Source organism: Vigna unguiculata, chromosome 7 (genome assembly GCF_037176805.1).
Source record: "Vigna unguiculata cultivar grain cowpea cultivar isolate G323 ecotype 2 chromosome 7, ASM3717680v1, whole genome shotgun sequence".
In the NCBI taxonomy this organism is placed as follows: domain Eukaryota; kingdom Viridiplantae; phylum Streptophyta; class Magnoliopsida; order Fabales; family Fabaceae; genus Vigna; species Vigna unguiculata.
In genome coordinates, this window is record NC_140798.1 from 34542664 (window position 1) to 34596787 (window position 54124).

At 32.2% G+C, this 54124-nt stretch overlaps 3 protein-coding genes across 3 annotated transcripts; 1 reads left to right on the plus strand and 2 right to left on the minus strand.

Moving 5' to 3' along the window:
• Positions 1-4544: 4544 nt before the first annotated feature.
• ATRX (P-loop containing nucleoside triphosphate hydrolases superfamily protein) lies at positions 4545-39552 on the plus strand. The gene is made up of 26 exons (XM_085676251.1): positions 4545-4885; positions 6072-6196; positions 6329-6391; positions 8356-8451; positions 8528-8620; positions 12206-12396; positions 12471-12711; positions 13435-13548; positions 16115-16198; positions 16469-17035; positions 17450-17781; positions 19110-19200; positions 19278-19493; positions 21466-21585; positions 25041-25207; positions 26846-26987; positions 29659-29808; positions 29891-29946; positions 30029-30329; positions 31420-31555; positions 33423-33484; positions 33627-33853; positions 34830-35033; positions 36233-36311; positions 36381-36640; positions 39020-39552. Exons 2-26 carry the CDS (start codon positions 6074-6076, stop codon positions 39387-39389), a joined length of 4485 nt encoding a protein of 1494 aa, XP_085532377.1. The 5' UTR covers positions 4545-4885; positions 6072-6073; the 3' UTR covers positions 39390-39552.
• Positions 39553-42163: 2611 nt separating this feature from the next.
• Positions 42164-45857, minus strand: LOC114191479 (hypothetical protein At1g04090-like). Its single transcript, XM_028080662.2, has 2 exons — positions 45518-45857; positions 42164-44228 (listed from the first exon to the last, which is right to left on the minus strand). Exons 1-2 carry the CDS (start codon positions 45621-45623, stop codon positions 42658-42660), a joined length of 1677 nt encoding a protein of 558 aa, XP_027936463.1. The 5' UTR covers positions 45624-45857; the 3' UTR covers positions 42164-42657.
• A 6091-nt stretch (positions 45858-51948) lies between these two features.
• On the minus strand, positions 51949-53521 carry LOC114192547 (Calcium-dependent lipid-binding (CaLB domain) family protein). The gene has a single exon (XM_028082299.2). It carries the CDS (start codon positions 53359-53361, stop codon positions 52195-52197), a length of 1167 nt encoding a protein of 388 aa, XP_027938100.1. The 5' UTR covers positions 53362-53521; the 3' UTR covers positions 51949-52194.
• Between the last annotated feature and the right edge of the window lie 603 nt (positions 53522-54124).

Here is a 54124-nt window from a genome sequence, read left to right on the forward strand (position 1 = left end):
TTTAGCTTTGTAGTTGTTTATGGAGTTGTAGCACCCTTCTGTTGGGGGTTTGTTTGTTGGGTTAGCATCTGTCAAAGTATGGAAAGCTTGCTTAAGTGAGAACTCGCAGAACCTCACAGTGTCCACTGTTCGAACTCGTCCAGACAAGAATGCCTAGCTTTAAGTGAAAGAACTTTTGTTGCTTAAGTGAAGACTTTTAGCTTAAGCGAGACTGGTAGAAGGATGTGCTTTATTGTTTGTTCTCTTCTCTGACTAGCTGTTTGATTCCTTGAGTATGATGTATGAGGTTGTGCATGTATGATTTAGGCATTTGAGATTGTATTTCATGTGTTTGGCATGAGATGACAATGTTTTGAGATAACATGTGGATTGTATGTGGGAATTTCATGGAGAAACCCTTTTTTACAAGAAAGTAATGTGTGTGATGACTTAAGGATTCAAGTAAGGTTGGATCCTGACATTCTAATGAATCAGTTAGACTCACTTAGAGTAGATTGATTTATTTGGTGAAAGTAGTAGGAGGTTTTAGTCTTTGGCAGGATAATGGCCTTAAATGATCATGCATTAACCTTGTGCGTGGTATGATGAAATCTATTAGTAATGGCTCTATAGAACCAGTGAATTCAATTTCATTACATGTATCCGGATAATTGAGTTGGAGGCCACCACAAGTGCAAACAACCAGTGAATTCGATTTCATTACATGTATCCGGATAATTGAGTTAGAGGGTATGTCATAGTTTGTTATCACATGTTATTTGTGTTTAATAATTTGCTTGCTTACTTATATGTTAAAATTATTTTTCTCTAGCTTACCATTTTGTTGTTTGTGTTATGTTTTCTTATGGTGTTTTCCTTTTTACAATGATCACCAATGTTGTTGTGAGCAAATGTGAAGACTCATAGTGATTGTGTGGATGGTGGAGATGCTGCTTTAAACTAGGCTTATTTGTTATCGCTTTTTTTAGCACCTTTTGGAATTGTTTTTCTTTGTAATTCCTTGCTCTGTGAGCATTCTTTTGCTAACCTATTTTACATTTTAAGACATGTTTATGGCATTCATCTACGCCCTTGGTATTTTCTCTTCAGTGTATTTTTGGATAACTGTAATGGTTGATTGTTATATACTTTATGTCATTGCTCTATTTTATATTGTAATTATGTGATGTTTTATTTATTAGAGTTGTTTTAGTAAATGGGATCTCACATTTTTATGGTATTAGAGCCTTCGTTCCTTAGAAATTTATGGCATTGTGCTTGCTTAACTCTCGTTGTGTGTTCATATATGTGTTTTAGTTGATTTTTAGTCTCTTTGAGTTAAACTGATGGTTTCTACCATGTGTGAGCAGAGTTATGGCAGCTCCTCAGCTACCTCCTCCTCAGCCAGATGTGTTTGACATAGTTACGACAATAGAGACTATGACTGCAGTGTCAAGAGGCATCTCTTAAGCAGCAATAGATGATCATGCAACATATGGAGATTGCAAGGCTAGTTTTTAAGGCCGCCCAAAGGTAGCATATGGAGACTCTCAAGGAGATGGAGGAACATATGTCAGCTGGTCCCGCCCAAGCTTTGCATGCTCAATCTCAAGAATGAAGTTTGAAAGACTTTCTGAAGCATCAACCTACCAAGTTCAATGACAATACCAGTCTAAATCTAATTGACCAAATGGATGAAGGAAATAGAAAAAATTTTGATGCCAAAGGATGTCCTAATGCTAGCAGGCATGTGATCATGCAATTGACATTATTCTCAATAGGAATTTTGATGTTTTTTTATGTCAAAGATTTTAAAATAATTATATTGAATGAATTTTCCTTTAATTTTGTATAATTATTATTGCCGATTAATAAATATATTTTTAAACTATTAATATTCTTTAATAAAAAAGTTATTTTAAAAAAACTAAACTTAAAACACAATTTTAAGGTTAGACTATAAAACATACAATATTCATTAATTTAATTAAATCAATCACAGTTCTTAACATTTTTTCTTCTCAAACGCACGATCTTTTTATTAGATCAAGTCATCTCGTTTTCTCTTCATATCATTTAAAATCAATCCTTCATTTTCCACATCCTGAACCAAACAAAACGAAAAAAAAAAACATTAGAATTTGTCTCCTAATAATCATTACAATTTGTCTCTTAATAGGATGATAGACATTAACAAACACTTAAATGTTGGTTGTTGTATAAGTGCTTCTTGATCAATTATGCTTGTTGTCATTAACTTATTTTGGACCGATTTAGAGGGTTTAAAGAAAAAAAAAAAATATATATATATATATATATATATATATATATATATATTACACATCTTCAAAGAGATAGATTGGAAATAATGATTGGAAAACACATAGATTGATATTGAAGTATACATTATTGCATGATCTCTCACATGTCAAGGTTAATATCTTATTATGACTTATGTATGTTAAATTCATTATTCTTTTTAGAGAAACATCTCCAAATTAAGTTTATCCAAATTAGTATAAACCTAATTATGATTTTAAGGATTCTTTTATGAAATTGGTATGAACCCTAATTATTCTTTTTCCCAAATTATTATAACCCTTACTTATAAAATTTAGGGAGGATTTTTGTGTTTTTCGGTGCCTATGGTAATTTTTTTTTTAAGTTTTGATTTTATATCGTTGTTTATCTAATTAAAGTGGTATGAGTTTTGTTATGTTTTGCATTGTGATAATTGTGATTTGTGAATATAAATTTATCTTTTTCTAAGTAGGTGAGATGTGATAAATTTATATTAGAAAGATTATCCTAAAGAGTAAAAAAAATGTTTTTTTTAAAGAAGAATATTTGTGATAAAGATGAAAAAAAATGCATATACATTAACTAAACTTTTTATGAGAAATTTCAAGAGAACCAAGAATTCAAGACAACAAAAAACAAATCTCTAAAGTATATATAATAAATAAATTTAAAAAATCATTAGAACACGATAGGAGAAAAGTTTCCTCAAATTTTCAAATCAAATTGATGAGGTACGATGGGCTTACCTAGAATGATATTCATGGTTAAGTGATGTATTATAACTTTTATTAGTGTATAAAAAAATTACTATAATTTAAAAAATTGAAATAAACAAATATTTAATATATATATTTTAATTTTAATCTTTGTTTTCCTTTTATATTTTTTTAAAAATATTTTTAAATTTTATCAACTAGGTTTCATTAATGTTTGCAAATTTATTATTTTATAAAAAATAATTAAAATTAATATGAAGTACAAGAAAACGGTTACGAGGATGAGTACGAAATTATATCCATTGCTCGGTTGGGATGTGCATGAGACAAAAGAGTTTGATACCCATTGAATTTGGATATGACGATGATGATGAATTTTTTCTACAAAGATAAATATAGAATAGCGAAACCTGTCATCGTCTGCCTCGTTGTCATCCCTAGTATAAGGTGAATAATAAAATTTTCAATGTAAGCAACTGAAAATGAAAAAAGTCCTAATTAAAACATTTTATTTATAAATAAAAAATTACAATATTTTAAAACTAAATTTAAAAACAAACCCTACAAATACTCAATAATATATGTTTGTCAATAAAAAATAAGTTCAAATTTTTTATTAAAACAACATATTACCATAGTATTTTTTTATCATTTACATTTGTACAAAACTTAAAATAGTTTTACCACACACTAAGAATTTAGAAAATAGTTACAACTTTTAATTTTCTATTAGTTTTAAGTTAGTTTTTTAAACACTGTCGACATCAAACCAAATGAATGATCAGTTAGCAATTAAATATGTAGGTGTTTTCCCTGTTCTTTTGTTGTCCCTGTTAATCCAAAACATTTGACTCAGTAGAAAATTCCGTTTTTGCTGCAAGGGTGATTAAGAAAACTCCCTCTTGTTTGAATCTTTAGGACTTATATTTGCCCAGGTTTGGAGATGAGCGACTTCCATGTCAATTCTCTTCTATCATAATAAAACTTCTAAATTTATGTTTCAAATGTCAAAGATTTTGTCATGTCTCTCATCTACGTGCACATGACAAATATTTGGATTGAATATGGAATTAGATAAAATTAAATTCTATTTATAAATTATTAGTTTATCTGTGTACATAATTTTTTTTTTTAATTTTCGGGCTAGATCTCAACAATTACTTCATGTTTATAACTCATAGTATTATTGTTTTTCCCCTCACATCACATTAATTATTTTATTTACTGTTCTTTTTCATTCAAAAAATAGAATAGTATTGTAGGGTAATTCTAAAATAATACATTTATTGATGTATATACGGTGATTATTTTAATTAATTATAATTTGTACCTGAACATTTATGTATAATATAACCGTTAAATTCATAAAAAGAAGTTTATTACAAATTTGTATTTCTAAAAAAAAGAGTTAAGAAAAATTAACAAGCAGATATAAGTATTTTTTTATCAGCAATAATCAGATTTAAGCATAGGAAAAAAATAGGGAAAAAAAAATATCTACGACCTGTGAATGGATCGAGTCGCTGCTGGTTTCATTTCGAGTAAAGAAAACACAAAGCTTTTAAAAGGGAACCATTTTTTATTTTTGTATCTTTTCTCTCCTTCTCCCTCCTTTCAATTCACGGCGCGTCACGTTGCCTCTTCAAATTTCGCCCCAAACATCGAAACAGTGTAACTTGTAAGAACACACACTATACCCGACTCATATATGAACCTTTTCATTTCTGTGCCCTTATTCTGAAGGAAGATCGAATCATCTTGATTCTTGGAGGAGGTTCCTACCTAATTCCCTTTCTCTCGGTCTCTCTCTCATATTCAATGCAAACGTAGAGATCTAGAAGCCATCTGTTGCAACTACATCCCTGCTTACCTCTGTTTCCACGATTAAGGTACTACGCTTTGTTTTTAGCGTGATTCAGGATATTTGTATTTAATCAATTGATAAATAAATTGCATTGTACAAATGAGGGTTCTGTTGATTGTTTCATAGTTAACTTTTTGCTTTACTTAATTAGGTTTAGGATTTAGTCCGAACAGCAGACCCGTTGTTGTTTGACATTAGAGTGAAATTGTAGATGAACAGAACTTTTTCACGTGTACGTAACCTCTTCATCTGCAAAGAGAAAATCTTATGATTACCCTAGGGTTTGACCGTTTATTTGACACTTGAGGGTACTTTAACTCATTTTGACAGGGTTTTATTTCTTTTTCGAGGCAGATTTTGTGTAACGGCAAGTCAATTGTTCGGATATAGTGTAGAACATTGACGTTAATTCTTGAAATCAGGGTGGGGATATTTATTAGAACGTGGCAGTCTGTCTTTTTCGTGATAGTGAGTTCACGTTTATGCTTCCTATCTTAGAATTTGAATGACGCTTGATGGTTTTCCATATTCATGACGAATGGTAGGAAGTTAGAGGAATAAGATGATTTGGATGTTGTTGCTAAACACACAGTTAACCAAACAATATTGGTTCTTTTATTTTTTCATAAAGCGTCTTCTATTAATTTGGATTTTTTTTTTCTGGGGCTGTAGGCATTGGGGGATAGATGACTTGGGCAGATGTAGTTTAGATTCTATTTGAAAGCTCCTGTAGGTGGTAGTCCAGCACTGGCATAGTTTTGTGGGAACATAGTTTTTCTGTTTTCAGTATATGTAAATAAAAATCAGTAAATGAAATTAGGCTTTCTATGTGTCAATAAGGCATATGGTATAGTTGTCGCTCGTGAATTTGATGGTTATCAGTGACTTTTGCCTTCACCTTTTCAAAGATTTAGGTATTTGAAATAATGGATTAAAAAGCAACTGGGTTAATTTATCTGGCCTAACTATCATAAAAAGAGAAAATATTATCTTTGGAAATGGAATTATTAAATTATTAATTTAACATATTTTTGAATTGAATGCTGTAAGTTGTTCTGTTATTTGCCACTGTTGTGCTTTTCCTCCACAATTTCGGTGGCCTCTTTGTCTTGTCTGAGGAAGTTGTACAGTTACAAGTTCCATATACAGTTCATCTTATTTAATGTGCTGTCTTGTATGTTTGTTTGTCCTCACGATGTAACCGTTGCTAGAGATGGAGGTAAAAACTGAGGATGAAGTGGTGGATATTGAGAGTGCTTCCAGTGATTCTTTCAATGACGATTCAGATGACGAGGAATCTTTGGTTCCCGAAATAGATGATGGAGTGCATCTTGAGGTCTGTGGTGAAGATATTTTCTTTCACTTAGTGATGAGTTTTTTTATGCTCTTAAAACCGTAGCTGTCTATATTTGCTTTTCTGATATAAACTTTAGTGTACTTTATTTCCATTTTTATGTGTATCATGTAGGAGCCGTTAACAGAAGAGGAAATCCAAGATCTTATTTCTGAATTGTTAGAAGTTGAGAGTAAGGTACTCTAATTATACGGACACAAGCATGCAATGTGCTAGATAGGTACCGCACATCACCACACACACTAACACATACTATTTTAGCCTTTCATAATCTCTTATCTGGTATTATTCCACATTCTAAATCGTATTTTGACCTTATGTTTTTTTAATTACAATTTAATTTTAATATATTTACTACTTCTTAATAACTGTCTACTTATTGTACTTTTTTAGTTTATTTAATTGTTTATGGAAATTACAAAACTAATATTTCTATTATCAAATTTATGACTAATTAATCAAATTAGCATAACTCCTCTGGAATTATCTACTGGGCTTTTACTTTTTAAATATGTTAAATATCTTAAGTTGATTACATTTATTTATCTTCACTAAATATTATAACATTAGAGTAGTCAACCATTGATTGTTAGGCTAGAGTTTGATTTTTTTGTCAGCTGACATTACTATCCAAGTGATTCTAAATATAGGAACAAGTACCACAACATGCATGTAATTTGCCAGGGTTACCTGTATTAGATAATAGTGCTGCTATAGTGGTTCATTGGAGCCTCTGACAGCTTCCTTTGTACCAATAGTGTTTCATTTTTGCATCGTGGGAGTTTCACCGCCATAGCATAGCATATATCATGGAAAAAAGCTGGCCATTTCTACAAATATGTCACATTGAAATATTCCCCCTTTTTTCCAATTTTGTACAAGGTGAATATATTTTTTGGGTTATTTTTATGATTTTTGGTTTAGATCAGAAACAGTTTCTTGTTTCTGGTGTGATTTCCAGCAATCCCATGCCTGCAGACATAGTTTCCTGTGAACCTACATTGTTTTTTATCACATTACTTTAGTTCAGTTTCTCCAACTCTTCACTCCTAAGAAAAAAACAGCGAAGTTCTCACTCTGAGAAATTTCTGGCCATTCTATTTATTGCATCAGATTCAATTCTGGCTGTGGTAGAGTATATACAGTTCTCACATGTTTCATTGTCATATAGTATATTCCTAATTAGTTAGTATTCTCTTAGGATGTCGGTCAACAGTGGCTGCAACTGTCAGTCAGTGACGTGCTGAACAAGCTCTAAGTAAAGGAGATTTTAAACTCCAAGTGTGTTTTGATGAGAGTTTTCAAAATTAGTTTTGAATGAGTTTGATTTTCATTAAAATTGAATTTGAAGTGATGTGATTTATGTTTTTTTTTTATAAAAGCAAGTTAGTAGTAAAACATAATAGGTTTATCCAACGTACGCTACATAAAGTTGGTTCAATTTAGAATAAATTTTCGATCCATTATTAATTTCTCAACATGAAATTAAACTCGTGAAATTTACCTAAAATAATTTTTAACTGATTATTGTATTCTGGAGAACTCAACGGGAGATCAAACACACTAAGTGTATACAAAATCAACTTTATTTTCTCAAATACTTTCTCAGATTCTCTTTGTCTCACTATTTATGGCGTCCAGAACATTAGAAGCTTAATCAATTGTTTCTGATCTGACTCCACCAATTCACCTTCACTTGAGGTGCCAAATTTCTCTCTTAAGCAACTGAGCATGAACAGCATCTGGTGACCTATGCTACAAATCTATATATTCCACCTTGTTACCTCTCTCAAACCAATTTCAGCAACAGTTTGGTGCAATTCTCCCGTGCAATCTTTGAAAAAAATTGATGACAGTAATTTTGTTTTGAGACAATAAATTGAGCCTGTACTTGGTCACGAACTTTAAGAATTTCTTGCAAATCTATATATTCCACCTTGTTACCTCTCTCAAACCAATTTTTATATTGGCATCATAGTTATCATTCATGGAATCTTTAGAATCATACATTTTGCAATTCCTATGATTTGTTACATTTCAGTACCATCGACTTGTATCATAAGATGACTCTGTATCATATCATACATGAACGAACACATACAATTTCATGTCAACAATGGAAGTTATAACATCTTTTTTAGGCTGCAGAGGCGCAAGAAGCTCTTGAAGAGGAGTCTCTTTCTAAAGTAGAGAGTGAAGTTAGACAAGAACTCAAGCAAAGTCTTCAAGGGGATGATGTTGGTTTTTCTCGTTGCCCTGATTGTTTTTATCTTTCTGTATCTTTTACTTATGATTTCTGTGCCTTGTCTGTAGTTGGAAACTGCTGTTGATGATGAGATGGCTACTTTTAAAGAAGAATGGGAAGCTGTTCTGGATGACCTTGAAACCGAAAGTGCCCACTTACTGGTTCGATTTTATCTTTGGTTTTCAGTACATATTTTGCTTGGTAATATTTGCTTTTCGATTTGTGCTGTTATGTTATCAAATTTTGTTAATATCAATACCTTAAAAATTTTCTCAGCTGTATTATTTTCTAGTCTGATGTCTCTGATATTGATGTAGATCTTGCTATATATTTCTTTTTGCTATGATATTTAGAAAGTAAAATAACAACCCTCATAAATTTGTTCACACTGAACTTCATTTACGTATGTCTTGATTTGAAATTACCCAGATCACTGGTGACAGATCGAACTGTGAACTTAAACCTTGCATTTACTCATCTTTCATTTGAGCTGGGGGTGGGCTGGTGCTTGAGAGTTTTAAAAATGGCAGTGACTACCTTGGCTTCATAGTTTTAAGTATAAAATATCATGTTTTGAATGGGAGTATGAATAAGTTCAATATTTTGGATGATTCAGCAGTGTGGTATGATTTTGTAACCTTGTTACTTATAGAAGTCTATGATTTTGTTCTCACCTTTTCTGGCTTGTAATTGATATTAATTGACATAATAATACATGCTGAAATTTATTCATCTCCATAACGGCTTGTTGCTTCCTGTGGTTAATTGCAATGCAAGTTGTAATTGTGGAAATAACATCTCTATATGAGTGAAAAGAAGAGATGGAAGCAAACCACATGTTGAATTCCATGTCTGACTATCCATGAGCAAAACTTTTTAACCCAATGTCGTGTGTCTACCTGTGAATCAAACATCTTAAAACTTCAAGCACGTGGGAATATTGACAACTCATTTCTATGGAGTGGAATTTTCCAAGAATTTGAACTTAAATCTTTATATTGTTCATTAGATGATTGTACAATTCCTTGGAAGAAAGTATTCTTCGACCTATGGAGAAGATAAATTGAATTGTCCTATTCAAAATAATGATCAACTCCAAAGTCAACGTTCTTCCCACCATATAAAAACTCAAAATGGTCAAATACAATTGGGTGTTAAGTACATCGCCAATATATGTATCTTTTAACTAGCATTGAATTCATGACAACTTACAAAATTATACCTTAACTATTACAAGCCTGATTTAGGTCTTATTAAACCTGAAGTATCTATATGTATGCCAACTGGATATTAAGCTCTGTGGCACTTTTTAATCACCCAAAAGGCTTCTTTTATTTCTGAAACGTTCATTCAGGTAGGCTGGTTGAAATAGGAATATTTTAGGGGATAAAAGCTTTTTTAGTGTTTATTTTAAGTAGCCTAAATACATGAAATATATGTAGCCACATATAATGCATATGAAGGAGTAGTGCAGTTATGACTATGAAAATCAAAAGCGAATTCATAAACTCATGAGTTAATGTTTTTTCCATGAAGCTGCTTTACTCATCTCCAAACTTGTTTGAGTAAGCTTGTGTTGTGTGGACTTGCAAACTCATGAGTTCAGTGACAATTATGAGTTTGGTTGAATCTTTTTCTGGATGTTGATTTTGTGGTTCTTAGTCATCTCCTCCAAATTGATACTTAAGTGTGGAATACAATCGCAGCCATGAGGAGTAGAAATACGCTCACTCTTGCAAACCAGTTGCGTTGCATGCCATCAACAGTCAAGACTATGCATAATTGTATTGCAGAATGTGGATTTTGTGGTTTCTGCAATTATTTCATGTGGAACCTAATATAAGAAACGAAGAAGCAGTGTTGTTCTGTCAGGTTAAGCTGCACTTGTGGTGATGGAAAGTAGGAAAGTGGTGGTGGGTCGGGTCATAATTAGGGTCTATGTGATATATTTTCTCTTTTTATATTTATTGGGCCTTTACTTAATTAGGGTTGTGTCATAATGACTTGGTATCTTATTTGAGTTCAATATATTTGTTTGTGGTAAACAAAAAGAAAAAGACTAAATGAATTGTTTACTTGTTAGCCGTGTATTATATATAATATATAATATAATAATTTGCAGAAGAAAAAGAATATAATGATATTAAAATATAAAAATAATTAAAGTATACGATGTAAAGTATACATTACAATAACTAAATAAAAATTATAAACTAAAAAAATATATGATACTAAAAGTAAAAATTAAAATATAATAAACTAAATAATTTAGTGTTCTTACTTCAATTTTGAGTGTAATGTATCAATTGTATTGAGATAGAATAGCTTACTATTTTGCTTTATTATGAAATTAAAATATTAAAGTATTATTTTTTGTTGGTATTTTATTATTTTTTAGTAGTTAAATATGTTTTTTGTCTCTTAACTTTTAATAAAAATTATAATTAGTCCCTCTTTGAAACTTTGGATTAATTTAGTCTTTCATCTTTAGAAATGCATGAATTTAGTTCTTTTAGCCAAATTTTGTTAAGTTTATTTGACGTTTTAAATGCGTTTTATGATAGTATATGAGTTGTTTACACCGGTTGACACATTTCTGCTTCAATGTTAGTTGAGAAACACGTTTGAAATATCAAATAAACTTAACAAAATTTGGTTAAAATGACTAAATTCATGCATTTTTAAAGTTAGGAGACTGAATTGGGCCAAAGTTTTAAAGATGAACTAATTCTAATTTTCACTAAAAGTTGAGAGATTAAAAACATATTTAACTCCTTTCTTAAATCAAGTAGATTCTTATGATTTTTTGGAACCTCCACAAGTTTATGTAAACAATTGATATTGATAATCTTGGCGATCTTAATTATTCTCTTGTAAATTATTTTGCATTGATGAAGTTCTTTGTAGTGATCTAAAGTAAAAGCAGCCCATTATAGTGTGTGGAAAAAAAACTCAAACACATTCAGGACAAAAAATCCTTTCCCAATTTCTCTCATAAACTCAAGTTGGCGCCATGAGCAATTAGCAATTAGGTTATAATTGCCTTTTTATGACTCTTCACTTGTGCTCTTGACATTGTGCCACTATGAACCATTAACTTATCACTTGTATTCAATTTTGGTTCACTTCCTTCCTCAGTCTCTATTACATACTTTTCATTCACCCTATTAAGAACATCTTCAACAAAAGATGCTTGCATAAAGTGCCAGTTGCTTGAAGCAACTTTCCACTGGAGGAATATGAGTTGACATTATAAGTTATCTAACAAAGAATTTGACCATGCTTCACTAAGCAACTGTTGGTCTTAATAAAATAATATCTTGGGACATGGGAAAGAGAGCAGTGATAGTCAGATAACAAAAAGAGAGTAAAAAGAATACGACATTAATGAGTTGCTTGGAGTTCCTTCACATTTCTTCTATTAGAGCAAAATTGAGTATGAGTTGCTTAAGAATGATGTGGCACCGTGAGATCCACATTTTTACCTTTTTCAATGTGGGAAGCAACTCATGTGAGTTGCTCCCATTGAAGTTGCCCTTAGGTTGCTTGCATTTGAAGTTGCCCTTGGTTTTCCTGCATGTGTGCTTTTCTTTTCTCTTACTTTTGTTTCATTTGTAAATGTGCTAGATTCTAACATTCCAAGTTGCTTATATTTTTGTTTGGTTGTTAGAATTTTCTTGGAGTAAATTCTGCCTCTTTTGAAATGTATGTGTTTTTCTTCTATTGATTGATATGATATTGTGCAGGAACAACTTGATGGGGCTGGAATTGAACTTCCTAGCCTTTATAAGTTGATTGAAAAAGAAGCTCCTAATGTTTGCTCCACTGAAGCTTGGAAAAAGAGGAATCACTGGGTTGGCTCTGTTGCAACTTCAGAAATTGCTGAGTCAATTGCTGATGCGGAGAAGCATCTACAAGTAAACAGACCTGTTAGAAGGTATGGTTTTTGTATGGTATTGTATCTGGAAACAATGAAATATGTTCTCTTATAGGTTTTGGGTGTTGATTCAGGCGACATGGTAAATTACTGGAAGAGGGTGCTAGTGGCTTTCTCCAAAAAAAACTTTGTGATGAAACCCAGGAGCCAGTGAAAAATGAAGCTGAGGGTGATTGGGATATGTTCAATAAAATAGTTTCTGATGGGAGCGGCATTGATGCTACATTTGGCAGTAAGCACTGGGCTTCTGTTTATTTGGCCAGCACTCCACAGCAAGCAGCCTTGATGGGACTGAAATTTCCTGGAGTTGATGAGGTGGAAAATATAGTTTTGATTTTGCTTAATGCTTTTGTATTGTTATTGCATATATATGTCAAAAAAAATCAAAGGGGAAGAAGGAATAATTACTGAGCTAGCTGATATTAGTGATTTTTCAATTTATCATTCACTTCCCCTTACCCCCTGAACTTGAGATCCCCCGAATTTGAATTCTTGATGATTTGCAATATATATATATATATATATATATATATATATATATATATATATATATATATATATATATATAGCTGTACAAATACATATATAAATAAATTTCAGGAAATGGCTGGGGTAATATTAGCAATGCTATTTTATCCAATGAAAGATTACATTAGCAGTTCCTCGGACCTCATGTTTCATAAAACATCGTTTGTTAAGTTTTACTGAGTTACCTATACAATGTACAATTTTGCATGTGCTACCTTTTCTTTCCCTGCTACTAGTTTAAATTCGGTTTGTTAATTTTTCTAAATTATATGGCGTTGACCTTGTGTGCATGACTCCTACGATTGGTGAATTGTTGCTTGATGATTCATGAATATTCTTTAGTCGTGTTTGTACGGTTTTTATTCTGTATGTAGAAAATTGGTTAAGATTTTTGGTATTTGGTCTGGAATTTTTTGTATCTTTTCGATGAATTTATCATTCGCCTTTACATTATTTTAAACATTATAGCAGCTGTTTCATAGAGCATGTTAATTACCTTTTGTTCTTTAGGTTGAGGAGATTGATGATGTTGATGGCAATTCTATGGATCCATTTATTGCAGCTGCCATTGCAAATGAAAGAGAATTAGATCTTTCTGATGAGCAAAGGAGACAATTTAAAAAGGTTAGTTAACAATTCATTATTTATTTATTGAGTAAGATGGGATGATGGTCCATGTAAATGTTTGATTTAGTGTGTATTGGGATTAACTAATTTAGAGGAAATGATCTTTTTCTTGTTAGCCTCCTTTGAGAGCTTTTAAAAAAATATTTGTTTCCTAAAGTTACGTTTTTGGCGAAATTTATTAGTCTTTAAATTGTGCAAACATGTTATGTTTTGTTATCTTGGTATCAGTTTTGAGTTTTAATGAATGATGACATGAACCATGTTTGAATAATTTAAGAACTAACTAGTATAATTATGTAAATGAGAGATTAAATTGTAGTGGTAAATGCAGAATATTTTCAAGAAACAAAATGACTGTTTAGTACTTCTTGTTCATCAGTAATAGTTGATTCTGAAACTAAGATGTTTGTTTTACAAGACTTTTCTATTTTCCTTCATTTGTTGCAAAGTGGGATTCGTCTCCATTGTACCTAATATATTACTAATCATATATTTGGATGAAAAGGTTTTAATTCTTAATATGAAAAATATTAAAATATCAATAAATGACATAGTTAGTCAATGTTCTAATTTCGTAGTAAAGCTGGCGAATTATAATATCTAAATTCATTACACTCGGAAGTTGAAGGAGCAAAACCATTACATTATTTAGTTTATCATATTTTTAATTTTTATATCATATATTATGCTTTATTTAGTTATTATTTATACTACATGTTATGATTTTAAATTTTATTTGTGTTTTTGATACTGTTGTACTCTTTATCATTCATCTTCTATAATTTATAATATTTTTAATAATTATATAGTTAATAACAGTTCTTGATCAACAAGTTCACATGTTTTATTGGTCCAGTAAACCCATCAGAAATTTTGGACTGAAATAAGATTTTACTTGTGCCCCAATAAACTGAAAAAAGAGTAAAACACACCCTAACCCAGTTAGGACCCGACCCACTAGTTCTCTGTTGGCCAGCGCCGCAAGTGAAGTTTTCCTAACAGAGATTGCCTTTCGGAGTGATTTGCGGCGTGGCTCAACACGTTCTTTAAAAGCGTAGCTGTGCTGTTGTACTCTACACCTCCACTATCTTGCCATTGACATCTATGGAACAGATTAGGAAGAACCATGAAAACGACACACAAAATGGAGGCCCAAATGGCAAGAGCTGAACTGAACTCACAGAACTGCCTCTGAATTTGCGATTTTACATGAGTTTGAGTAAGTATGCTTTAGTCCACGCGAGCTTACTCAAAACCAAACTTGAAAACAAATTAATTCGTTTCATGGATCTAAGAACGTAACCTTGTAGTTTACTACTTGGCTCATGATTTTTATAACAATGCATCTGTATATTTTTGTGTATTTGAAGAGCAGAAAAATTCAACTATGGTAATTGACTTAGATGCCATTGTATTGTTTAACTTTTTTTTTTCTCTTTCTTTTCTTAAATTGTTTTGTGAATATTTCAATTTGAGGTTTTTTTAATGAATTTAGACTCTTTGGTTTTGTTTTTTGGTTGTCTTGAGTTCTTTTGAACTTGGTACTTAATTAACAGCCTTTTTTCTTCTTAATATTTCCAATTTGGAATGAACTCGTTATAGTTGATTTCTGTATAAATCTTTGTTTTTTTGGTTTATTCGGTCCTGTTTCAGGCAAGTAATTATGGTTCCATTTTTTAACCTTACTATCACTTATTACAATCTTTAATTCTCTGCTTTCTTAATATAGTTGTCTATGAATAAAGTGCCTATTCTTATCCTTGTTTCATGTCCTCCTTGTGTTCTCAAAATTATCTTCATGGAATGAGCCTATGACTCAGTTATTGAATTATTGATTTCACGCAATAGAGGCACTATGACAATAGAGGTACAGAGTGACTATGTGATTCAAAATTATTTGAATAGTGGTCTGTTTTCGAGTGGCAATGCTAGAGTAATATATTTCAAAATCTATATTTTTGCCCTCCTCCTTTTCATAATGCTGACAAATGCTAAATGGACACTATTTTCCTCCCATACTTCTCTGTACTGTGTTCAGCATCTAGCCATCTCTTTAAGTATTTTTCAGTGTTGATACTCACATTCCATTATTTTCTATGTTCTGAACTCTGAAAGGCCTTTGTTCTGAATTGAGTTCTTTTTTACCATTTATGTGTTACAAATTATAGTATATGCAATTCTTTTCTGTGTTCTGAACTCTTAATCTTGTTTTATTGTGTTTGGTGTCACTGCTATGCTCTGCTATGTGTGATTGATAACTACGATATGATTATGTGACTGGCAAATTAGCGTTCATTCTTGCAGTCATATCTTAATTGTCAAATTAGTCTTGGTGTTTGACATCTGGCCTTTTGAATAATTATGCTTACTGTAAATAGATGAACACAAACACAAACTGATATGTTAGCATATAGCAAACTAGTTTATTATACATCAGTGCATGTAGGGGTATTCCATATTAATCAATGTTATGCATATCTATATATTTTCTTCTTCATGATGATATATTCTTGCCTGTGTTTAGGAAGTTGATTATTTTTTTTTTGTACACTTTCTTTTACAGGTCAAAGAAGAAGATGATGCAATTGTTGATAAGAAACTTCAAATCCGTTTGAAACATAGGAGGCATAAAAAGATAAGTAAACAGGCGAGTTTTTATAACTTCATTATCCTTTTTTTATTTGAAACTGTTTGACACTATTTCTATTTATTTTTCTTATGGATGCAATTTTTTAGATTTTGAACTTAAATGGGCCTTTTTGGTATAATTTACTGAAATTAATGATTTTTGTGTATGGGATAAGTAAACTGTGCTTCTTTGTATTCATAATTGGGTGGTGGCATCTTTAATGATTTTAATTCGGTTCTATTCCTTTGCTGTTGTTATATCTTGTAACTAATTCGAATTGTAATTCAGGAAGAAATGAGCACACCTATCCAGTTGACAGACAGCCCTACACAGAAGCCTTCATATGCTGATCATTTAGACCCTGATGCAAAAGAAGGAACTAATTATAATGGGAAAATAGTCTCTGACAATGGCAATGATACATGTGTTCTTATCGAGACTGATAATATTAAAGGTTTTGATGCCAGTCATCATCTTGACAAAGAAAAGCTTACAAGTAGTGATGGCTTGTCAGATCCACCCAAATCGTCAGTGGACGGTGTTATTGAACAGAGAGGAATCAAACGTGTAAGCAGTGGTGAGCTTGATGCTGAAAATAAAAAATCTCGGCTTGTTGTTATTGATAGTGATGATGAAGCAGGGGTCACTAAGGAGAAATTAGATTGCATTACTCAACAAGTAAAAGATGAATTAGGTAAGAATGGTACTGGTTCTCTTCCTTCAGAGTGTCTGGATGAAAAATTTTTGTGCACAGTTTGTGATAAAGTGGCTCTTGAAGTGCATCCACACCCTCTCTTGAAAGTAATTACTTGTGGAGATTGCAATCGCTTATTGAAAGAAAAGGCACATGAAAAGGTACTAGTCTAAATCTAATAATGTTTTGCTTTGAAATTGTATTAGATTTCTGAGGAATCTTTGGTGCATAATTGCCCATTCCTGTTTTAATATCAGTAAAATAGACTTTAATGTTAATAAAATTCAGTAAAGGTTTTTTTCAGTTGGAAGCCATATTGTTTTGGTCACCCCATTTGTTGCAAGTATCTATTTTTATTGTGCATATCGGTAAACCATTCTGTCTTTGTTTGCTTTGGGGGACTTAAAAGCTATTTTTAAGCAACATGAATAAATCCTGTTGTTCAAAGTAATGTGCTTCATTAAACATTAACGCGAGGCATTTCCCTCACCAATCTCTGCAGCATCTCAGTCTGTAGTTAATATTTCTATATTCTTACAGGAGACTCACTCAATTTTAATGCTTACTTGTCACAGGATCTGAGACAAGATTGTTCGGAGGGTTATTGTACATGGTGTGGAGGAAACAGTGGATTAGTTAGTTGTAAATTATGCAATATTTTATTCTGCACCAAGTGTTTAAAGAAGAATATTGGTGTAGAATTGGTTTCTGAAACTCAGGCCACTAGCTGGCATTGTTGTTGTTGTCATCCAAACCTTTTGCAAAGACTGTCCTTGCAACTAGAGAAAGCTGTGGGGTCTGCTAGTATAGTAGTTTCTAGTTCTAGTAGTGATTCAGATGATTCAGACGATTCAGATAATTCAGATGACTCAGATGATTCAGATGCACAGATTAATGTTACAATGAGGTGAAGTCATTGTTGCAGCTTAATTAATTGACTGCACTTGCTATGGCTTGATAAATGATATTGCTGATTGTCTTTCTGTGCTGCATAAGACTTCACTTCCTCCAGCATCACACACATATATTTTTATTATTATTCGTAGTATCTATTGACAATTTATAGTGTAGGCTCAGGAATGAGTGGTATTCGCTAAGGGTTAATGATTCTTACATCTGTACATACATTTTTCTTTTGAACATTCTTGTATTAATGTGTTCTTACGATGATTAAGACAATGAAGGTGGGTTGAAAAATATTTAACTATTTTGTTTTCTGGAATGTATGTCTCACTTGGAAAATTTATTTGATGGCTTAATTTGTTTCTGTGGAATATTATTATTTTCATTGTTTCTTCATCTTGGATATTCTGTCATTCCTTCTAACTATTCATGTAGCTTCTCTTAGAGACTTAAGCATAAGAGGAGAGCAACTTTGAAAGACTTGTCCATTAGATGGGGAAATCTCATGACTTAAAGTACCATATTAGGTTTTTTATTCTATTCAATATGGGATTCCTAACGTTGCCCCTCACTTTAGGAGCGCATTCTCAAGATGGTTTTCACTATGTAAAATTTATAGATAGAGAACATATAGAATAGACTGAACTATTGTTATTCCATTCTTTTCAATCTGACTACAAGTAGAGTATTTATAGTGTGTAATACAGATTGCTAGCTCTAACAGACTGACGGTTGTTGTGAGTCCGAAGTTATAAACTCAGCAGTTGTCATAACTGAGGTAGTGCTAAGATACCTGCAACTTGTCATACTAACATTAAAGCCTATACACTATATTCACTATAACATTATCAACATTTACCGAATGATAGCCATTTTTCATTTAATTGCTCCTGTCACAACAACAGTATTCAGTATTGCTCCTTTATCCGACTTTTAGATAGCATTTCATTGTCCACCTATTAATGAAATTGGCAATTGTTGGGAATGTAGTACAAGAGGAGAACCCAATCAAAAGACCTGTCTAGTAGGTGGTAGAGCCTCATGGTTTAAGTACCACATTAAGTTATTCATTCTATTAAATTAAGGCAATTGTTGGAACTGTAGCACAAGAGGAGAACTCAATCAAAAAGACCTGTCTAGTAGGTGGTAGAGCCTCATGGTTTAAGTACCAATTAAGTTATTCATTGTAGACTCCTAAAAGTCTTATTTGATATGAAATCATATGGATACATTTTTTTGGGTGCTATTCTAACTTTATACTAGTTGTCAACAACAGTTTCCCTTTTTTTAACTGCCCAGATGTTCATTATCGGATCTTATATTTTTTTACAGCTCCAAGCGAAGACCCAAAAAGAAGATTCGTAGGATACTTGATGATGCTGAATTAGGAGAAGAGACAAAAAGGAAAATAGCAATCGAAAAGGTGAGTTTTGTGAATTTTGTTTCGTTGAAAACTTGTTTTGTTGGCTAAATTGTTCATTATCATCCTCACTTTTGTAGGAACGTCAGGAACGCCTGAAGTCTTTGAGAGGACAGTTTTCTGCTTCGTCAATTGAGATGAGCCCCGATGGATGTAATGGGAATTTATCAGAAGGTGCAAGTGTTGAAGTTCTTGGTGATGCTCTAGCAGGTTACATAGTGAATGTTGTGAGGGAGAAAGGTGAAGAAGCTGTTAGAATTCCTCCTAGCATTTCAGCTAAACTGAAGGCGCATCAGGTTTTTTACGTTTTATGATTGATTCTCTGGATACAAATTCTCATTTTTTTTTAATTTCCATTGTACGTAGTTCTTTCCCTCTGTACAAATTTTGATTTATATATTTGGAACAATGAACCTTATTAGGATTCAATTTAGTTCATATTAAGTATGCTTGTTTCTTTTTGAGCTTTCGACTGTTATTGCTTAGTGATGGAAGCAAAGGAAAAAGATTAATGGTGTGCTTGGATTAGGAAATTTAAGAGAGTAATTCATTTGTTTGGAGAATTTGAAATTCTTCCAAGAAAAATGACATGTTTGGATGATTAAATTAAAAGGAAACTGAAATTGAGAAAATTTAAAAAGATATTTCAAATAACTAATATAGTAGAATTTGAAATTAACTCAAAAAAGAAGGAAATTGAAATATCCCTAGTTGTGGAGTTGCTCATTGCCTAGACGAAAAAAGTCCACAGGTCTAGAAAGTCGAGCAGGTCGGGTAGAAGGTCGAGATGATTCGATTCATGCCAAAGGACGAGCCGAGGGTCAAGCGAGCAGGCGCGTGCTGAAGGTTGAGCCGAGCTAGTGCATGCAGAAGGTCGAACCAAGTCGACGTGGGCTGAAGGTCGAGTCGAGTCGGGCCGGTTTCGAAGATCGAGCCGGCACGAGACGAAGGTTGAGTCGAGTTAACCCGGGCCAAAGGTCAAGATGGGTCTGCCTTGGGCAAATGTGAAGCTGAGTTGGCTGAAGGTTGAGATGAGATAATTCTGAACCAAGTTGGTTTGGGTAGAAGGTCGAGCCTAGACACCAGTGTCGCATGTTGAGTCGAGTCGGTTCAAGCCAAAAGTCTAGTCTAGTCGGCCCGGGCCACAGTTCAAGTCAGCTGAGGTCGACCTAAGTTTAGTTAGAATCAAAAGTAGTGTTGAGTTTGCCGTAAAATAAAAATTAAATTGCTTTATTCCAGCAATAAAATTGAAATGTATGATATTACAATTTCAATTACTTCATCTAAACTAATTATTTAAGGAATGAAGAGAATTCAATTAAAGGTAATTTAATAACTATGTATTTAAATTTCTTGGAATTGTTGAAATCCTTTGTCCTAACACATGGTGACAAAATGAAAAAATCCACATGTCCAGACTTGGGTTGGCCAAGCCAAAGGTTGAGTCGGGCCAAACCTACAAGTTGAGTTGAGTCGATTCAGCTTGGGCCAAAATCGAGACGAGCTATCTGGATCGAATGTCGAGCTCACTTAACTCAGGTTTAAGAGTGGAGTGGAGTTTGACTTTCAATAGAAATTTAATTGCTTTATCCAAACAAGAAAATTGAAGTTTAAGGTATTTTAATTATTTTATCCAAACAAAGTATTTAACAAAAGAAAAGAATTCAACTACGAGTAATTCAAATAGTTTGTATTCTAATTTCTTGGAATTGTTGAAATCTCTTATCCAAACACAAGGTAAGTGTATGTTTCATGTCAGTTTTGTACTTTTGGATGTTAGACCGACAGCGTTTTTGTTTGGTGTTCTAACCGGACGATTTTAGGATAGTCTGAATACCTGTTTGGACTTTTAACTTATTATTGGCACCATGCTGAGCAATTATAACGAGATAACATGAATTCCGTACATGTTGGATAGTTGGTGTGTCTTCATTTGCTAGCAACAGTAAATATGCAGGAAAACTTATTTTTCAGGAAATAATCTTTTTTTGATCTCTCATGATCTTGTAAAAATGGACACTATATCTTCTAAATAACCAAACCAAAGGGGTGGAAAATGTGGTTTAATTGCTAAACAAGCAAAGTGGGGATACCATAGTAGTAAGGAATATGAATAAATCATACTTTTCACCAGTTTTACATCATCCATTTCCTCATTTGCATTTTTATTGCCATTTATTGAAGCATCTTTGAAGTTATTACATGGAGTTTGTTGGTCTTTTTTGAATTTGGTATTTTTCTATAATATAATTTGTTGCACATTTGCAGATATCTGGAATAAGATTTATGTGGGAAAATATTATACAGTCAATCAGAAAAGTGAAGTCTGGGGATAAAGGTCTTGGATGTATTTTAGCTCATACCATGGGCCTTGGTAAAACATTTCAGGTATTTTACTCAATATGGAGCTTACTACATATATATAATTGAGAAGTGAATTATTTTTTGTTGAAAATAAATGTGAGATCAAGGTTTTTCCTGTGAAACTGTAATTTTTTTAGTACTTGGTACATATTTTTTTCTCCTTTCGATCACTTTTAAGAAATTGTCATCATGTACTATAATATTTGATCATGATAATCTGTTTTCCGAATTGATGTTTAATGAAATTGAACAATGATTACCCAACAATGTGAATCTGTTCGTGTCTTTTACAGGATATTTGGTCTTCAATTAACTATTATTCATACTCTTTATCCCTGTTATTGTTTCTATATTATAATTGTAGTACTAGTATCATGCTTCTTCTTTTATAGTCTGGTTCTATTTTTTCTTGTTAAGCCAGAGAAGTCTTGCTCTAATTGTTCCATTCAGTACATACTCAGAGCATTGGGTGATATACAGGAATATATCAAAATACTCCTCCTGTATATTTTGCTGTATGGCAGTAAGCTTCACATCATGGATCATTTACCACCAACACACATTGAGGGATGAGGGTGTGAGAGTAGTTAAAAAAAATTAAGAAATACAAATTTTTCCAATCCATTTGATAAAAATCTATCTATCAACAATCTTCTCATGGATGAACTTCCAATCCATCCAAAAAATAAATAATAATACTACCTTAGGTTTTCATGTAAGTAACAATTATCTATCTATTACTAATGTTGTTAAATTAGTTATAGTTTTATTTATAAGCCCACCTTAGGTTCTACATACAAATAACAGGTTTCTAGTTGTGAAAACTAATAGAATTAATTATAGCTTTAATTAATAATTTCGCAGATTTAAATTTTATTTTAAGGATAAGCATAAATTTAAGGGTTAAATATGTTTTTTGTCCCTAAATTTAAACGTGAATTTGGAATTTGTCCCTATTCCAAATTTTGGTACATTTTGGTCTCCAAACTTTAAAAAAAATCTATATAGTCCTTTTAACCCAACAATGTAAACTTCTTTTTATGTGTTAGTCGTGTTCCAAATTGGAATTTGAGTTGGAACGTTTCAAATGATGTAAACTGATGTAAACAGTTCAAATGCCGGATTGAAATGTTGTTTATAACACCACTAAAAGTGACTTATATCCATCAGCCATCATTGGATTCTGAACTAGCCTGTTTTTCCTTTTGAAAAACGTGTTTTTTCTTAAAATAAAAATTGAACTTTAATGAGACATACTTAATGTAAATTTAGTAGTGTTTACAATGACAATAGGAAGGTAATTAGTATTTACACTGTATTATTTTTAATAGCAACACCACTGAAGCAGGAATAAGGCTCTTTGCTGCATAATAATGCACATAAGTGAAAAGTTACATGGCATCTGCATGCAGTTATAACATAATAGGAAGTGGGTTTAAGTTTAACTCATCCTCACAAAACTGGTTTAGGTGATGATTGCTCCCACATTCTTGTAAATTGACTTCATCTCTGATTGATGTGAGATCTCTAACACATCCCTTCCCAACGTCTAATGTGTGTGACTAGATATTTGTTAGGAATGACAATTTGGGATGGTACCGCCCCGCACTTGGCCCGCAAAATGTGAGTTAAAAAGTTTGGCTTGCTTCGCATAGGTTCTGGCCATTGGGTCGGCCTTTTTATTGTTTTTAAGTTTCTTATGATAAAACTTTCAATGTTTAACAAATTGGAAAACTTTAACAAATTCAAAAAATTAAGCAAAAACTTTGGGGAGTTGAATGATAAATTAATAATCTATTATTTTCACCATATTCATATTTGTACTTTGACATGCACGATGAATTCTTCAAAATTTAGCACATTCAAAAATACATAACACCTGTTTTTTCCACTAATACAAAAATTTGGAACATCCATATTGAAGTTCAGAAGGAAAGTAACCAACATACCCAAGATAAAGTTTTTTTTTTTCCTGTGGGCCACGGGTTAGCCCGCCCCACCCTGGCTTTTGCCCACGCAGGCTGCGTGTTATGTAGGTTGGGCTTTTGCGGGGCAGTGGGTTCAACACCTCGGCTCGCCTTGTGTTTCTTTGGCGAGTTTGTGAGCCGGTCCGCTGGGCCAAACCCACATTGCCTTTGTGGATGGTCCAATAATGATGCGATAGTAGGTGGCACGATAGGTCCAATAAACTACTTCCTTGGGATATGCTCTAATACATATTAGGAAGTAGGTTTAAGCTTAACTTATATCACATTGCCACTCATAATATTGGTGGATGGTCCAATAATGATGCGATAGTAAGTGGCACGATAGGTCCAATAAACTACTTCCTTAGGATATGCTCTAATACATATTAGGAAGTAGATTTAAGCTTAACTTATTTCACAAAACCGGCTTGTATAGCGAGGATTGCTCCCACTTGTATACTATAAATTAGTAAGTTAATCTTATCTTTAGTCGATGTGGGATATCCAACATTACAACTATCATAATTGAGCATTGTATGATATGCTAGAGCTTAAAGGCAAGAAAAAACAATAAATAGGAGAGGGAAATGGAAAACAGGGATGGAGAGGTATTGGAGTGTTTGTGATGTATAAATATGAATAAGAAAATCGCAATTAGAGTTTTTTGGCTGTTTGGTAACTACCTACTAAATAAGGTGGGGCAATTGTAGTTTAGAGAGAATGACAGCGCAAAGGTGGGGCAATTGTAGTTTTTTCTTGTTCTCTACAAACTTAGTATAAGTTGGCCTCTCATTGAGCTATCATTGAACTTGAGTTGGAGACTTTCGTAATACTTAATCATTTTTGTCACCTCCGTCATGTCTAGTAGCTATTTTCAGAGAATTAGACTCATTTTATTTGCTTTTCCTTGCATTCTTTCTGCCTCTTGTTTTTAGTTTACAAAACTGCCATTATTATGAAGAAAATTATGAAGGAATCTATTTACTATTCAAAGAATAAAACGATATTTATTTAAAGTTTTCTGCATTATTTTCATGTTTTGTATAATTTGGATTAAATATGTTTTTGGTCCCTTAACTTTTAACTTCTAGTGAAAATTGGAATTAGTCCATCTTTGAAACTTTGAACCAATTTAGTTTTCCGATTTTTGAAATCTGTGAATTTAGTCCTTTTAGTCAATTTTTTTTAAAGTTTATTTGACGTTCCAAACTCGTTTCTTAGCTAACATTGAAGCAGAAATGTGCCAAATGGTGTAAAAAATTCAAATGTTATTATGAAACATCAAATAAAGTTAACAAAATTTTGTTAAAATAACTAAATCCATGCATTTTTAAAATTGAGGGACTAAATTGGGCCAATGTTGCGAAGATGAACTAATTTCAATTTTTCCTTAAAATTAAGAGACGAAAAACATATTTAATCCAATAATTTTTGCAACGTTTTAGATACAATCTTTTTTCTTTTCCTGATTGATGGTTTAGGCCGGATGACTGATTGTGTTGGAACTTTTAGGTTATAGCTTTTTTGTACACTGCAATGAGATGTGTTGATCTGGGGTTAAGAACTGCACTTATAGTCACACCTGTCAACGTGCTACATAATTGGCGGCAAGAGTTCCTTAAGTGGAGTCCTTCTGAGTTAAAGCCACTCAAAGTCTTCATGCTGGAAGACGTACCAAGGTTTGCTTATTATTTTTTTAACATCGTTATGCTATTGCTAGAGTTAAAGCATGTAGCTGCATATTTAACATTGAAGTTAAAATAATTTTTATATGTACTTCCTTTTTGATCAAAGAATCTTTCAATTAAGCATTTATTTCTTGAAAATTTGAATTGTATATGTTTCATAGATCTCCTTCTATTAACCTATGTATTTTGTTATCATTTCGAATTGGATGATCCACTAATCCAATTGACATAAAATTATAAATGGATCCATTTTTTTTACTTTTACTGGAGATTTGAAATAGATAGACTCTCTCTAGGACCCATTTTATTAACGGGATTTATCACTACGTTAGCTATGTTATCAACTCCACTGGTTACTCGAGAATCTAAATTATTCTATTTTTTAATGTTAGCAATGTATAGCGGTCAACTAGGAACATTTTCTTCTAAAGACATTTTACTTTTTTTCATCATGTGGGAATTATAATTAATTCCTGTTTATCTACTTTTATCTATGTGTGATGGAAAAAAACGTTTGTATTCAGCTATAAAGTTTATTTTGTACACTGGAAGTTCTATGTATGTTAAATTTGTATGTCTTGTAATGTAACTATCAATGCTGTATGAATGCTCATTTCATTATTTTTTATAGAACTTTCGGATTTGCAAGTCAAGGGAGATTGTATGGATATCTTTATTATATCTGCATTTTGCTCCGGTGTTTTATTTTCTTTCTATCATCCTCCTTTTTCCCCTAGGTCTATCTCTTGAATATTAATTAACGATTGTTATGATTTAATCAAAGTATAATAATCTTTTTACCATTTCATGAGATTATTTATCACAATTAGACACTGATAAGTACCCTTGTATTGCTAAATTCTATAAAGAAAAATAAAAGATGGGTGAGCAATTGACTTGTTGATGGCTACATAGGTGAAAGGGATGGAGAATATGCTGGTAACTAACTGTCTGCATATGTGTCAATGTAGGTGTGGGATTGTCTGTTAGTGAACAGTTAGGGGATTTACTGTAATGGATATATGGTGGAAAATTGGTTGCTAAGAAATCGGGGTTAAGGCCTGGGAGGATGCAGGTCCCTTGATTTTTCTTTCTAATGATTTTTATTTTTCTATCGTTTTCCTGTTCTATGGGTTTTTGGTTTGTAATGGGAACAGTCATTTAACTAGTGAAGGTGGAGGATTAAAATAGCTGAGCCGATGATAAACTAGTAATTAAATCATCTTTAAAGTTTTAATAAGTAATATTAAACGGGAATTACATCCTATTTATTAGTATGACATAAAGAAATTAAATTTCACTTATAAATGTTGTTTGTCTCAAGTCATAATTCAAATGTTATAACATAATGTTTAAGAAAACACAATAATATTCATTAACATCTACAATGAAAAAGCTTAATTAAAATAATTGATTTAGGAATCAATTATCATATAATTAGGTTACAATAATGAGTTTTTTAAATGTTATAGATGTTTCTCCCCCGATGAACCGGTTTTGCAAATTTGCCTATGAGACACCAAAGAATCTATAATAACAACAGTTTAATTGCAATTCTACGTGGCCATTCCCCCCTTCAATTTTTTCCATGCTTTCAGCACAAAATTCTTATTATATTTATTTTCTCAGGGATAGAAGGGCGGAATTGCTTAAAAAATGGAGAGCTAAAGGTGGTGTCTTTTTGATTGGTTATACTGCTTTCCGAAACTTGTCTTTTGGGAAGCATGTGAAAGATCGGAACATGGCCAGAGAAATTTGCCATGCTTTGCAGGTAAATCTATTTTGTTGGTAATCAGTTTATTTATGCTTCGTAGAGTTACATATATGCATTATATTCTACTGGATTTTACTTGGGAAAAAGTATATGAAGCGTATGGTGTTTGAGTGAAAGTGAACATGTGAATTATGCACAATCTTCTTGTTAGTACTCGTATTTTGAGTTCCTTAGGTATAATAGCTAACAAAGTACTAATGACATTTGTATTTTGAGTGCCTTTGGTATACTAGCTGACAAAGGACTAATGACATTGTTAATGTTTATATATTAACTAACATTCCAACATGTTATTAAATATACGCCAGTGAATCTAGCATCCATTTGCTTTTATTCCTTTTGAATAAAAAGTGTTTTTTATTTTAAATTCAAAATGTATACAAAATTCATGACAATCAAATTAATTTCTTGTAGAAAAAGCGAAATCACTTGAAGAAAAGAGATTTTCTAAAAAACTAGAATGATATTAGCTCGTGAAAAACTCTAACTTCTCAGAGAATATACATCCTGTACTATTTTCTGTTAACTAAAATGTAATTTAGATTTTATTTTTTTTATTTACCCTGTTTTGTAGTGAACATATATTTTAGGGACGTAGGTTGATAATTGTTAAATCCCCAATTGTTAACTAAAGTGATACATAAACACTAAGGAGGGTTGTTGGAAAAGCTTAAAAATCAAAGGATAAGGTAAACTTTAGCTTAAAATTAAAGTGAGGTTATAAACTATTTAGCACGGTTGGAGAGAGAACACAACTACATAAATTAGTCCAAATGTTGGATGACTGCTGGAGAGACAAATGAGCAGCACGGTGTTGGAAGGATAATGCATCCGCAGAGACAACCAGAAATGCCAAACGTGGACAATCACTTCTGAAACTTCAAGCTGCTTGAACTGAAGAACAGTGCAGAATGAACTGTTGGCGGGTGGGTAGTTTTTTGCGAACAAAATTGATGTTCTACAATTCTGATATCAGTGGCTTTTTTCTGTTTTCTATTTGGAAAAGTAAAATATGTTGGTTGTAACATCCCAATTTTTAGTAGTTTAAAAACTAATAAAATAGGATTGTTTCACTATAGGAGTCAAAACCAGTGTATAAAGTATATTAATACAGTCTTAGAACATATAGGACTGTAAAAGTATAATATTTATACAAACCAATTAAAAATCAATTCTAATTCTAAACACGAACCACTCACTTACAATAGTTCCCATAGAAACCTTGCACCACCCTAAAAGATGGCTCCTCATCCTTCAGATGTGCCTTTGATACTGAAATCACATATGCTCCCACCGAATAGGTGATCATCGCAAAAAGGACAAACAACACAGAAACATAGAAGAAGGGTAAGCTAATTTGCAAAAGAGATAATCGTGACATTTATTTTTAAATCATGCCAATTACTTACAAACATGTTACAACTCCGGTATTTAAATCATGACACTAAACTCAATTATCCGGATAAATGCAAGTGACATCAGATCTATCGGTGGCTTGTACCTGTGTGTGGTTTCCAAACTCTGCAGAGTTGGCCTCAAGGGGTTATCACCCAACCACTCACCAGGTAAATCCCCTTTGCGCCTAGGACTTGATCAAGCTCAGTGACTAGGACCTCTTCTGCTACTCCTCACGACATAACTCATTCTACTCTATTTGAGCATTAATGATTATTAGAGCGTCAGGATACCAACAATACCAAGTCCTTATGTCATTGCATCCACTAAAAATACTACCACAACCATCACCACTAGGAACTTCTCCTTGAAATTCCTTAAACATCATAACTTCGCATGCTCACACGACATTTCATACCAATTATCATCTTATATACCCACAATAACATTTTTATCTCATATCATAGCAATAAGGACTATAGAATCCAGTTCAAGTATACACAAAACATCCACAATAACCAAAACAACAAAAACAGGAAAAAAGAGCAATTGGCGCTATACATGAAATACATCCAAACAGTGAAAATCATTTCTCTAACTACAGACTTCAAAACAAAGATCCCACCAGTATAAATGAAGATTCACGTGTCTAGGATCAGCTGTGAAAATTTCAGCTTAATTTGACGGTTAACGAAGCGGGAATCTTCATTTTACCAATAAGATGCAATGTTGAAAACTGGGTAGCGTTCAGCGCCAGAAAGTGGTGTCCAACGCTAATCAATTCGCAAAAAAACCAGCGCGCTCAGCGCTGCCACATGAGGCTTAGCATTGTATCAGATATCAGCAACATCAAATTAAGGTTTTTTAGCAATCTGGACCTGCTTCATTACTCCAATTGGTACTTTTGCTATAGACATTGGTCAAAAAGAGTTTTAAATTATAGTAGGTCGCACCAATTAGATTCATGATCCAACAACTCCATCTTTCTCAAATACCCCCAAGGTAGTGAAGATCTACACCTTCTGGTTTTATTTATGGGTGATGAAGTGTGGACCGATAAATTCAAGCTGATATGGCAGCCGCAGCACAGAGGACAAGAATACTGAAAATTAACTCTGGGTGAAATCAGGACATTGAATACTGCAGTACCGTAGTTGTATAATGCAGCAGTAGAATATTAAATGGATTTCTATAAAATCTTGAATAATCCTAATATTCATATTTGTGTCATTTGCAATTGCATTCGTTTGACATTGTGTATATGTTACTGCAGGATGGTCCTGACATTCTTGTTTGTGATGAAGCCCATATGATAAAAAATACTAAGGCTGATGTAACACAAGCCTTGAAACAAGTAAAATGCCAGAGAAGAATTGCACTTACTGGGTCACCCCTTCAAAACAATCTCATGGAGTATTACTGTGTAAGTTTGTCTAGAAATTACAAATCGTATGACCATTAAGTTATTGTGTTCAGTCTTTGACTCTTGCATTTATATGAAATAGATGGTTGATTTTGTAAGAGAAGGTTTTCTTGGAAGCAGCCATGAATTTCGGAACCGGCAAGGCTTTCTTTTCTCATTGTTCTGGTTTTTTCTTATATTAAGTGAATGTCTCTAACCAAATATTTTAATTTATTTGCAGCTTCCAAAATCCTATAGAGAATGGACAACACACCAATTCAACATTGACAGATGTGAAAATTATGAACCAGAGGTCTCATATCCTATATGAAGAGTTAAAAGGCTTTGTTCAAAGAATGGACATGAATGTGGTGAAGAAGGATCTACCACCCAAAACTGTCTTTGTGATAACTGTCAAGCTTTCTCCCTTGCAGAGAAAATTGTACAAGAGATTCCTTGATGTGCATGGGTTCACTACCCAGGAGCATCCTGAAATGTTAAGGAAGAGATGTTTTTTTGCTGGGTACCAGGCATTGGCACGGGTGAGTGTGCCTTCGTGGAGTTTAGTAGTTAATTTAATTTTCTGAGAAATATTTGTATATATTATACTCTGTGATAAATTGATAGGGTATTGGATATGATATATATTTGATAAGGCTGTATGTCATTTTTCCTGTTTCCAACTACACCTGTATTTTTTCATTTCAAGAGCTGATTTTGATGTACATAAATTCATAGCTGTTATTTTCTTAAATTGTGCTCTTATTGCTTTTAAAAGGAGGTTAAGAAAGCTAAAAAAAATTATTTTTTTCATATAAAATTATGTTAATTTCTACTTGGTACCAAGCAAAGCTGTGTTAATGACTTTTAACTTATTTTTCTTTTCTAAATACAGCCTAGGTGTGACAGCTTTCTTATATAATTGAAGTGATATATATGATCTGAATGTAATGTAGTTTTTATTTGATTGTATGATGGCATCACAATTTTCATGATTTTTACCTAAAGAATTGTTATCAAGTACACAGATTTAAGTGGTGGGCACTTGTAATTGATTTGAAACTAGGATGTTCTTTTAACCTTCATAAGATTTCAGGAACGTTAAAATTAGACATCAAATGTGGGTATCCCTTGTTGATTAATTATTGGTTCACTGGCAAGCTTCCTTTGGACTGAAGTTTATGCAGACAATAGTTGTCTAAATCTTAGTCTGAATTTTGAAACAATTTTATGATCGATTTTGTTGAATTGGATACTAGTTTCTTTGGCAAGCTTCTTTTTGCAGAGGTCTCGCGTGACACAATTTATTGGGGGACTTTGATACTTTATTTGACAAGTTACTCGTTTTAACACGGAATTGTGCTCCCCAATGATAATTGTTTTAGTAGTTTATCTTTATATTGTACCATTTTAAAATGCAAGGTGAAATTTTTTTTAAATATCAGATTTTAATGAATGGATGATGCTTCACAATTCTCAAATTGCCTATTTGTTTTGATGACTTTCCTAAACTTAATAAATGTATTGGCTTTGAGCTGAAATGAAATGTCATTGTTTCTTGGACAATTTGAATTACGGTTTTTTTCTTGTTTTAGCATTTGATGATGATAAATTGACTTTTGCCTGTAGTAGATATGGAACCACCCTGGGATCTTGCAGTTGACAAAAGAAGCCAAGGATTATGCAAAAGAAGAGGATGCTGTTGAGAATTTTCTTGTGGATGATAGTTCAAGTGACGAAAATTCTGATTATAATGTTCTTGCTGGAGGTAAGGCTTCTTTTATAAGCACCTGTTATTGTTTGCTTCTAATATTTGTTTTTTGTTATTGATTAATAAAATTATTAATTGATTGACCCTAGCATTTAATTTCTCTTTTTTGTATTTGCTTAATCTTGTTGTTAGTTTGTCATTGTATTCTTTGAATCTCTCGAAACCTGTTCTCCATGTTGTATGATGACATCTTATATTTTAAATAAGATTAATTTAACATTTTATGTTGCGCATTTGTCTTGTTGTAATATCTGAAAGCTTATTGAGATAATACACTGACTGGTTAGTGGGTTTTATATTGAGGAACAACTTTTTTTTTCATAAATGATCAAATTTTACTAATTTTTAAAATGTTGGTCAAAGTACAAATGTGAAAAGAACTATTAAGAATAGGTCTACCTTTATAGGAACTTTCAAATAAACAAATGAACTAATAAACTATTGCTTTTGTGTGTGAGGAGCTAGGGATATGGTAATCTTTTGGAATTATTCCTACATGTCTCATGATAATGTGTGTATATATTGTAGAAAATAAAGAACAAAGAAATATATGGAGAAGGGGATTGTGTATTATTGAATGTGTATAAAATATTAAAAAGGAGTGTTGTATATACAGACAAAGCTAACCCTAGAATATATATATATATATATATATATATATATATATATATATATATATATATATATATATATATAATCTTCATAGTTTAAGTCTACATCTATGGTTATCAAACTCGCAAGTTGACTTGCAAACTCGTCCGAGTTTACGAGTTTGGTTCCCTTTCACGAGTTAACTCGTTTGTAAACTCGTTTTTTGGTAACGAGTTGAAGATCGAGTCACCGAGTCTGCATTGGGTTCAAAAGCGACGAGAAAAATTGCCACTGCAATCACTGTTTTGGAAACCCAAATCAAAATCCCAACTTAAAGATCCAAAACGAAAACCAGAAACCCCTAATCAACGACCTCAAATGCAAAAACGACCTCAATTTTTCGTTTTGTCTTCATCTACCACCTCTCCATGTAGGTTCTGCACCATTGCATTCTTGCCACACCTTTGTTGTGCCTAGCCTTGCATCACCTGGTCGTCACTATGCCTCGCCATTTGCTTGGGGTCACATCCCATCATTTGGTCTTCCTTCCATTTTTCTTTTATTTTATCAAGTAGGGTTTCACTTGGGGTATATTAATTTAATTAGGGGCTAGTGTGACAGCCTGTTATTTAGGTTTTAATTTTATTTTGGAAATTTGGCTTTAATTTCAGATTCTGGTGGGGTATAACGTGACTCCATTACTTTTTTTTCTTCTTGGATATCTTCAGATTTTTAAGATATGTGGAAATGGTTCAAATTTTATTAAAGTTATTAATTTTCTTATCACTTTAAGTATTAATATTTTGTTGATGAACTTATTTATTTTAATTTTGTAGAATTGATATCATGAATATTTATTTTTTTATTAAATTTTCATGCGAAGTAGACTCTTATGAGTCTACAAGATAGGTCCTCGAGTCAAGTCTACCGGCCTCCCACGAGTCTACGTTGAGTTTGATAACTTTGTCTACATCAACTAGTTTGCTGTTTATCGAACAATATGATATTGCTGCCTTTGCCATTTTATAGTTCCAATAAAGGGATTCAAAATCTAGGAAACATAGTTGCAGTGACAATAAAACTTGCTGTCACTTCTTTGAGTACTTCCAACCATGATAAGGTGGTACAAAACAAATAGAAAAAACAACATTTTTTTTCTTTTAATATATAATAATTTGAGTATTTTTAGTTTTGTTTATCATGTCATTTGTTCTTCATTCATATCCCAAATTAAAGTCGTTATTGTACTTTTTAACAATACATTACTTTGCAGAGAAGATGGGGTTTGCAAATGACTTACTGCAAAGAAAAGATGGTAATGGCTTTTTCCTGAAGGTATGAAACTTTACAAAAGTAATGGCTTTGTCCTGTTCTAATGATATTACTTTACATGAGTTTATGCTGGATTGAGTGGTATGAATTATCCTTTTAATACACATGCTTTCAGTGGTGATGCTTCTTAGTTTTCACGTTCCAGGGTTGGTGGAATGACCTTCTTCATGGAAAAATATATAAAGAGATCGATCACAGCGGCAAAATGGTTTTGCTGATGGAGATACTAACTATGAGTTCTGATGTGGGTGATAAGGTATTAGTTTTTAGTCAGAGCATACCAACCCTAGACCTCATTGAACTTTATCTCTCAAGGACACCTCGACGTGGAAAACGAGGAAAGTTTTGGAAGAAGGGGAAAGATTGGTATAGGTGAGTCCTTATTTCTAAACCTGCTCAGCTTGATGCTACTCTTTAACTACGGATTTGCTTTCTATTGTTTTTTTAAGCTCATTTCTGTGGTCCCAAATGTATGTTTTCTTTTTTGTGAGACTCATCTAAAGATATTGTTTGGGTGTGGATGATCTATCTTTTGTGTTAATGGCTACTTGACTTTTCTTAATTTATTTCGGATTGTTTTTTTTTTTTTTTTTGATATCAAGCTTCTGTATATAACTTTTTATTGGTCTGCTCAATAGTCTTTATACTTGCATACTTTTCTATTTTTCTGTTTTTGTGTGGTGAAAAAACAATGATGAAACCACTAGTATGATTTTCATTATATCTATACTAAGTTGGTTAGTTCAGTAATATTTGGAATAGCATACAATTTTTATTGCCCATAGTTTATAAACAAACAAAAATTTAGTACCAATTTGGTCCCCATTCACTCAATTTAGGTTTTGATCCCTGTACATTTATTTTGTTTAGGTTTCTTTCCCCGTAGTATACCAGACGTTAGCTAGTGTTTTGGCATTTTGTTGATGGCAGGGATTAAATCAAATTGTTTACAACTTGAGTCAAAATCAAGGTAAAGCCAACTGTAGACCAGAAATATATTTAAACCATATTTTTATCCCACAAAGGAGACACGAGCTAGTCATTGGATTTAATGTATTGTTTTTTCTGGGAGTTCTTAAAGAATAATTTGGGATTTTGTTTCTTCTGGATATTTATTGCTTTCCCTTTTATGAATTTTTTCTGTTATTCGGGATTTGTCTAATCTGTATGCATTTTGTTGTTTCATATGTTTCTTCTCTCTTTTACTGATTTCATCTCAGAATGCACATGTAATGTTCTATGCAGAAACCTTCTATTATCTTAATACTAAAAAGTTTAGAGGGCATTTAAGTAGGGTTTTTTTTTTTTTTTTTTCTTTCATTATTTTCTGATATGAGTTAACGTATAGGTTGGATGGGAGGACAGTGAGTTCTGAGAGGCAGAAGCTTGTTGAGAGATTTAATGAGCCTTTGAATAAGAGGGTAAAGTGCACTCTAATTTCAACAAGAGCTGGCTCTTTGGGTATAAATCTTCATGCAGCTAATCGTGTTGTTATAGTTGATGGTTCTTGGAATCCAACATATGATCTCCAGGCTATCTATCGATCATGGAGGTAAGCTCCTTTTAATTTTTCCCTCAGTCCAAACAGGCTTTCTTCTGATGGAACCATTATTTATAAAATAGTGTACTTTGTTATATTGAGAAATCAGAGTAGGAATAAATTTTTTGGGGAGTGGGGATGATGGAATAAGTTACAATTAATGGTGCTTTAGAGAATTCTTTATTTGATAATATAATATGCTTGGCTTCAACTTGGTGTAAACCTCATTGTCTTTTTAGTGCACGTCAACAAAAAACAAAAGAGATGTCCTATAGAGTTCTTATTTATCTAACAGTTAATACTAATTGTTACAAAGAAACTCCTATAGAGTTCTTTTTAGTTCACATTAATGAATTTTATTTTTTCTTTGACATAACCCCTTGTGCATGAGTTCATTAAAGTTTGAAGAAGTGTGCGAAATGCATATAAGCTCTCATACTTTTATTTTAAACTTGATTTTCTTGAGAAGAATGGATAACAGAAGGGTGAACTCTATGGACCATTTGATCTTATCATAGAGGCTCCAAAATTATGTCAAGAATACATTCACCAAAAAAGCTTAAGCTGCAAGGTGAAAGTTTGGAGTTACACTATTAATGATGGTCATCGATATTTTCATATTCCTTCCAAAGCATTTGCTTATAGTGGGGGAAAGTAGGTGTTTTGTTAACAGTATTGTATGCAATTGATACCTCAAAATTTACAAATCAAAATCTTCAATTGATTTTGAATATCTATGCTAGTTTTACTCTTATGGATAGATCCTTAAAAATTAGAAGTGGTAAATTTCTATATGTTTTGAGAAACTTCTCTGTTGGAAGCCTCACATCGACTAGAGATAATATATAAGTGAGGTGCAAACCTCACCTTACAAGCCGGTTTTGTAGGGTTGAGTTAGGTTTTAAACCCACTTCTAACATTCTCCATAAGTATTTTTATGAGACATTAGAAGGAAGAATAAGTTTGGGTTTTCCGTAAACTAAAATTACATTTTTACATATGCTAAATTGTGGAAGTGATTTCGTATTAGCTTCCCCAAAGTCTTATTTTAACCTGTCTATAAGCTAATTTTAGCTTATAAAAAAACTGATTTCATTTATTCTACAATTTTTTCTTGCCTAGAAGTGCTTATGAAAGAGTTTTCTTCAAACAGACCCTATTGTAATTGTTAAACAATGTGGTTGAAATCAAAATAATTTTCATGTTTGCAGGTATGGACAGACAAAGCCTGTATTTGCTTATCGATTGCTAGCTCATGGAACTATGGAAGAGAAGATATACAAGCGCCAGGTAGTACGACATGATGTGCTTCTATTTTTCTTGTCAATTTTTTTTTTCTAACTAGAATGATTTCAACAGGTCACAAAGGAGGGGCTTGCTGCTAGGGTGGTTGATAGGCAGCAGGTGCATAGGACCATATCTAAAGAAGAAATGCTGCATCTCTTTGCGTTTGGTGATGATGACAACCCTGAGACTTTAGGCGATCTAGGTCAAGAAAATGAGCACCAAGAAAACCCAATTTCGGTTGGGCATCCTCTGAAACACACAGCACCACATTCAAATGGAAGTAGTTATTCTGATAAGTTGATGGAAAGCTTACTTAGCAAGCATCATCCGTGGTAGGTTCTCTGGACTTCATCCATTTTTTCATTTGAGATTCTTCTCATGAATGTGCTGTCTTTCTCAATTGCACTTTTTGGTATCTTTTCTATGCTATTCTCCCACATTCTTTTCAATTTCCAATACTGTAGAAATGAAGTTCACAAGATAATTTTTATTTTATCATCATACATTTTCATTTACGATAACTTGGAAGGCAGTATCCTACTTTAAATAGGTAGATATAAAATCTATTCATAAGCCTATATTCAACAACTTAAGCTTTTTGGGTTAGTTGGTTTATGATGGGATATTAGGTCATATAAAACCTAGCAGTCAAGACTTTGATCAGTCCAACACATTTTAAGTTGTTTACATCATTTGATACGTTCCTGCTTCAATATCTGTTAGAAAACACATTTAACATGTCAGAAAAATTTAATGTAATTAGATTAGAAGGATTATGTCTATCTACTTTTAAAGTTTAGGGACCAAAATGTATCATTGTTTGAGATAGGAATGAATTTTAATAATTGCGTCGAAGTTTAGGAACTAAAAACATAATTAACCATATATTTAATATGTGGTATTCTTAAGGATTTTGTTAATACATCTGCAAATTGATCATTTGATATGGACAAACTTAGGGCAAATTTCCTTGGACAACAACGTTTTTTTGAATTAAATGACAATCAATCTGGTTATTACAATACATCTTCATTTACTGAATCTCAGAAAAATTGAATTCTTGGAGGAACTGTTTTACCCATATAAGCTTACAAGTGAGGGATGCCAGTGCTTTATACTTAGCTTCAACAAATGATCGGGCAACGACATTTTGTTTCTTTCTTTTCTAAGAGATAATATTTCCTCCAAGCAAAATACAATATGGTGTGGCAAAACGTCTATCTATAGGAAAACCAACCCAATTCGTGTCACAATATTCAAAGAATTGAATAATCTCTTTATCTTCATGAAGTAGTCATTGTCTTGGAGTCTTTGAGATACCTTAGAATATGAATGACATCATTCGAGTGATCTTTACAAGCATTTTGCATGAATTGACTCAACACCAATTGCAATAAATAAGTTTTCCAACCGGTCTTCTATATCTTTCTAGATTAGAGTAAACTTCTACATGTTTAGCTTATAATTTCTGATTTGGATCCATGGGACAATCCATTAGTTTACAATCAATTATGCTTGTCTCATTTAGGATGTCTAGAGCATATTTCCTTTGAGAGATCACTACTCCTTTCTTTGGTTGAGCTACATCTGTGCTCATAAAATATTTGAGATTTTCAAGATCCTTGGTCTCAAAATGATTGCTTTAGTGTTTCTTTAATTGAGAGATTTTAGTTGCATCATTCCATATAATTATCAGCATATTCTATTAAGTGCACACATTTGGTAAGTTTAGAGATTTTTTAGAGAAACTTATTACATACATACATATATATATATATATATATATATATATATATATTATAAACTTGAGTGTGATAAAAAGGAATAAGTTTCTTGGATTAAGTTAATGATTGGTTCTGGTATTATATGTTTCATTCCTTGTAAGTAAAATCTCAGGTTTCAGTCTTCTATATAGTGTATATGTCAGATAGGAGAACTAGCTCCACTATGTGGGGATGTTCTTAGTAGAGGATACTTGTGATGCTAAACCCAAAAATCATTGAACCAGGTAACTTCAAATCTTTCTTTTTTGTGCAATTTTCAAGGTAAGATATAGCTTTGCCAACTATCAGATAATCTTTATCTCGAAGTTTGATTTAGAGGTATTTTGAATCAGTTTATTAATCCTCCCTTTCTTCTGGTTCAAAAATTATTTTTTCTGGAAATCTGTTGGAGTTATATTTGCCTGCTGATTATTTTTTATCATTCTCTTTTGAAAATGATGTGTAATTAGTTTAGTTATTTGGTTATACAAGTTGAGAGGGATATATAACCCTGGACATTTTATTTCAAATTGAGGAGAGACTTCATCACAAAGGCTTTCGTTAAGACTAAAGTTTTTTGTTTTATTACCCTAGTTTCAACAGTTGGGAAGCATCCAATTGATGTTGTTCTTATTATTTCTGACAGTCTAGCACCTCATCTAACAGAAAATTACGTTTGTCGCAAACTTGCAGTTGTTTATTCATTAATTCCTAAATAATCTGACATTTTTCTGGGCATATTTCTGCATATGAAGTCAGGTCACGTTAGCACGATTAAGACAAGTTGAACTAGATTTTTGAGTGGGTATCTGTACATTCACAGACTAAAGGATTTGTGCTAGAGACAGATCTGTAGAAAATATGGATTATTGTTTTTAGTTTCTCTGGATTTGTTTTTCAGTAAGTAGAAGGTATCTGACACATAAGCGAATATAACTTTCTTAACAGGTGGATTGCCCATTATCATGAACATGAATCCCTGTTGCAAGAAAATGAAGATGAAAAACTATCCAAAGAGGAGCAAGATATGGCTTGGGAGGTTTACCGGAAATCCCTGGAATGGGAAGAAGTCCAGAGAGTACCACTAGGTGAATCTATTGTGCCTATTCAGAAACCAGAAATTCCAAATGATGTGCCTCATGTATCAGAAACTTGTAACATCTTGCCGAGTAAACTAAGCCGACGTTTCGCGTCACGGAAATGCACAAACCTTGCGCACATGTTGACACTTCGAAGCCAGGGAACAAAATTCGGTTGCAGTACTGTCTGTGGGGAATGTGCCCAGGAGATTAGGTGGGAAGATTTGAAGAAGAGATAGGTATGTGGTAACATGAAGGATGGCATAATCTAATCTGTTCATATCTATAAATCTTATTTTTTATCGTAAATGGTTATGTCCCATGGTTAAATCTTTTCTGGATGAAACATAAACGTTCCTCCCAAAAAATGAAATAGAAATGTTTATTTTGTTGCCGTGAGTATTTAATGGCTTTTCTTTAGCACTGCATGTGGAAAATAGTCTCGTGTTTTATCAAAGCTTATTGGATACCAGGCGGCGTGCCGGTCCCTGGGAGGGTTCATCATATTTCAAGGAATATAATCACTTGCTGGTTATAATATGCAATAGTGCATATCAATAGAAAAATATGTAAGGCTACTACTATAATCAAACCATGCAAACAGCGTCGATGCTTTCTGCACATTTGTAACTTTTTTCCTACACCCTTGTAAATTTTGTTTCTCTTTTTTATTTTTTTCTACCTAGATTGTGCTTGAAAGTTATTTTTTTGACTTCGTGTAATTTAAATGTTTTTTTAAATAATATATTTGAATTGTGTTGTTTAAAAGATAAAATGATTTTTGAATCTGAAAATACGATCTGATAATTGTTTGAAAGCAGATTTTATTTTTTATTTTGGGATTGTGAATTTTAAAGAGTTCAAAATGAAAAGTTTCTTATACAGGAATAGTGAAAACACATGAGCTATACTCATGCGTGTTTTTACATTTTCTTATTACAAAAATTAATAAAATTATAATGATAAACAATTATTTTAGTTTTAAAAGATTGTTAAGTTAAAAGAAATGTCATATAAAAAACAATGATTAAATTTTAAAAATATCACTTAAAAGATGAAGTTTATAGTTATTTTTATTTTAAAAAAATCACTAATTAAGAAAAAAATTGAAAAACGAATTAAGGTTTGGACGAATTATGGCTGAGGCACATACAAAAGAATTGCTTACAGTTAAGATTGAGACGAATTAAGGCAGAGGCACATGCGGGTATATCTATTTCTAGTTTCCTTATACTTCTGGCTGTCTTATTCTTACAGTTTAATTGCTTGTTATAATCTGATGAAAGATGTAAGACGAAGGAATGAAGTGAGAGAACCGAGGATATAACTTGTTCTTACCTTTGTAACTAAGTGTGTAAAAATACAAGGTATGCTTTTTTAGTTGCTCTCGGCACTTTTTTTCTACCTGTGATGAATTCATATCTTCACATTTACATTTATTTTTATAACAATTTAAATAAATTGCTAAATATAATCGATATTGAGATCTTGTTAAAAATTACCAAAAATTATACATTTTAAATTAATAATTTGAATGTATTCATAATTAAATATATTTATTACTTTAAATATATAAAATATTGAATAGAATAGTATACACATATTTTAAGAAATTAAATTTATTGTAAACCTGGCCCAATAGGAAAATCCCAAATTATTGGACCTTTCAATACAATCAAATAGAAAGCCCCAAGGGCGCCATATTCTAGGAGTCCAAACGATGTGATTGAAAAAATCCTCCTCTATCTGTTGCAGGTCGAGGACTCCTCCCCCTTCTTCAAACTCTGATTCATATTTTTCTGTACGTGAGGATCCCACCAGAGCGCCTTCTACTTCTAATAGGCCATGAACTAGATCATAATTCTTCTCAATGAGTCCATAAGATGTGATCCCATTTTTTTCATCAGGTCCGGATAGAGACCAAAGGTCTATATATATATATATATATATATATATATATATATATATATATATATATATATATTTGTAAAAAATATTTTAAAATTGAATAAATATGTATAATTAATTTATCAAAGTAAAACAATAAGAGTATTTTAAAAAAAGAAGAAAAAATTTATAAATAAAAAATATGTTAATTAGAATATTAATATTTTACAACTTTGTTAGATATTGTAAATGATTTAAGAAAAATTGTAAATTAAATAATAATATATGGAGTAATATATTAAATTAAATTATGATGTGATTGGTATGTTAGTGTTTTCATTTAAGTGCTATTGTATTTTAGAAAAATATCAATTTTTATGTAAAGTTTTGTGACTTAAGGTAAATAATATTAAATTTGTTTGCTTGAAAGAAAATTATTTGATAATAACAATTCAAAATTTATATCAGTTTAAATGAATAATTTGCGTTAATATTATGAACATGTATTTAATTTTTTTTATTATACTCTTATCTTTCCTTTACTGAAAATCAAATTAAACTTTAAACTCACAAATATAACTCAATAAGATGATAAGAAGAATTTACTAATTCAAGTTAAAAAAGAGAATAAAGTAAATACTGATTATAAAGTATACAAATCAATTTGTAATTTTTTCAATAAAAAATATATTAATTAATTTAATTTAGTAGTTTATAGGAAATTTATTAAATAAATAATTTTAAAAATTAAAATTTCTTACAATTTCAGTTTTACCATTTTTTTGTGGGAATTTATATTCCCAAGATAACTAAATCCTGACTTATTTTATATAATTACTAAAACAGAGATTAGAGATTGATCACCAAGAACACGAATTCTCGGTAGAAATAAGGTAAAGAAATTTATTTTTCAAAGAGCGATACCCGCAATGGAAATTTCATATTTGACATTGCCCCACCACACAAAAGCAACATTTTTTCTTTCAATGCTAAACTTATTTATTTTATGACAGAGACGGTTAAACAAATATTGAGCAGATTGTCGTATCAAACGAACGGAAGTGAATGAAGTAATGAAGTAATATTAAACCACAGTAAAGATATTCGTATTCCATGATCACCAACATTTCAAATACTACCTAAATTTTCATATATTACCCACTAAACATGGGTTAACAAGATTATCATACAAGAAAGTTCACAGATGAGTATACAACCGATCACCCTAGCTTTGTGCATGTTCATAGTTTAAGAAAACTAGAAACACACTTTCTGATTCACTCTTTACCATTGATCAAAATCATAAGAGAAACTCGTCAAATAAAGAGTGTATCAGAATGTACATTGCTGTCATTCTTCTCACAATTTTTGTGTGGTTATGTATGTTCTTTTAAGCATCTAAAACATCAGAGAATCACATAAGTTACTACTATGTATGGTACACCCCCTTTACAACTGATACATGATGATGTTGATGTCTTGTTCCTCTTCACCTCTCCCACAGTGGCCCAATGAACACATGTACTATTACCAGGAAAAATCACAGCTTTAAGATCAAGAGATAACAAGGCATGGCTAGTGGCAAAGTAAAACAGCAAAAGATGGTAGCTTGAAGCAGAACTAGCAATATTCATCTCCTAGCCAATTATCCTTCTCTTTTGGACCTGTTGGTCCCTCCTCACCATAAAGCTCTGTTGGAAATAATTCAAATAAGTTCTCCACAGAAAATCTAACAAATAGTGGAAGCATATCTATTATCTTGTCTATCTCAGACCGTGAATCGTATACAATTGTAGGACCCCACTCTCTCATATATTGCAACCAACATGGTTCTGTAATGACTCCTTCACCAAGATACTCAGCTGCAACAACCTGATATTTGATGCTCGAATCCACAATAAATTTGCTTTTAGCTGCGTCATTGCGTACTCCTACTCCTAGTTTGGATGGTCCTTGAAGATAAGTCCCAGGATGAGGGAAACTAGCATGGCCATCTTTCGATGAATAAACAATAGGCTTATTTCCTTTGATAAACTCCAGATCAAATGCATTTACCCATTGACCTCCACTATGCTGAGAGAAGAATACAGACCATAGTTCTCCACTGAAGTTGCTTATACGAAGAGTGAAGTGTTCCCAGTCACCTACATGTTCACCTACCTTGCCCATCTCAATGTTCATAAGTGCCACTTTAAGGGTTGCAGGTCCATTGAAGGGGCAAAATACCCACATCACAATATCAGTAAAGGCTCCTCCCAATGCTGGTTTTACATGAACATAGAGTTCTGCACTCTCTATGTTTCCCTTCTTTAGATTGTTTCTTGCATCTTCATCATTAGGCAAATCAATCCAAAAGGCACCATCATTAGTTCCTCCACTGGGTAAATTTGCGCCTGTATACTCTATCGCTTTACCCTTGCTACTGCCTGCCGTGTACAAAGCTGCACCATTCTTGAAATACCATTGCACTGATGATGGCAAGTACTTCTCATCAGGATGAAAGTACACAGTAGGACCATAATGCTGAATAAGTGCATGAATCTGGTTCTGATTCGGCATCGCATGCAAGGAAGAATCCAGATTTTTTAGGCACGCAATATCCACCACTTGTTCAGAATCAAAGTAGGCACTACCACAGAAGAATGTCCCAACAGACACACCTGTAGCTAACATACCCCTGTCACAGGGTTCTGTATTCCAAACCTGAAATGCATTTTTTGCATATTTTGACTTTATAGTCAGTAATAAATTAGAAGTCTCACAAGTTTCTGTGAGATCAGCTCGCGTGCATCTAACTTCTTCAACTTCAGGTTCATTAGGACCGCTAGTAACTACTATGCCCATGGCTTTATAACCCTTTGGAGGGTTTGGCAGCCAAAAATAAACACGATCATCATGTGAATCAATGCTCCATATTAATGAGTAGCCAAGTGGTTTTTCTAGAGCAGGAGATTCTAACAGAGAGGCATTGGTTGCCCGTGCCACAAGAACATATCCTCTCAATGGTTGGTCATTAGATTGACAGTAGTGACCGAGACAGAAGAAGCCTTCGGGAATTTCCAAAGGCCTATAAAATGTGAAACCTAATGATTTCCCACGCAAACTTGTGCATCTCCAAACCTTCTCAAACTTGTCTACTTTTAAAACTTCTATTTCTCCTAGGCATATTCTTCCACTTGCAAAACTACCACCTGACGAGATCATTCACAAGCTTAGACAAGTAAGATATTGAAGCCACAAATATTTGACAGCATAGTCGGAGAAGATCAATTAATTAGAACCAATCACAATCAGAATTAAACGCTCATTGACAGAAACAATTCAATTATCATGTCTGTAATATAGATGCTTACTTCCGTAAGTATCATGCAAAAGTACAACCTAAGCATAGCATTGCATGAATGGAAGATTTGGATAACTGTAAGTTTTGCACAAAGTTCTGCAGTAATGAATTGATACTGTTCAATTCTCAAAGGAAAACAAATATGCATCTATAAGCTTCACAACATCTGACAAGACATTTAGTTTGAAGTCAGAATATACGAAATTCCAGTTAGAGTGTTGCAAAAAGGGTAACATCATGAACTTTTTCCCTCCTTAAAAAACAAGATCTTTTTAAAGGACTTTTGAAGTTAAGCAATAAGTGGTGAAAGATGGTCAACTAGACAATCATGGAATTCATGACACTTCTTCACATCCAAACAAATTTATATATAAACAAAGTAAAACAAGGCATCCCCTTATTCATACTGATGGAACATCTGCAGTCAAATTAATAACAAGGTGACCATTTTTTTATTTTATTTCTGTAGGTTATGACATCGGATTTTCTCAACATCCTTGTGAATTTACTAAAGACTATGCAATTTAAGGTTGTGAGAGGATAAGCCTGCAAAAATACTTGAAGTAGAAGAAAATAAAATAATTTCTTTATATCTTAAAATTAGCTTATACACGGGCAATTTTGTAGAAACTTTGTTCTTTTCTTTTTATTTCTTCTTTCCCCCTGTTATAAGAGTTTTTGGATAAGTTTATCTACTCAGTCCTCAAGTCGTCAACAGAAAGTGCATAAATTATTTAGCACTTATTTTCAAACAAATTCTTGTTTCAGAAGATACTGCAAGATGATTGATAAAAGGAAAGGACGTATAAATAGTAACAAATCTCAATTCTGATCCAGTCACCTCTGCAGTTTACTCAAATTCTGCCCTTTTTGAACCCCCACCCCTCCTCCTAAACAAAAAATGGCACCTTCCTAAAACCTTGGTTGATGAATAACTCAGCAAATTAACAGAACAAAAAATGTTTTTCAAGTGATACAGTATGTATTAAGTTTAGATTCTCGTGTGATTAATACAGAAAGTTCCAAACCCCAGTAAATATATTAGAAAGAGGGGCGAAAAAAAGGAAACCCATGAATGAAATTCAATAGAAGAACATAAAAGCTTGTTCATAAAGTCAATGCTAAGGACAAATATACCTTGTGGCCATTGAGGGAGGGGTGAAGGCAGAGAGAAAGGAAGTGGATCAGGGTCAGTGAATTCAGGGACACAGTCCCAGCATAGTAAACTCTTGCACCCAAACATCACTAAGAGAGACAAGTATTCTTCAGAGACCCTCTTCCACAAAAAAAGAGAGTGGTTTTCTTTCTTTTCTTGCCTTCAAAGGAGTCCTAGAAGAGAGAGAGGGAGATTGTTCAAACAATAGTAAAGGAGAAAGCTTTCAACTTTCTCCCCTCTTCTCTCTTCTCTTTTCTCTCCTTCTTCTTACAGAGATTATGCTCTGCTTTAACTTTGGATTAGTTTCCAGTTTTTTGAGGTTGTCTTTTAATTTGAAAGGTCAGAGTTCGGTGTTTCTCCAAACCTGTCAATTAATTAATCCATAATGAAAAAAAAGAAAAAAAAAAGTATTTGGTTGTTACGACATAAGATATAAATAACAGACTTTGCGTAAACAATGTTCACTCGCCACCTCTGGGTGTTGGAGACACGCTTGTGCTATAAGTTGCTTCAATATTCAATTATTAGGTTTGTTGTTGTTGATTAAGACATATTTCTCTCTTTCTTCAGCTTTTCATTTATTAGCATACTCCACAAGCATATGTTAAATCTTTCTACATTCTACTTACCCTGTAAAGTTAATTTAGTGTATCTATATTCCTATTTATTTATTTCATCTTGAGGGACATGTACAAGAAAACTATTTATTTATTTAATTAAGAAAATAATGCATAAAAATTAGAACTTATTATAGGTAAGTTTGTTTTGGAGTTTGTTGAATTAAATTAGAGTATTAAACATAATTTCAACATATTAAAAAATATAATTTGAATATATATTAAACTAATCTTAATATAAACTTTATGAGAACTGGTATATTTCCCGTACTATACATGCTTTATTTTTTAAAATAGTTGACCCTTTCAATAATTATCATTCTGAAATTGAAAGTTATTCGAAAAAATTATATATACGATGTATATAGATATAAATACAGAAAAAGAGAAAGAGGTTTTAATAGGTTTTTCCTAATTTTATATAATGTCGATGCATGATATTCAAAGTAATGATTGTAACAAGGTATTGAAAATTAGTTATACTGAACAATCTAAAGCATGTTTCCATATTCATTGTTTTAATTCACTTACATAATCTTGGAACTGGGTAAAATATCAATATTTTATGTATAATTATTTAATATTTTAATCTTAAATTTTTATTTATATTATAAAATGTAAAATTATTCTTACCGGAATACTTTTTTAATAAATAAAAGTTGCGAGTGGAAGAAGATCAAAGTTTAACAAAAACTTTAAATGTTAAAAAAGGACAAGTAAAAATATCTTCAAACTGGAAAGTGTGTGTCACGCGCTTAAAATGCTGTTGTTTATTGCGATTAAGGAGCAAAATATGGGTACTTGGATCCATATCTCCTTTTTCTTTTTCTTTTTTAATTTTATTTTTTGCAATTTTATTTTTGAGTAAAATTTGAAAGTTGAAAAATAAAATAAAGTTTTACCAAATTGGAGTCTAATAATAGGAAGGGTGAATATTCCGTAGCAAGTAATTTGAAGATATAAGGCACTTAATTTGTCTTATTGCTTTTGGGTGATATATGCAAGAAAATAAATAAATAAATAAACAAAAAAAAAGTACATTTGATTGTGCTTATCTATTGCATCTTGTGATTAGGGCTGGGCAAAATAAACCAAACTGCACTGTACTACTAAAAACTGCACTGAACTAAAAAATAATTCACATGAACTGCACTGAACTAAAAAACAGTTCAGACGAACTGAACTGAACTGTTTTTCTTAAAAATAAACTGGACTGAACTACACTGCACTAAACTACATTTCACTGTAATATGAACTAAACTGAACTGTTTTATGAACTGCACTACGTCAGAACCGAACTGCACTATTTTTTAACTGAACTGCACTATTTTTTAACTAAACTACACTGTTCTTGAACTGAACTGCACTAATTTTTAACTTAACTCACTATTTTTGAACCGTTTTTGAATCGAATTGCACTGGTTTTGAATAAACTTCACTATTTTTGAACCAAATTGTACTATTTTTGAACCGAATTGTACTATTTTTGAACCGAATTGCATTAATTTTGAACTGAATTGTATTATTTTTGAACTGAATTACACTATTTTTGAACTGAATTACACTATTTTGAACTGAATTCGTGTGTACGTACGAGTGAGTCTACTAGTAATACTTGAAAGTGTTTAGAAAACTACAAAATCCTACACAACATGATAAATTTCGTATTTCATAATTCTTATTGAAAATAAGCATAATATTTCAATACATCAAAATCAAAATATTAATATATCTTAATACATAAGTTTATGTAATTAAAATATATTTATCGAACTAAAAATTAATAAAATATATTTACTTTTATAATTTTATATATTTTTATTTTATGTAACTAAAACTAAATCGGAAATTAAATATAAAAATATGACTTAAATTTATATTTTTACATTTTTCTTAAAAACATAATATATTTACAATTCTGTTTCTATATATAACATACTTATATATTTATAAGTGTATTATTAATTTTATACAAATAAAAATTAATTTTATTATATTTATTTTGTAAATAAATTTGAATTCTCGCTAATAGTGATAATTCTTTTATAAACAACCTTTTAAAAATATATTATTATTACTTGTTTATTTTTATTGTTGCTGAATTCATTTATTTATAGTTAGAGTATACTTATATTTATATTCTTCTATAATAATTCTATATGTCATTTCTTGACAACTTAATTAATTGTTCACAACATTAACATAGTAAATTAAATATAAGTTAAACAATGTATTAACAAAATTAATTTGTGAAAGAATATTACTATTTCCAAATATCAATTTCTTTAAAAACAAAAATATTATTCATACAAAATATAACAATTAAAATTTAATAATATTAAACTAGAAGAAAGAAAAATCCATTTAAAATTCACGTATATCAAACCAAATTGATGGAAAAGAAATAGCTAAATTCGGGTGGTAGATAATCCATTGTAATTGAGATTGTGGTTTAGTTAGGTATATAAAAATTAAATTTGGATAATATTGAAAAAAGAAAAATATTTAGTTTATGCTATAGTTTACAGGCTGCTGGGCTCATGTGGATAATTGAGTTTCCATAAGAATCAAGTGACAACAATAAGAATAGGTTCCACTTACAGCACTAGAAAATTAAAGAAAGAGTTCAGTGCAGTTATGTGAGTAGTTAACTATTATAAGTTCAGTTTTTCAAAACTTAAACTAATAAATAGTATAATTCAGTTTTCCTATTAATAGTTCAGTTAGTTTTAGTTTAATATAGTTCAATTAACTATAATACAGTATGGTTAAGTTATTTTTGCCCAACCCTACTTGTGATCCCAATTGCAATGGCAGATGATAGTAAAAACTTAGAAGGATGCATTTAATAGATATTTGGATATGGTGCATGATTCTATATTATAATGTTCATCCATTACCATGTGAACATTACTACATTTAATAATAATTAATAAAGCACAAATATATTATACTTGTACCAAGAGTGAAAATAATATATATATATATATATATATATATATATATATATATATATATATATATATATATATATATTAGTTGTACCCTTTTGTAAAATGTGAAGCAGATGTAAATCGCACGTTAAAATCGTGAAAGAAAATTTTGTTCCTATCAATTTGGCTGGGTATCAATGCTCCTATTGCTTTATTTTCCTTTTTTACCAAATGATGAATTAAACTGAGGAAAATGATGATTTAGAAGTTCTTGTTAAAATCGTGAATCTAACTCTCATATAATTATTTTCTTAATACGACGTCGTAGCCGAAGAATAAATAAGTTTAAATACATTTATCTTTTAATTTATTTATTCATATCATTAATAATTTTTATTTACTATTTCAATTCTTACACATTTTAAATTCTATTATATATGTTTACTACCACCTATTTAATTAAAAAATATATGTGGACGATATTTTAAATACATACAAAAATATCTTCATAACTCTAATTAAAAGAGATAAAAAATGTTGACTGAATTTGAGGCTTGGAATTTATAATTCAATTATGAGAAGCTGCAGCGGCGGCATTTGACTAATATCAGAAAGCAAAATTCTGTCAGTCCACGTCAAACCACGATTAAATTAATTCTACAAATTTAAATTAACAAAAGAAGGTGTAACCACCGATTATGACTAATTTTATACTTTTTATTTAGCTTTTTTTTGTGGATTTTTATTTCATACTTCAATAAATACGGGTTTGCTTCATTCATTTGTTTTGTTTACTTCGTAGCTTTGGGCTCCGGTAACTTTTGAGGTTGGGAATTTCTTTCCGCACCCATGTTTTCTTCCTGCACCTATGGAGATATGTGGTGAAATAACCGCTTTACCTTTAATTAAAATTTTTTAAACGTATTACAGACTATGTAATTAAAAAACAAAATTGGACTATACAATCCCAGATGCATTTCAAGAATTTATACATTTGAAGTTGTATAATTATAATCCAGAATGCAAATCCACATTCTCGATCGTATAATCTGGAATATGTAAAAATAATACTTTAAATTTTGAATTGTATAATGTGAAATATTATGGATGCACAACTCAAAATATCCTTTTCTATTAATTTCAGTCGATATATAATTGAAATTTTAAGTGCAGAAAGAAAAGATGTGGGTGCAGGAAGAAATTTCTTCCCTTTGATGTATTATTATTTCTGTTTGATTTTGGGCTTCCTTTATAAGAGTTATATTTGAACATCTTTTGGTAGTAAGAAAAATAATAGAATGAAAAAATGGTAAAAATAAATAATATGATAAATAAAGACATAAATTCACTTTTGATCTTGTTAGATCCGTGAATGTAGAATTTCAATCCCTGTTACACTTCAATTATATATTTAGTATTTCATTTCTAAACTTAAAAAATTATAATTCGTATTAATATTTTATTCAGTTGTTAACATAAAATATTGATGTATGAATTAATTATAACAGTAGTCGATTAATTTTTTACTTAGAATATTTATAAGGATATTTATTAAAAGGTTTTAAAATTTTTAATATTTAAAACGCAACAGTCTTAGTAATTAGAAGGTATACTAATTTTGAGTTAAAATATTTTAGTTTAAACATTTACAAAACAAAATGTACTATTAAATGTTTATAAAAAAAATAAAATAATTGATGGATAAAAAGTCGATTTAAGAAGAAAAATAACAATCAATGGTGAAACTATATGTCGCGGAATAATTTAACTTACTACATTTAAGTAGCCGACACTGTAGATTGTATGGGCAAAGCATGTAAAACTATTTTGTGTAGGATAATGATATTTTAATTACTAAATTTTAATAATAATAACTTTCTCTTATAATATAAGGTGTCATCTTTTAAAATAATTTTGCAATATTGAGTATGAGAAAATGGAAAAATAAAAAATCACTTAGAAGAAAATACCTAAATTATAAGATAAAGTTGTAAAAAACCATTTTCCTTTTATGTTATAAAATTGCTTTGGATTTTAACCAAACCAATCTCAACCTAATATTATCATGGGTTGTTAGACCATATTGTAAACTTTGTTACTATGGGGTATATTTCACAGGATAATAAATACTCAATAATTTATAATATATATATATATATATATATATATATATATATAAATATTATTTTCAAAACCATCATTTATCCATCAACACATCATAAAATACTTTTTAAATACATAAAAGATATAAATATTTTTCATTACATCTTAACCAAACATATATTCATCTCAACTCGAAATAACTCAATAACCAGCAAAAATAAAGTAATTGAAATAAGCATTATAATTATAGGACATAATATTTTAAGATGACTATATTATATATATATATAACATTTAGCCATTTAAAGATTAAGTTAAACTAGTAAACATATACCATACAAGAGAGGAAATATATTTCTTTAACTACATATCTTCACTTGAGCTATATTCTTTAATGAAACAGAGTTTACATATAAAATTTATCTGCTCAAACGACGAGTGGCCAAGAAGAATGTGTGACTGGAGTAATACTTGTCGCTTGAGAAAAGAACTCTAAAATTGAAATCATATTCTCAAGTCCTATTTTAGTGAAACATTCAATCATTTTTAGAAACCTTATTACAACAATATTATAATGAAAATTTAAGCCGTAAATATCTAGGAATTATTTTATAATCCTAATTATGATGGTTGTTGTGGATGTTTATTCTGTCTTTGTGTAAGGTCTAAGGGTTTTATTTTTTTAATAAAATTCTATTTGCTGAATTTGTAGCTTGAATTGGCGAGGATAATAAAATGGCAACATATATACAAATGAGGGATGTGTAAGTTTGATTAAATGAAGCACGTAAATTTACATAATGGATTTGTTGGTAGCGGAAAAAGTTAAAGGGGAGAAAGAAAGCCGCTTGAAAATGATGAAACGGAGGAGAGAGAGAGGAGGCTAGAAAGACAACACTCCTTCTACTTCTAAATCCAAACTATGAATGTCGTCCGTTAAAACTTACATGGATTCCTCCCACCTCCACGTTCATTTCACGCGCGACAAGGTTATGCATGCATGCATCAAATATAGGATTCATCGTAGGTGAGTTCAGACGCTGGAGTGAGATGAGCCTTGCTACCGCCACCACCGCCACCGCCACCGCCACCATTGTGCCTCTTCTTTCGGCTGGCGTGACCGCCACCACAGGTGATCGAAAACTCACACCCCATCGCGGTCCCAAAACACGAGAACAGCCCTCCATTGGACCCACCCCGTCTATGGTTCTGCCCCTTCCCCTTCGGAAACTTCACCTTCTTCTCATTGTGACCCAGGTGATCGTAAACTGGTACCCCACCACGATCCATCGACTGCCACCTATCAATCCTCTTGTTTACATCTTCCGACTCCTGCTCCTTCCCCGGCCACCCATCCAGCACCAAGTTCCCCTGCTTCCGCGGCGCCATCATCGGCAAAGGGTACAGCCCCTTCGCGATTGCCGTCGCCACCACCGACGGCGAGGGCCCCACGTCCGAACACAGCGACCCGTTCAAGTTCATAATCATCCCTTTCTTCGTCGTCGGCATCCCAAGCTCAGAACCATCTTCATCACCATCCTCGTAACCCCTGGGATAACTGGTGTACGCGTAGTCGTTTATGGTGGAGTCGTTCTTCTCGCTGGCGGAGCGCTGCAGCGTCAAGAGCTTGCAATTGGAACTGTTGAATTCGTTGGAATGCGTCTGCTTATGCTGCGGTTTCTGCTTCTTGGGGTCGGTGTCCCAGTCCCCGGTGGAGGATCCGAGCTCCGAATACATGGGCATGCTCCTGCGGGTGGGGTCAACGAGGTTGACCCCGATGTTCAGAATCCCTTGCGGGCGACCCGAGGGGCGACGAACCTGCAATGCGATGAAGCGAATCTTGGATTTGCGGTTGGTGGAGCGTGGCAAGAGGCTGGAAACGAGGACGCCGACGGTGCCTATGAGAACGTCGCGGAGCCATGCGGAGGCGTAGATTTCGATCATGACGACGGAGTCTTGGTCGTAGAGGAATTCTTCGTCAATGCGGAAAACGAATTTCTCGTTCCAGGTGGGGTTGTTGTGGCCATCGGGGTCTATTTGGGTTGTGAGCTTTCGTTCTGGGTCAAGCCACGCAACTGCGTAGGCTTTGATGGATTTGGCAACGGGTGCGAGGTCTTGTGCGGATATGATGTTTATTTCCAGGAGCTGGAATGGGGCAGCTAGCATAGACATCGTTGGTGTCGTTCGGAATCGGAACAATAGTTGTTGTGTTGGGGTGACGATCGATGGTGGGGGAGCTGCTTCTCCCCCCACCCCAGCGTCGAATCAAACCCCCTCTCTCTCTCTCCGATCAACGATTCCCCTTTGGTTCCTTCTGTTGGAATGAAAAGTATTGCACCTTTTTTAGCATTTATATTGGTCGCTCACCACATCGCACGATTCTGGTCGTTGAAACACATTCGTTGAAAGCACTTCTTCCAGACAACACCCACGTGTGCTTCTCCCAACAATAGAATGTGTGAAAAACTACTCGTCAACCAAATCCTTTATTTTTAATTACCTATATCTATGTTTTTTATTCTCTCTCTCTCTCTTTTTTTTAAACTAATTACTGAAACAACTTTCTCGTTTAAATTCGAGAAAGAAAACATCTAATTTAAATTCAACAAAACAATTAAAAAAAATTAAAAATCGATTTTTATTTTTAATGAGAGAAGCCTTATTCACATTGTGTCGTTCAGTAATTTGTGACCATTCAATGAGCGTCAATTTTATATTTTTCTCTCTAGAGAGTTCATTTTACTTTGCTACCATCATTGAGTTAAATTAAAAGATCTTGGAATGAAGATAAATAGTCGCTCAATTAGATCTTGCCTCTTATGCAAAAATTAAGAAGAGGATCTTAGAATAGTAATAAATGGTCATTGTTCAACATCAATTAATACGGTACACTTTCTCAAAATGTACAAAATACATTAATACAACTTCAATTGTT

Coding starts and splice junctions, on each gene's coding strand:
- LOC114192547 (XM_028082299.2), bottom strand. CDS start 53,361: ATGTCTATGCTAGCTGCCCCATTCCAGCTCCTGGAAATAAACATCATA.
- ATRX (XM_085676251.1), top strand. CDS start 6,074: ATGGAGGTAAAAACTGAGGATGAAGTGGTGGATATTGAGAGTGCTTCC. Junction 25,208..26,845: donor ATGCTGGAAGACGTACCAAG/GTTTGCTTATTA, acceptor TTATTTTCTCAG/GGATAGAAGGGCGGAATTGC. Junction 26,988..29,658: donor AAATTTGCCATGCTTTGCAG/GTAAATCTATTT, acceptor ATGTTACTGCAG/GATGGTCCTGACATTCTTGT.
- LOC114191479 (XM_028080662.2), bottom strand. CDS start 45,623: ATGTTTGGGTGCAAGAGTTTACTATGCTGGGACTGTGTCCCTGAATTC. Junction 44,229..45,517: donor CCTCCCTCAATGGCCACAAG/GTATATTTGTCC, acceptor TGATCTCGTCAG/GTGGTAGTTTTGCAAGTGGA.